Raw genomic sequence first — 70,390 nt, 5'->3', positions numbered from 1 at the left:
AATAGTAGGATTAGGTTAGCCACCATATATCCACACAATTGCACATCTTGATTTGATTGTTTGACTCAACTCTCTTTGGATCCGTTGTTTGACTCTACAATATATGCATTGCAAGTATGCTCTAGCTTTCTCTCTACCTATGAACTCCGCATAAGCTTTAGTTGTAGGAAGAAAAAAAGAGGCATAACATCTTTACTACCTTTGGTGAGGATCCACAAATACCACATATATTAAGAGACTTGAGAGTGTCATACAATGGAATCTATGAGTTTTATTTTGAAAACTTATAAAAACTATGGAATAATGGTGGACCAAAGAACTTGAGACACAGTGCTTAACTTGATCGTTCTATCTTTCAATTGCTCAAGACCCAAGTGAAGGTTAAGAAGCCCCATGATTGAAGGTAATATGGGTAAGATTGAATGCATGTGTACTTTTGAGGCGTGAAAACATTGTAGCAACTCCTGATCCATTACTAAGTTTAGGTTTGCTCAGAGACTAGCAAAGGCTAAGCTTGGAGGAAATTGTTGACGGTCACTAACATCAATTATAAGCCATCAACATAACATATATTTATACTTAATTCCATCACCAAACATAGGTATAGGGGTTTAAACTAATAAATTCCACAAGTTTTGGTGAATCTGTGTTTTCAGCAGGGTTTATCTAAAAACCGTGAAGGGGGACCTATTCGTCAAAGGAAATTATGGAATTCTGCCACATAATCGATGTGGGAAGACTCTAGAAGACTCAAGGCAAATCACCAAAGCGGAGCCCATGTCTCTAACATGTGGGGCCGGCCAGCCCCACCTAGAGTCCGCCCTATAACACCCTCGGTGTTACACCCAAAATCATTTACTAAAACATGTCATGAACATCATGTTTATGTGTTAATGCATGTGATAGAATGTGTAGATAAATTTCTTGTAACTTAAAATGATCAATAAAAATGTTAAATGAAAGTTGATTCAATAGCTCATGTATATCAAGTAGGGTTGAAAACCAATTTTTATTAAGCAAAAATACTATAGAACATGTGTGTGATACTTAAATAAAGTTTGAAGTACAAACTTTGTAGATGACAGCGAAATACTTGCTATTGAAAAATGATATTACTAACTAATATTTCTATTAGCCTAGAAATTGCAAATTGAAATTAAGTTTAGCTCAAAAACTTAGAAAATTTCCAAGTTTGTCAATAGCTACACATTGCTATGTTTACCAAATTATTTTGAGAGATTGGGTTAAGGTGGGTGTAGTGTTATAATTCGATTTGGTAGTCTCATATGCCATCTTGACTATGGTGAAGATGGTTAAGGTCTAGAAGCAACCATTTAGTTTTTATAGGCGCTTTAAAATTCATGCACGACACGGTTTCGGGCAGGTTCGCCGTGTGGGCGCAGTCACCACGCTCGGGCCTTTGGCGTCGCCATGCTGGCTATCCCACGCGCACTCACACTGCCATGCGTGGCTGGCCATGGCTGCTCTAGCCAGGCTATGGCCTGGCCGCCGCTGGCTCCTGGCGTGTAGAGCCGCCGCTGCTGCTTGTGTAGCCGGGCAGTGCTGCCGCCGGCCCCGCTGTGCTGCCGCACTGCGACTCGCCCCGTGTCGCGCCACAGCCGTTGCCGATGCCATCACCTTGCTATCATGTCCATGCCTCACTCTGCATCTTTGCGCTGCTACTGGCCCAGTGCGATGCCGCCTCTACCACGCACACGTGGTTGGGCTCGTCGTCGCCTTGTCATTAATGGCACTACGACATGCAGGCCATGCCAGTCGCAAACGCGAGCGCCTATCTGCTAGCGCCTATGCATGGGCCTCCTCGATCACACCAACCGCATCCCGCTAAGGCGAGGCTGAGCTGAGCCCACCTGCCATGCCCCATCTCTCTCTTTCTCTCTTTATCCCTCCGCTGTCGCCGTCGAGCCACGCCATCAAATTATCTAGCGAGCGATCACCTCCATTCAATTAATCGCATCCACAGCTTCACCATCATGCCTCCCACTACCTGACACCACCTAGCCATGAAGAAGGCATGGCCAAGCTCCAATTTTGGAGTTTCCCCGCCGCCGTGCCGATAAGGCCGTATTCGGTCGTGGATGTGGGCAGCCCTCCTACTGTCCCTCCTGAACCAATTCACCTACACCACTAGCTTCTCCTTACCTCTATATCCACCTTACGCATGCCAGCGGAACCACTACCGCCTCCCCGTCATCGCTGACGCGACCATGCCGCCATGGTGCGTCACCACATGGCTCGACCGCATGTGGCTAGCCCTCCTCCACCATCCTCCACCCCAACTATCACGTCGGCTAGGTCCACGGTAGTCTACTGATGCTCCCTCGCTAGCCAGTTAGGTTCTTAGGTTCTCTAGATCGTTGGGGCAGCTGCGCCGCTGTCATGGACGGTCGTGCGTCGCTACAGCTCGCTCCAGCGCATCCCAAGATCAAAGATGGTGATCGACCCATTTGGTGGGCCCACATAGGTCCCAGGTGGCCGACGTAGGCGCTTAGTGCCGCCGCTCATCGCGCCACCGTGCACTAAGTTGCCGAGGGTGCACGTGGGGGAATTCTAGGAAAGCCAGGGGGTTAAGTGAGAAGGTTTGAGAGAGGAAGAAATAGCGTTAGGACTTAGTTATAATTTGGAAGAAGTGTGGGGTTTATTTTACAAAAATGCTAGCACGCGGGGGGAAAGCCAGGGGGTTAAGTGAGAAGGTTTGAGAGAGGGAGAAATAGCGTTAGGACTTAGTTGTAATTTGGGAGAAGTGCGGGGTTTATTTTGCAAAAACGCCAACACGTGGGGGATTTCCCCCGTCGTAGGCTATTTCATGAACGGGCCAACCGCTCCTGTGGGCCTCTACACACGCACGCTGTGTCATGCGGGCCACGCTAGCCAAGATGGTGAGCAAGAGCTGGCCATGGGGCTTAAATAGAAGCCCCCACGAAATAGAGTTGTTGGGTCATATAAGTGTCCGTCGAACTTGCAGGCATGGGCCATCGGACCGTCCAATGCTCGGTTCGATGCTCTACCACGTCCACTCATGAGCTACCACATGTCCCGTTTGAATCAAAGTGACCGTTGCCACGCAACGGCTCACAGCCACGCGTTGATCGCATCGTCGGACCCTAGCCTCGGACCCACCGTTGGACTCCACACAAGGAGGGTCCAACATGCTCCAGAGAGGTCTAGAGAGCACCAAATCGATCGGACCTCGGTCCGAAGCCCACCGTAGGACTGAGTCCATGGTCCGACGCCGCCACATGTCACGCTCATGCACACTCATATGCGCGGCACTGAATGAATAGTGTGCATGACCGGTCCGACGCCCATGCAAACCCTGGTCCGACACTGCCTCATCTCTATTGCACGCTAGGGTTAGCCATTGAACCCAGTGAGGGGCTGGTCCGACGCTCTACGAAACAGGGTCTGATGCCCCTGTTTCCTCTCTTTTGAAGCTCAATCACTTTACCCTTGCTCAAATGTGCTAACAACCAAGTGTATCACCTTGTGCATGTGTGTTAGCATATTTTCACAAGCATTTTCAAGGGTGTTAGCACTCACTAGAATCTAAATGCATATGCAATGAATTAGAACATCTAGTGGTAATTTGATAACCGTATTTCAATACGAATTTCACCCCTCTAAATAGTATGGCTATCTATCCTAAATGTGATCACACTCCCTAAATGTATCGATCACCAAAACAAAGAGCTTCTATCAAATATATCTTTGCCTTGAGCTTTTTATTTTTCTCTTTCTTCTTTTCCAAGCTCGAGCACTTGATCATCACTAGGGCCATCATCATCATCATGATCTTCATCCATTTGCTCCATCACTTAGAATGTGCTACCCTTTCTCATATTCACTTAGAGCAATGGGTTAGCACTTAGGGTTTCATCAATCCACCAAAACCAAACTAGAGCTTTCAATCTCCCCCTTTTTGGTAATTGATGACAACCTATTCACAAATATATGAATTGAAATCATTTTGAGTTCATGTTGCTTGCCCAAGCATTTTTTTCATGTGTAAAGGATTTGGACAAGTTTCATGAATCCAAATTGGTAGCATTAGCTCCCCCTACATATGTGCTAAGAGTTTGGATATAAGCTTGCATATATGCATGGATTAGAGTAGTGGGAGAGTAATGTCTACCAAATAATGCTAAGGTGTAAGAGATGGACCTTTGAAGCGTGATACCAATCGGAGTGCACCAATAATACCATTCTTAGCACCATGGTTAGTTAGATACCTAGGCATGAAAGCGATAGAATCAAGATTCGATTCATGGACAAAACAACATGCAACGAGATGGAGGTGGAGGTCACATAGCGAGGGAGAGGTTGAGGACAATGCAAGGGAGTAGAAGGCGAGAGGGCACTGGAGAGAGAGTGGAGGTGGTGGAGAGCGTGCGTGGGAGAGGAGACAGAGGGTGAGCCAGACGGAAGCGTATCAGTGGCGCGAGGGGAGGAGCGTTAGCCAGAAGCTTTGGGTGGATATCGGGGTTATTTTTTCCCTTTCCTGGTGCACCGACTAGAAGGTTTGAGTGGCCATTAGATATTTTCCCCCTGTTTGCCAAGTGGGAGCCGATGGAGGCAGGCAAGCATTCGATCGGATGGTGCAAATGAACAGGTGACGTGGAAGAAGTAGATGGTGTATTTGGTATATAGAAATAAGGAATAATTGTAGATGTAGATATGGACAAAGCGAATAATTTTTAGAAGGTGACAAAGTCATCAAGTGCAAAAGCATGTTGTAAAGTAACCAAGGTGGCAACTTTTTTCTAAAGAAAAACCATATTCTCTGTTTTAAATTGTACTCCGTTCTCCTTAAAAAATAATTATGTGATTCATGCTAGAATAAACTCAAGTTTAATCAAATTTATAGTGAATAGTATAATTATTTATGTCTCCAAATAATATTATTATGAGAATACATTCCATAATTAATCTAATGATACTTATTTTGTGCTATAAATTTTTATCACCCTCTCTTCTAAATTATAGGTCGTTTTGGTTTTTATAGATACATAGCTTTTGCTATGTACCTAAATACAGACATATAAAAATTATGTATCTAGAAAAACAAAACGACCTATAGATTGGAAAGAAGGGAGTTGTATTTTTTTACTTTAATCAAAACTAGAAGATACTCCGCATATTTGTTGTGGAGATTGCAAAAAAATAAAAATGAAATTAAGTAGAGATAACATGAATAGCTTGTATTAAGAGGTTGAAAGTTAGTGGCATGATATGTTTATTAGTGAAAGATGATGTGGATAGCTAGTGGAAAATGATATGGATGTCTTGCGTGTTGATGCAGAACTTGAGATGACCTGAATAGCTTGCATTAAGAGGTTGGAAAGTTAGTGGCATGACATGGTTATTAGTGAAAGATGGTGTGGATGTCTTGCATGTTGAAATAGAACTTGAGATGACCTAGATCGCTTGCATTAAGAGGTTGGAAGTTAGTGTCATGACATGGCTATTAGTGGAAGATGATGTGGATGTCTTGCATGTTGAGATAGAACTTGAGATGACTTGGATCGCTTGTATTAAGAGGTTGAAAGTTAGTAGCATGACATGGCTATTAGTGAAAGATGATGTGGATGTCTTGCTTGTTGAGATAGAACTTGAGATGACTTGGATAGCTTGCATTAAGAGGTTGAAAGTAAGTGTCATCACATGGCTATTAGTGGAAGATGATGTGGATGTCTTGCATATTGAGATAGAACTTGAGATGACCTGGATCGCTTGCATTGAGAGGTTGGAAGTTAGTGGCATGACATGGCTATTAGTCGAAGATGATGTGGATGTCTTGCTTGTTAAGATAGAACTTGAGATGACCTGGATAGCTTGCATTAAGAGGTTGAAAGTTAGTGGCATGACATGGCTATTAGTGCAAGATGATGTGGATGTCTTGCATATTGAAATAGAACTTGAGATGTTCTAGATCGTTTGCATTAAGAGGTTGAAAGTTAGTGGCATGACATGGCTATGAGTGGAATGATGATGTGGATGTCTTGCATGTTGAGATAGAATTTGAGATGTCCTGGATATCTTGCATTAAGAGGTTGGAAGTTAGTGGTATGGCATGACTATTAGTGAAAGATGATGTGGATGTCTTGCTTGTTGAGATAGAACCTGAGATGACCTGGATAGCTTGCATTAAGAGGTTGGAAGTCAGTGGCATGACATGCCTATTAGTGAAAGATGATGTGGATATCGTACATGTTGAGATAGAACTTGAGATGATGTGAGTAGCTTGCATTAAGAGGTTTTGATATGATATGGCTATTAGTGGAAAAATGACGTGGATGTTTTGTATGTTGCGATAGAACATGTAGTAGGGATTAGCTTTATAAGCGATATAGATTTAAATTATTTGGTGAAAAAACAAGAATTGTATTTTTTTTAGGCAGAAGGTATAAATCGTTATAGCTTTCCTGGTTTTTACTCGTGCTATGTAAAAGCACGCTGTAAAGTAATGAAAGTGACAGTTTTTTTAAAAAAAAATAGATATCTCTCCGTAACGCCGCTCTACGGTTCTACCATAGGAAGGTGTGAGCGTGGCGCCGTGGTGCCACCACCTCCATGTGAACAACGTCCAGTTCAGTCCAATCGAGAAGTCGTGATCACGTGGCCGTGAGAAGCCTTCTGGGAAAAAAGGCCACTTGAGTCAGCCAATCTAGTTCACTCAAGTCACGTTGCATTGGCTTGTCTCATTCTGCCAAGCACACTACACGAGCGCGACTGACAAGCACGAGCACGAGCACGACACAGGCATGTACTATACACGTACTCTCTCCGTCCAAATGAAAATATAATTATAACATAATACAAATTAACATGGACGGAGTCAGAAAATGACCATGAGAAGGCCTATGTACTAACTGATACATTATTGGAGGGGTAAAAAAAAAATCTTCAAGTATACGGTGAAATTTTGTGTATACAAGAGGAGTTCACCAAGCAGAGGAGGTGCGCCAAGGCGGCCGAGGGCAGGGGCTGCTGGCGAGCCACGACGGCGGGCGAGACGGGGCAGGGGTGTGCCAGCGCAGCCATGCAGAGCGACGGCAGTGCGACGCTATCGGCGGCCGGCTGCGCTAGGGATCTCTGACGTCCCAGCGTTTTTTTTTCTCTTGATTCGGCGAACAATCCGCTCGCAATCTCACTCGGTGTCCCCGTGTCTGGAGGAGTTGAGCCGTCAAGGGCTGGTGTCGACGGAATATCGTCGGCAGTCCACCGAGGGGCACCCCGCGATGGTAGATTGATCGGTAGAGGAGCGTGTAATCGAGAACAAGAAGGCAACAGAGACACACGAGTTATACAGGTTTAGGCCGTCGGTACGACGTAATACCTTACTCCTGTGGTCTGTTGATTTGCATTAGCTATCGTATGATTTGCCGTGAATTCGTAGGGGGTCCCTGCCCGCCTTATATGGTCCGGGGGGCAAGGTTACAAGTCGGTTAGATCTGAGAGATAACCGGAAAGTAATAACAGATTACAAGAAACATGGGATCGTATATATCCTATCAGATCTCGTAACATCTTTAGGATATCCTCTCCGTGCCTTGCGGGGGTCGCCGAACAGAATCGTGCCCCGCAAGGCTCCTTCTTGCGGGCTGGACCGCCCCTGGAGGCATAGCCCATGTGACCTGCCGTGGGTATCCGGGGTCGTACCCCCCACAGCTAGTCCCCGAGCGCCTTGTACCCGTTGCGCAACGCCGTCTTGAGACTTTCCGAGCAGGTGCGATCCAAGACCGAGCTGTCCAAATCGTGGTCCGACCACCATATGGAGCAGCCGATCAGTCGTGAGCAACTGCCGAGCAGTGTACAACATCATCGTGCAGTGTGTTCCGAACACGGCTTGTCATAAGGGTGTAAGGAGCTCAAGTCCAAAATTAAAAATTCCTGCATGGTAAAGTGAAGTGTGCCCACTTAGAATCCGAAAACAATGGTAAAGATACCTGGTTTATCCTTTGGATGCTCAGATGCTTTCAAAAAAACAAACACATTCACCGCAAGGTGAAGTGTGCCCACTTACTCCCTGAGCCTGACAGTAGGTGACGTAGTCACGTGGTGCTAGGCTCAGAAATTAGTGAACCGTCCGAGCAGGTAGCCAGTCCCCGAGTTTCTAGCGTAGATATCAGATAAATCAAATTGCGGCAAGAAATTCGGAGTAATGGCCGTTCAGTATCAGTTACTAAGCCTCATTAGAATGCGGAGAATTCGGAGAAAGTGGCGGCGATAAATCAGCGGCGTGGGCTACTGTGACGCGATAGCCCAAGTTGCGGCCCATCAAACCATTTTGGAGGAATCGATGTAGCGCTGATCGTGGGAACGGTTTCCCAAAAACCCTCAGAGTTAAGGTAGAGTGGGGGAAATGCTTTATAACCGCGCCGCCACTCATATCGCTTCCTACCTCCGTCAAACCACCCTGCTTCCTGCCTTCGCAAGCCCTGTGCTTCACCTTCTGCATCAATCGTGAGCATTCCCCGTCAACCCTAGGACCAAACCATAGGAGATGGCGCCGAAAAAAGGAGCCATAAAGCCGAAGAAAGTGGTCACCGGAGGTAGCCGCGACGAGGAGTGGGTGCCGTCGAGGACGTCGGCGGCTGATCTCGATAAGATGGTGGCGGTGGGCGTTATCCCCGACCATCTTACTGCTGGATGGCGGCCAGCTAGCAGTGAGCCCTTCCCGACACCACATACTGACGAGGCTGTAGTATTTGAGGATTATTTCTGGCGAGGGTTAGGGTTTCCTGTCCACCCCTTTCTGAGGGATCATATGGAGTTTTGGGCGATTAGCCTCTGTAATCAACACCCCAACAACATTCTACATGTTTTTATCTTCATCCATTTCTGCGAGGCATTTCTCGGTGTTCTGCCGCACTTCAACCTCTTCAGGCACTTGTTCTGTCTGAAGAAGAAGGGGGGCAGCGGTTCAAAGGTGGTCGGCGGCGTGTACCTGCAGCTCAGGGATGGGATGGCCAGCGAGTATATCAACGTTCCACTGAATACCTCCCTGAAAGGCTAGAACTCTAGATGGTTCTATATCAAACAGAGTCACCCGTTGATTCGATGCGACGTCCACTACATCCCGGTTAACCACAGTAACTGGTCGGAGAGACCCAACAACGCTGAAATGGAGTAGGTAATGGAACTTTTGGAATTGAGTAAAGGCTTGGAGCTTAGGGGTGAACTAGTTGCAGCTAGTTTCATAGTTCGGCGCATCCAACCCTACAAAGAGAGGGCCCACCCAGCGTTCGACTTTAAAGGTGACAACGACGGTACCCGTGAAAGCACGGACCGCCTGTCGAAGAAAGAAGTGATGGACTGTGCCATGGATCTGTTTTCTTCGAATGTCTCGTTCAGCTGGCCTAAAGGGACGAAGGCTTTCAACTGCACCAACCCGCCTCCTCAGGTAACCATTTCGCTTCGCGTCTATCAGGCAATAATTGCCGAGCATAGTACTGACTCACTTATGAAAAGATTCATTCGCAGGATAGGTCAATATACTTTTCAAACGTGCCGAGAGCCAATTGGCCAAAAGGAGTAGATCCTCGACGGCCACTGCAGCATGAAGAAGGTGAGCCGAGCTCCTCGTCGGATAGTCCATCCCCAGTGTCAGAGAAGGTTCGCGGGAAGAGACCGGCAGTAGACGAGCCAGCCCAAAAAAGGAGAAAAACCGCCAGCTCTCATGCACACAAACCAGGAGGCATCTCTCTTGGAGAGGACCGAGCAGTTCGGCCGCCACGAATTGCTGTGCTGGAGTGGTCGGACGATGACGAAGACCAGTCAGCACCTCCACCGAGCACGACGGAGGCGCCGACGAATAGTGTCGCTCCCAAGCATCGAGTAGGGGAAAGTTATGGTCGGGCAACGGCGGACGCCCCGGCGATGCAAAGTACCAAAGCCCCCGAATAGCACACGGAAGGTGGGGCCGCCGAGCGCCAAGAAGAGCGGCAGCCCGCTGCGGAGGCGCAGGAGCCCTCCCACAAGGTCGACCAAGCAGCCGCACCTGGGGGGTTAGGCAGGCACCGCCGATTCAAGAAAATCAATCGCAAGACCAAACCATGAGTATATTTGCCTTGGAGTAATTATATTGTTCTTTGATTTCACCTTGTTACTGAGAAGCCGATATGACGCAGTGCGACGCCAAGGCCCGTGACCTCAGAAGAAAAGATGATGACTGTCCCCGTCCAGGAGTCCCCGAGTGTTCGGCGAGCAGAGGATGAGCCAGCCATCGCTCCCAGCTTACCTGGCGACGGTGAATCGTTGGCGCACACGATGGGTGAGTCGGCGACCACAACCGCGGCTACGACCGAAAAGGTTGTTACCATGGAAACAGAAACTGCGGCTGCTGTTGATGCGCCGGAGGTTACAGACGCCACCCCGTCAACTGCTGAGGAGCAAACATCGTCCCCCGTAGGGGCACCAGGAGTGGTCGGAGCGGCGGTCCGACCACGGAGCCCCCCGAAGGTGCCTCAAGCGATGATGGATGAGGACGAGGTCGTGGAGATCGAGCGCACTACGCCTGAGCCCCAGTCCGTCCGTATTCTCCGGAAACGCGGGGAAGAGGTGGTGGTCATCGAAGAAGAAAACACCACCAGAGAGATAAAGAGGTTGAAATCCGCCGTCACCGGAGTTATGACTCAAATCGAGGTGAGTGCCATGCCAATAACACCGATAAATGTTGTCGGAAGATCAAGGTTTATCTTTTGCACTGTTAACCCATAGGGGATAGCTCGGACAGCCGAACAACGGCATCAATTGATAAAGAGGATGGAGCCCCTCACCGAGGAAAATAAGATACTCCAGGAGGCTTTAAGTCTTTCGGAAAAAAGTATTCAAAGGGCCCATCGGGAGCGGGACCTTGCGGAGTCGAATTCGCGGGACCTTGAACATCAAAATGGGGTTCTGTCCGAGCGACTAACGGCGTCGTCCGAGCAACTGAAAAGGACATCCGAGGAGCTGGCAATTGCATCCGAGGAAATTAAGAAGATGTCCGAGCAGTTGAGCAAGAAGAACGTAGAACTCGATAGTAAAACTGAACAGCTCGACCGGAAGTGCCAGCAGTTGGAGGATGCATCCAAGCTGAAATCGGGTATTCTTTTTCACATAATGTGCTTTGCAGTAAGTCACCGTATTGTTTTTTTGTCTTATCTTTTTGTGCTGGCAGAGCAAGATGCAGAACTCAACCGGCTTCGCCAGACCGTCGAACAAATCCGACAAGAGAAAACGAAGGAGTCGAATCGAGCCAACAAACTGGCCGAAGAATTGAAAGGTAGGCTTCCCCTGATCGGAAGTGACGCCGTAATTCTTTTCTCTTTTTTTTTGTTTTTGCCGTGACGAACCATTGTAATTCTTGCAGATTATCGACATAAAACCAAGGCACAATTCGATGTGCTGGTGCAAGAGGCCAAAGTCCAGAAGGATAACTTCAACACTATAACTGCCGCAATAAAACCAGTGCTGGACTGCGTCGACGTTGAACCGGCACCTCGTCCTGATGGTAGGCAGCAGGGACCAAACACCATCGTGTAGAGATGCAAGGCGGCGTGGGAAAACTTCAACCGCGATGCCGTTTTGACCGCCGCTACTCATGCCCTTGCGGTTGTTCGGTCCCATTATCCGTCCGTCGACATCCAGTCGATAGGTGGTGGGTTTGCCGATGGGCTGAGCGACGCGCAGACCCAGCAGCTGGAGGATGACGTGGAGGATGTGGCGAAAGTGCTTGTCGGCGATATAGACTTGTTTGGCAAAACTGAAGCTATTGGCGAAGCTTAAAGAGCTGCTCGGATGTTACCTCCTGTATTACATGATTTATCTGGCTAAGAAGAATCTGTGTATTATGGACCCGATGCTTTTTTTTAATATAAGCTGTGTTTGATCTTTTAATTTTCACTGAACTAAATGCCTTAGTTAGGTCGTGATCCATAACGCATAACGCGGAGCCCATGCGTATGTTGGAGAAATAGGAGTTGTCATAAGACCGTGTCCTGCCGGCCAACATGCCGAGCACCGAGCACATGGTGCGTTTGGTGGGGTGTTAGAGCCTTGTTGCCCTCCAGAATTGCTATTGCGAAAAAACGTTCTGCCTAGCAGCCAACGTGAATAACGTGGCTAGGGAAATGGCTCAAGCGGCGTCCGAGCGATTAATTCATAACTGAAATCTAGGCCTTGACTAGCCCATAGTCCATAACGTTGAGCGCGGAGGCACTGACACGTGTAGGATGAACAGGCATGGCCAAGGAACCGCAGCCGACCAACCATAACGCAGAGGGCGGAGCCCCTAGGCACATGTAGGATGTAGTCGGGAACTGGGTCGTTTCCATAGATAACAGAAGGAAAAAAAGGTATGTTGTTTGACGATCGGCGGGCTATGTTGCGAAAATTGAAAGTGCAACACCGTCGTTGTTTTTGTAGGAAAACCTACGTGTCCTGAAGTAAGCATGGTAGGTGATTTTCGGAAAAAATCATGTTCGGTGATTGGGAGTTAATGTGCTCGGCGATTTGGAGGAATCGTGCTCGGTGATTTGGAGGAATCGTGCTCGGCGATTTGGAGGAATCGTGCTCGGCGATTTGGAGGAAACATTCTCGGCGATTTAGAGGAATTGTTATCGGTGATTTGGAGGAATCAGTCGTGCGTATTGGAGGCCATCGCGGTGTGGCTTACATTTCGCTAACGGTAGTTGAAGCTTATGATGAAGGAAAAAATGTAGACAAATTATGGAGACCAGAACTTTATTAATATTAAAGTATAGAATACATATCTATGTTATTTCATGGGAAGAAACGTATAAGGTGCTCTATGTGCTAGGAGTTGGGAACCTCGAGTCCATCTAGGTCGCATAAACGATAAGACCCTGGTCGGGTGACACCTTTTATGATGTAAGGGCCCTCCCATGGTGAAGACAGCTTGTGAAGCCCTTCGGTTTTTTGTTTCCGACGTAAGACGAGGTCGCCGATCGCGAACGAACGACCTTTGACGTTACGGTTGTAATACCTCCGCAGACCTTCGAGGTACTTGGTTGTGCGAACGCAAGTAATCAGACGTTCTTCCTCGGCCCGATCAATGTCTTCTGTCCGAACAGCTGCGGCTTGGTCTTCGTCATAGTTTTCTACTCTGGGTGCTCAGGAATGCAATATCCGCTGGAAGTATGGCCTCTGAGCCGTAGACCATAAAATATGGAGATACACCGGTACTACGACTAGCTTGAGTGCGCAGTCCCCAGACCACAGCTGGTAGTTCTTTGAGCCATCTGCCCGGGTGCTTCTCTTCTTTCTGATAGAGCCTTTTCTTGAGGGCGTCGAGGATCATACCGTTAGCTCGCTCGACCTGCCCGTTAGCTCTAGGGTGAGCGATGGAAACGTACTTAACAGAAATGCACCTGTCCTCGCAGAAGTCCCAAAAATGATGGCCGGTAAAAGTTGTCCCGAGGTCGGTGATGATGCTGTTCAGGAGACCGAATCTATGTACGATGTCCTCAAAGAGCTCGACTGCTTTTTTAGCGGTAGCTACGATGAGTGGTTTGTATTTGATCCACTTGGAGAACTTATCGATGGTGACGTACACGTACCGGAAACCTCCTGGCGCAGGTTTGAAAGGCCCGATCATATCCAGTCCCCAGCATGCGAATGGCCAGGAAGCTGGAATGGTTTGTAATTCTTGTGCTGGCACATGTATTTGCTTGGTGAAAAATTGACATCCCTCACATCGCCGGACGAGATCTTCTGCATCGGTAATGGCCGTGGGCCAGTAGAAACCTGCTCAAAAAGCTTTGCCGACCAGTGTTCTCGAAGCCGCATGATTGCCACAGGAGCCAGAGTGAATTTCAGATAATAGCTTCACCCCGTCGTCTTGGATGATGCATTTCTGCAGTATCCCCTCCTTGGCACTTTTCCTCATCAGGCTACCATCTACCAACACGTAGTGCTTACTTCGGCGAATTAGTCGTTCGGTTTCGATTTTGTCGGCGGGTACTTCGCCGTTGGAGAGGTACTTGATGAACTGTTCCCTCCAATCGGCGAGCTGCGAAGGTATCATGAGCACCAACTGCTCGGCAGGGGGTACTTCTACAACTTCCTTGTCTTCCTTAATGGATGGTGTCAAGAGGTCCTGAACGAAGATCCCTGCCGGAGCCGTGGTACGAGAAGATCCCATCTTCGATAGTTGGTCGGCTATTTGGTTTTGATCCCATACCATGTGGTGGTACTCAATGCCGTAGAATTTTCCTTCCAGCTTCCTAATTTCGGCGCAGTAAGCGTCCATCTTCTCACTGGAACAGGACCAATCTTTATTGAGTTGATTGATAACCAGCACGGAATCCCCGTATACCATAAGGCGTTTGACGCCGAGCTCGATGGCTATACGGAGGCCGTGGAGACATGCTTCGTATTTCGCGGCGTTGTTAGAGACCGAGAAGTGTATGAGAAGAACGTATCGGAGTTTATCCTTTGTCGGTGTGATGAATAGAATGCCCACACCGGCTCCATTAACATTAAGGGCGCTGTCGAAGTACATCACCCAGTGCTCAAGCAAGTGGCGGCGACGGGTTCTTGGATTTTGGTCCACTCAGCGATGAAATCGGTGAGCGCTTGCGACTTTATGGTCGGCCTGCTTCTGAAGTCAATGGAGTAGGTGCCGAGCTCAATAGCCCACTTGATGATACGACCGTTGACCTCTTTATTTTAGAGAATGTCTCCCAGAGGGAACTCAGTGACCACGGCGATCTTGTAGTATTCGAAGTAATGTCGGAGCTTGCATGAGGTGATTAAGATTGCATATAATAGCTTTTGCACCTGAGGATAGCGAGTTTTGGGCTCATTAAGTACCTCGCTGATGAAGTAGACCGGACACTGTACCTTGTAGGCGTGTCCAGTTTCCTCATGTTCGACGACAATAGCTGTACTGACAACTCAAGAAGTGGCGGCGATGTAAACCAGCAGAGTTTCATCTGGTCGTGGCGCTGTCATGATTGGAGGTTTTGTTAAAAACAATTTGAGCTGCTCGAAAGCTATGTCTGCCTCCTTCGACCAAGAAAAAAGCTTGGAGGCTTTGAGAAGCTTGAAGAAAGGCAGCCCTTTTTCACCGAGGCGCGAGATAAATCGGCTTAATGTAGCCATGCAGCCTGTGAGCTTCTGTATATCCTTGACGCACGTCGGTTGTTTCATGTTGGTGATGGCAGAGACTTTGTCGGGGTTTGGTTTGATGCCCCGAGCGCTGACGATGTAGCCGAGCAGGATACCGGATGGAACTCCAAAGATGCACTTTGAAGGGTTCAACTTCCATCGGTATTTGCTTAGGTTGGAGAAAGTTTCTTCAAGGTCGGAGATAAGATTGTCGGCTGGTTCTGGTCTTGACGACCACGTCGTCGATGTAGGCTTCGACGTTGCGGCCGATCTGTTGGTCGAGGCACGTCTGGATAGCCCTCTGGTAGGTCACGCCGGCGTTCTTTAGTCCGAAGGACATAGTGGTGTAACAATATGCACCTGAAAGGCAGTAATGAACGATGTTTTAGCCTGGTCTTCCTCCTTGAGGGAGATCTGATGGTAGCCTGAGTAACAGTCGAGAAAGGAGAGTAACTCGCAGCCGGCGGTGGAGTCGACAACCTCGTCTATCCGAGGCAAGCCGAAGGGGTCTTTAGGGCAGTGTTTGTTAAGATCAGTATAATCAACACACATTCTCCATTCTTTATTCTTTTTCTTAACAAGAACAGGATTAGCTAACCAATCTGGATGATACACTTCTTTTATGAATCCGGCAGCTAAAAGTCGTTTTATTTCTACCCTAATTGCCTCCTTTTTGTCCGACGCGAATCGTCGAAGTTTCTGCTTGATCGGCTTAGCGGTCGGCGAGACATTCAAGGAGTGCTCGATCTTCTCCCGTGGTACCCCCGGCATGTCTGTAGGTTTCCAAGCAAACACATCGGCGTTGGCACGTAGGAAGGAGACGAGCGCGCTTTCCTATTTGGGGTCAAGGTGAGCCCCAATTTTCACCGTCTTGGAAGGGTCGTCGAGGCCGAGGTCCGATCTCCTTGACTTCCTTGGACTTGGCAGGAGGCCCGGGGAGGTTCTAGGATCTCCATGTCAGTGTGCAGATGCGGTCTTGGCTTCGGCGACCACGCTGGCCATCTGGATGGAGAGGTCGGTGGCTTCAGGCGAGGGCGAGACTTTCCATCTCGCAGGCGTAGGCGACGGAGAGGTTGGCTCACAGAGACAGGACTCCAGCAGGTGAAGGCATCTTCAACACCAGATACGCATAGTGTGGAACGGCCATGAACTTGGTCAGAGCCGGGCGCCCTAGTATGGCGTGGTAGGCAGTGTCGAAGTCGGCGACATAGAAGTTGATATGTTCCACTCTGTAGTTGGTTGCCGTGCCGAACTGTACTAGTAGGGTAATTTCCCCCAGTGGTCTGGATGCCCTACCGGGCACCACACCCCAAAAGGAGGAGTCTGAAGGCGTGAGGTCTGTTGTCCTGAGTCCAAGCTCCCTTAGGGCCCCGGCGAAGAGTAGATTCAAAGCGCTCCCACCGTCGACGAGGACTTTCCTGAAGAGCACCTTCTGAACAGTCGCGTCAAGGACGAGGGGAAAACACCCTATGTAGGGTATGTCTGCCCACTGGTTCGGCCCTGCTGAAGGTGATGGAGATTTCGGACCACGGGCGATAGCTGGGGTTGGCGGTAGTTTCTTCTGAAGCTATGGCGAGCACTCGTCGAGCGGCGAGCTTTCCGTTCCCTTCCTGCTTTCGTTGGAGGCGAGACCCCCGAAGATGGTGGCGACCACCTTGTCGTGGTCCTGGAAGGCGTTATTATTATCCCTGGTGGTCGGCGTCCTCCGTTCCCACCATTGTCGTCGTTGTACTTTTTCTCCTGGAATTCCTTAGCCAAACCAAGGCAATCTTTCATCTTGTGTTTGGCGTTCTTGTGTAGGGGGCACAGGACCAGTCCAGAATCTTTTTGTACTGCTCAGTCATAGTTACGCTTTGCACGCGGCTCATTGACTGTTAGCGATAAAGTGATCTGGTCGGCGGCTGGCTGATTCTGACCTAGGTTTGAATCCATCTGGCCGATCACGTCCGCTGTCCCGGTGGAAACTACGATCGTCGTAGCGGCGATCGTTGTACTAGTCGGTTGTTGTTGCGGTCGTCGTGGCGGTGAATGTTGTGCTATCGGTCGTCGTTGCGGTCGTCGTGGCGGTGAATGTTGTGCTGTCGGTCGTCGTTGCGGTCGTCATGGCGGCGAGACGGGCGATTAGTGCCCGTGTCTTCGTTAAAACTGCACCTCCGCTTCCTCGGCGTCGGCGTACTGATTGGCTGTTGTGATCATCTCGCCGATGCCGGTGGGTGGCTTTCTATTGAACTTAGAACGGAGTTCTCGGTGATGAAGTCCTTGGACGAAGGCGGTGATGACTTCGGCCTCCGTGATGTTGGGAATAGAATTCCACATCTTGGAGAAACGTCTGATGTAGCTGCGGAGTAGTTCGGACGGCTTTTGGTTGATGCGGTTGAGGTCGTGCTTGGTGCCCGAGCACCTGCATGTGGCCATGTAGTTGTCGGTGAAGACTCTCTTCAGATCTTCCCAAGAGCTGATGGAGTCCGAGGTGAGGCTTGTGAACCAGCTCATGGCGGCTGGCGTGAGCATGACAGGGAGATAGTTTGCCATGACGTTGGTGTCTCCCTCGGCGGCTCAGACGGCGGTGGCGTAAGCCTGCAGCCACTGAGTTGGGTTCATCCTTCCTTCATAGGGCTTGACTCCAGTGATTTTGAAACCACGAGGCCACTGGAGCGTTCGGAGTGCCCTGGTGAATGCAGGGGGCCCTTCTAGGCTATTAGGACCAACATCGGCAGTGTTGCCAGCGACGATCGGCTCTAGAGCTACGTCCGGCTTGCCGTATTCCTGCTCGTACTCCTGGCGACATCGTACTTCATCTTCATGGTGCCCGAAACATCGTTGGTCGATACGCCGTCGTGCGTCCCGAAGATTGCTGAGGTGCACTCGGGCATCCTGTTCGACCTCTTGGTCGTGCTGGCGATGATGCTCGACGCAGTGGCCTCCAACTCCCCCCTAGGAGGTGGTGACTGGTCGGCGAAGCGGCTTTGACTGGGGCGGCGATTGGATCTGGGATCAACTGATCGGCGGATCGCGCTTGTGGAGCACGAAGGTCTCTAAACTTCTCGGATCTCGTTAACTTGACAGTGTGACACTTTAAGCATGGTGGCGACCTTGGTGAGCTCAGGCATCTGCGGGAGGTGAGCGAGTTCATTGGCGGCCACGGCCAAATTAGCGCTCGGAGACTTGAAAACGTCGTGGCCGTCAACGCGGAGGAATTCTTCGTTGAGGTTGCGATGAAGGGGCCTTCCTTGTGAATCGATCTGGTTATCACGAGCGGCCTCGGCCATCGCGATGGCATGTTCGTTATCACGCCGTTGCGCACGGTTGGCGTTCCTGTTTTCACGGGCGGCGCGTTCCTCGTCTGTTTCGCCGTTCCGGGGGGGGCTGTCGATACTGACGTTGAAAATCGCGCCACCCCAGAAAAGCAGGAGAGGAGGTTGCTTGGTGAAGGTCTCGGCGAGGGGCTCGGTGGATCTTTGAGATTCGGAGTCCGGATTTTCCTCGAGGATAGTTTGGAGGGATGCTCCGAGATCCCGGCCGGCGTGCAGCATGTTGACGGTTGGTGGAAATTGGTCGGCGAGCTGGTCGGCAAATTTGCCCCTCAGGGCGTCCTGATATGTAGTTGCGGTGTTGGCGAGCCCGAAAGGCAGGGCGGCGGGCCCTGGAGTCTGCCGAGCATTGATCGTTGACATATCGGGATCGAAGGGTGCTTGGTGCTGAACAAGGGTATCCAGAGCCGACTCAGCAATGGAGAGGCAATCAACGAGTTTCAGGCCGACATGATCGATAGATTCGATCAGATCATTGTTGTTGACATGCCTCCTCTGGTAGCAGGGAAGCGAGCGGTGGATGGCTGATGGAGCCGACCTCGGAAGTGGTTCCGAGATTGGATCTGCAGTTGTGGATGCGAGGGTGGTCGGTGCAGAGCCGATCTGCACCGGCTCGAGAAGCTCTCCAACTCCGTCGGTGTTGATGACCCACGTGATGGATCCGACCGTGAAGATCTGGCCGGGCTACGGGAGGGACGAAGAGCCTACGGAAAAAACCATCTTGTTCGATAAGAAAACAGCACGCACACCCCTACTTGGCGCGCCAACTGTCGACGGAATATCGTCGGCAGTCCACCGAGGGGCACCCCGTGATGGTAGATTGATTGGTAGAGGAGCGTGTAATCGAGAACAAGAAGGCAACAGAGACACACGAGTTATACAGGTTTAGGCCGTCGGTACGACGTAATACCTTACTCCTGTGGTCTGTTGATTTGCATTAGCTATCGTATGATTTGCCGTGAATTCGTAGGGGGTCCCTGCCCGCCTTATATGGTCCGGGGGGCAAGGTTACAAGTCGGTTAGATCTGAGAGATAACCGGAAAGTAATAACAGATTACAAGAAACATGGGATCGTATATATCCTATCAGATCTCGTAACATCTTTAGGATATCCTCTCCGTGCCTTGCGGGGGTCGCCGAACAGAATCGTGCCCCGCAAGGCTCCTTCTTGCGGGCTGGACCGCCCCTGGAGGCATAGCCCATGTGACCTGCCGTGGGTATCCGGGGTCGTACCCCCCACAGCTGGCGTGGAGTGGGAATTGGAAAAGACAAGATGGGCCATCAGGTGTGTGTTGTAGGCTGCTTTATGTTTGGAGTCAAATAAGAGCCACAAAATGGTATAAAATAGTAATTTGAGACTATAACTTTATTATACATGTATATATACATCTTCAAACTACTAATTTTTTCTCCAAAAATGTTGGTATGCCCGGACCTGCCTCCTCCTCCCCTGCAAATTAAAGTATCTTCGACTAAGGCCCCGTTTGGCAGGGCTTCACTTCACTAGTGAAGCTATTTTTTTTGCTTCAGCTCCACGAACAGTTTCATCGGTGGAGCTGAAGCGGTTTTGGTAAATCGTTTGGCAAAATGGCTTCCCTGTGAGAGCATGTTTTTAGGGGCCTGTAGGAGGAGCCGGGAGAAGCCACTTTTTTTTGGCTCCATCCCACTCCAAATCACTATGAGAGCATATTTTTAGGGGCTTCACAAGTGAAGCTATTTTACTTTACCCCATTTGGTAGAAAATGACTCCAAACGGCTCCTGAAGCCGGTGAAGAAGCTCTGCCAAACAGGGCCTAATTATATATATAATATTAATATTTATGATACTTCTTTTATTTAAAAAACATAACTGTCGCTTTTTAAGGAGTAAAACAATATAAAATTTAACCAAATATATCATATATAAATAAATACTTCGATATATAATAAGTATCATTAGACAAAGCATGAATATAATTTTGTGATAAATATATTTAAAAATATAAATTTTGATAATTTTTTCTATAAAATTAGCCAAAAGTTAATTTTTTTGCTTCTCAGAAAATGAGATTTACATTTTTTAACGGAAGGAGAGAGTATACAAAAAGTATCATTATTATTTATTATGAGATTTATTTTTGTAGTATTTTGTGTTTGATTTCATAAAGATTAATATTTTTATCTATACATTTGGTCAAATTTTATATATTTTAACAAATAATGCATCTAGAATTGCATTTATTTTTTGTGAGATCTTTGAAGAAAATCAATGCTATATAGTTATTTCAACGTGTAATGATTGCATTTCGTAAACTATGAGATAGTAAGAAAAAAATACTAGAACTAGGTAGATCATACTACATAAATTTCAAATGTTAGAAGTGTACTTGTGGGATGGAGGGAGTATAGAGTTTGGACGTGTTTAATTTTGAAACTAGTAAGGTCATGTTTGACATAGTCAGATTCACATAAATCCGCATGTGTTAGAGTGGATTGAAGTGAAACTTAAACTAAATTTTACCTTAGTCCACCACAATACATATGGATTGAGGTGAATCCGACAACATCCAAACAAGGCCTAAAAGGTGTTTGGCGCAAGCAAAGCAACTCCTCGAGTTATTGATTTTCAACATCTCATCGTGGGATCAACCTACTTGAGCGAGCACCCTCAGACCACGTTTTCACCAAACATACACAATGCACCACGTCAAGAGCCACTACTACAAAAAAACATACTGGAGGTGGGCAGAATTGATTAACCGAGGTGGGCAATGCATCCGCCTCCGTCCAAAGATCATGGTTAATTCGGACCTACGGAGGCGGTTGCTTCGCCCGCCTCTATTAATAGATTGACCGAGGTGGACGCTCGGTCGGCGGCCGGTTAATCCGGACCTACGGAGGTGGTTGCTTCGCCCGCCTCGATTAATAGATTAACCGAGGTGGATGCTCGGTCGGCGGCCCTGCCACTGATTAACGAAGGCGGCCGCCCAGCCCGCCCGTGTCCGTTAATTAAACCCCACCGCCTCGGAAAAGATTTTATGTAGTAGTGAGCCTGGGCTCAGGTTTGCACACGCACGTGTTTCATGTATCTAGAGTGATGCATGATGCACTGTCCATTCAAATATGGAAAATGACGTATAATTTATAAAAAAAGCTATTGTGGTGTTCTACTACTATTTTAGAGATGGACACAATTAACACGCGACGCATCTCCCCACGGCTTCTTCTCCTGTGTCGCCACTGTGCTTCTTCTCGGCGCCTCACCATGCAACCCACCGTCAATTCTCGTCTCCTCGCCCCCACCCCCGCCATAGGCTTTTCATCACTGTTGGGGGGCGGCTCTTGCCGCCTCGCCGCGCCACCCGCTCCCGCCCCTCGACCCTGCCGCCAAGCCCGCCCAACCACCATCTTCTGCCGCCCCGCCCCACCACTCCCAAAGCCTCCTTCTAAGCACAACGGTGAGGAGATGAAATTACCTCAAAACCCTAACTCGTCTTCAACACTGGTAAGGTCCTCGCTGGAACCCTAACCACGGCCGGGGATCGTGCGCTCCGCTCGGAGCGCCACCCACCGCGTCATAGAGTTTGCGTTTAGAGATTCTCTAAATTACAGTTTTAAAGATTCGTTTTATCATGTTTCTTGGAGTTGCTCATCGTTTCGCTAAAAATTGACTTATGCTGATGCTTATGATGATTTGTTGTAAAAGAAAAATCCTATTTGTTCGTTGAAAAGTTAACCGAACAGGGTTGAATTCTTTTACTTGGATTTCGGTGGATATCAAATGTGGTTGATGCTGGGCATCGGGTAGGATGGCAAATGCTGATTTTTTCCGCTCTTGGAGCCTACCTACCGTCAGCAGCAGACTCGGACCGTTGTCGCCGTTCCGGCCGCCGCCACCCACCATATAAGACAGAATTTCACCTGTGACCACCAACCTAGGAGAGTGGAGGAGACCCAGCGTCGGCTCGCCCGTCTCCCAGTTCCCATCACCACATCACCTATCCCCATCCTCCGTCCATCTTGTCCTCGACGTTTGATGGAGTCTCTCCTCGCCTCGCGATCCATTAGGTCTTCCTTCTCCGCCGTCGTCGCTAGCACCAGGGGCGCTTCCCCCAGGGCCTCGCGCGTCGCCACCCTCGCCGGCACCGGCGCCCGCGCCCGCCCGCTCCGTGCCGGCCCCATGGTACGCCCTGCTGCATTCTCTTCCTGTGGGTTTGTTTGGTTTCTCCACTCTGATGTTGCGGATATGCTGTGGAGGTTTCCTGTTTTCTTGGTACGATTGTCACGGACCTTGATGTCACAGACAAGAATCACTCAACAATATACCAAGATTTATACAAACAGAGAGAAATTGGAGAGAATTAGACGAGGGACAGAGGAAGAAGATGAGTTCGGCATTTCTTTTGTTCTGTACTTCTATTCGATGCCGTCTCTGCCTGGCACTCCCTGATGCTGTTGTAGTGCACACTTCACTAATCTGAGCTCAATTGGCAGCCCAGTCCATGGTAGGCCCATTTGGCAGCCCAGTCCGTGACAGATTTCGTATCCTTTTCCCCATTCGATGGGCACGAGTTTGGGTTTCCCTCGGTGTGGTTGCGTTTCGTCTTGATATAACTAACTCAATACACAATCTTTCCACCTGCCCCGTATGGAATGCCGATTTGTTATTTTATCAGTAAAATCTTATGGTGTATAAATACTGAGTTAATGTGCTTCATGGTGCGCTTCACTTGTTTGATACATTTTTTTGGCTTATTTACGCACAGGACGATATGCTGAACGCAAAGGAGCTGGTGCAATGGGAAAATGGCTTGTCATTCAATGACATAGCGGCTAGACAGGGGATTCGCATCCGCAGGCACTTCCACCCCACTGCCTCCTTGAAGGAGATCGAGGAGGAGCTGGGAGCCCCCCGCAATATCCTAGAGAAGATCATTTGGGACAAGGAGATTGAAGTAGCTGAGGTATGCAGTTGCAACTCCGTGCACGCGTTGGACTTTTGTGGTTCAGTTTGGTAGCAAAGTTGGATGACCAGAGTTAGAGAGTGAATCTTGTTTGCTGCACCAATATTTGTTGTCCTATATCCACAAAACATACATGATGAGATGAGACTTAAGGTACCAAGTAGTATGCTCACACCATTTTTTCAAATGGCGAGGGCTGTTATATATATTTTAAAACCAAGGAGACCCCATTTCCATTACGGTAACAGAAATACAAGAGTTTGAAGTGACACAGACAGGGTGAACAAAAGGGGAGGGCTAGAGGAGAGGCAACCCCTATCACTTTATCTCAGAGCTGGAGTACCTGCATCAGATACCCGACTCCAGACTAAGTGACAGTAGAAAACAGAATCCTGGTCTCAACAACTACCAACTATTGACCAATCATGGAACTTATTACATAATACAGAAAGAAGACAGCAAAATTTAGAACACCGACAACAGCGAACTCTGCTGCGCACCATCATCTCGGCAGCCATCAGTTGTTGCCTTCTTTGCCCTCCTAGATATCTTCCAGCTGTAAGATTGTCGTAGTAGCTAGGGGGTCTTCAGCAACACGATCAAATCTTGTAGGCACTTGCAGCATTACCATCATCTCATGCGTATCCTTTGGGTATAGACCTGTCCAATATCGCATAAGAGAACAAGCATAACATATTATTTCTGCAGGGCTTTTCACTAACTTCCCTTCAAAGCAAGCTTTGTTTCAAGTTGTCCAGATCGCCTAACAGATGGCTGCAACTCCAAAAGTATGGAGTTGATTACCATTCATTAGTCATTTCTAAGTCCACTTTTCCAGGATTGAGCCAGGCATTTTGGCCTGTCATTAGCACCAATGCTCCACCAAACCACTTTGGCTACAGGGCAAAGGAAGAAAATGTGGGGGATATTTTCATCCTGCACACAAAAGTAGCAGCTAGGATTTCGAATTTAATTCCTTCTAAGCATTTTATCTTTAGTGAGAACAGCGTTATTTTCCATCAACCACATAAAGATTATAATTTTGGGATGGATTTTCCTTTCCAAATGTGTTTTAATGATGGCCCTGCATCATTGATAGTCAGGACATTGTAGAGAGGTTTAACAGAGAACTTCTTGTTCCTTTCCAGTTTCCAGTAGATTAAATCATCGTCATCTTGGAAGTGGAAATTTTGATGTCTCAAAACATATTTGGCTCCATTGTTCTTGTAGCTCAGTATAGAACTATCTCCTAACTGAAAGCTGTAAATTGAGTTCCATTCATTTGGCAACCGTTATATCTTGTTGCTCACATAGTTGAAACAGAGTATGGAATTTGACACAAAAAGGTTGATGTTTTCTTCCCATTTCCAGAATCCTTGAAGGTAGATGTTTTTATTGATTGTTCCTTAATGTACTCGGCTTTAAGAATTTCCTGCCAAATTCCATCCTCTCGTTCAAGTTTCCACTACAACTTACATAGCAGATTAATATTCAATTTTCTCATGTATTTAATACCCAATCCACCCTTCTTGTTTTTATAGATTCTAGTCCACTTTACCAGGTGGTATTTTCTCTTTGTAGTTTGTACGTCCTCCTTGCCAGAAGAAAGTTCTTCACACTTTATTCATATTGTTGACTACAGTTTTGTGCAATGTTTGATCCCTTTCCCTTGCGAGGGCTGTTATATAATCTTTGTAATTTAAATCAAAGGTGCTTGATGCCATGCTTGTACTGTTTTTTTCCTGTGTTAGGGATTCTTTTCTATATACTTCCTCTGTCATGTGGGGCCGGACATTCGCAAGGCAACGCAGGGCGCGAGACATCCGCAGGGCAGCAGCGCGCGACGCGGCAAGGGCCGCGATCACCTCGGACGAGGATGGCAGGGCCGGACCCAGTGGCTAGGAGAAAATTAGGCCTTAAAATTAGGATCGTTTGTTTCCAAGTTTGTTAGCCGGTTGGCTCATATATTCCCGGGACTCCAAACAATGAAGGGGGAATCAGTTATCATCTAATCTCCTACCTCTACTCTCGTTAAGCCACCAGCAGAGGGGTATAACCTCGCGGTGAGGACTGGAGCGCGACTACGAACTACGTAGTCGCGGGCCGCCGTCGTTGAGTGCCAAGGCGCTTGACAACCTGGTATCTAGGTCTCGTCGATCTGCTTCCTCCTCCGCTGCCGCCCAGCCCGCCCCGCCGTCAACCACCGAAGCCCCACCACCATCCGCCGCCGCCGCATCTCCACCCTCGTCGTCTGTCGCTTCCTGCTCCGCCGACGACATGGGAGACGATCTCAAGGCGTCCATCGACGCGCTCACCAAGAACATGGAACTGATGCACAAGTCGATCGAGGCCAACGCGAAGGCGATCCATGATCTCTCCGTCAACGGCTCCTTGGCATCCGAAGGGCGCCTGGGCACGGGCGAACACCACCAAGATCGGCCGCCGAAGCACTGGCGCCCCGAATTCCCGCACTACGACGGCAAGAGTGACCCGCTGATCTTCATCAACAAATGTGAGTCCTTCTTGCAGCAGCGGATCATGCACGAGGAGCGCGTTTGGATGGCATCGTACAATCTCCAGGAGGGAGCCCAACTGTGGTACATGCAGGTCCAGGAGGACGGGGGCACGCCGACATGGCCGCGCTTCACGGAGCTCCTCAACCTACGCTATGGGCCCCCGCTCCGTTCGGCGCCCCTCTTCGAGCTGTCGGCCTGCCGCCGCACGGGGACGGTGACCGACTACCAGGACCGCTTTCAGGCATTGCTTCCCCGCGCCGGTCGCCTTGACAAGGCACAGAGGGTTCAGCTCTTCACGGGGGGGCTCTTGCCGCCACTCAGCCTCCAGGTCCAGATGCAAAACCCGCAAACCCTTGCGGCCGCCATGAGCCTTGCCCGGCAGTTCGAGCTCATGGAACAGTACACCGCCGCTCCGGCCAAGGGTCCTGCGCGCGGCGTCCTGGGAGCACCGGGATCGCGTCCGGTCCTCCCAGCGCCCACGGCCGCCACCGATAAGGCTCCGGTGCCTGCGAACCAGGGAGAGGGTCGGCCGGCGAAGCGCCTCTCCAAGGAGGAGCAGGAGGAGCGCCGCCGCTTGGGCCTCTGCTACAACTGCAACGAAAAGTACACCAGGGGGCACAATCGCGTCTGCCGGCGCATCTTCCACATCGGCGGCGTGGAGATCTCTGACACCGACGAAGCAGCCGCGACCGACGAGCAGGAGACGGAGTCGCCGATCTTGTCCCTGCACGCAGTGGCCAGAGTGCCGTTCGGCGGGACGTTGCAGATCGCCGTCTCGCTGGGCGGTACCACGCTCGTCGCCCTCCTCGACAGTGGGTCTACCCACAACTTCATTGCCGCCAGCGCCGCGCCACGCACCGGGCTGACGGTCCAGCCCCGGCCTCGACTCACGGCGATCGTGGCCAATGGCGAGCGGATCACATGCCCTGGCGTCATTCGGGCCGCACCAGTCTTCGTCCACGGCACTGACTTCAACATCGACCTCTTTGTCATGCCCCTTGCAGGATACGATCTGGTGCTAGGCACCCAATGGATGGCCACCCTCGGACCGATTGTCTGGGACTTCGCCAAGCACACCATGTCGTTCCAGCTACGGGGGCGTGACTTCTGCTGGACCGGGGTGCCGCCTTCCAGTGTGCCAGGACTCCACTCCGCGACGGCCAGCACGTCCCTCCTTGACGAGCTGCTGGCCACCTTTGAGGACGTCTTCGCCGAGCCCGTGGGACTGCCCCCACCCCGCGCCCGCGACCACAGCATCATTCTCAAGCCGGACGCTCCTCCTATGGCCGTCCGTCCTTACCGCTACCCGGCGGCCCACAAGGACGAGCTAGAATGCCAATGCGCCGCCATGATCAACCAGGGCATCGTCCGACGCAGCGACTCGGCGTTCTCCTCACCGGTCCTCCTCGTCAAGAAGGCTGACGGCTCATGGCGTTTCTGCGTCGACTACCGCGCCCTGAACGCCCTCACCGTCAAGGACGCGTTCCCCATCCCCGTCGTCGACGAGCTCCTGGACGAGCTCCATGGCGCGCGCTTCTTCACCAAGCTCGACCTTCGGTCGGGGTACCACCAGGTGCGGATGCGGCCGGAGGACGTCCACAAGACGGCGTTCCGCACCCACGACGGCCTCTACGAGTTCTTGGTCATGCCGTTCGGGCTGTGCAACGCCCCAGCAACTTTCCAAGCGCTCATGAACGACGTGCTCCACGCTCACCTCCGCTGGTTTGTCCTCGTTTTCTTCGACGATATTTTGATTTACAGCAAGAGCTGGGCGGACCATCTTCGACACCTCCGCGTCATCCTCACCATTTTGCGCCAACACCGCCTCTTTGTGAAGAGGTCCAAGTGCTCGTTCGGCGTCGACTCCGTCAGCTACCTCGGCCACATCATCTCCGCATCCGGCGTGGCGATGGATCCCGCCAAGGTCCAAGCCATCCATGAGTGGCCGCGGCCTCGCTCTGCGCGCGCGGTGCGCGGCTTCCTCAGGCTGGTGGGCTACTACAGGAAATTCGTCCACAACTACGGCGCCATCGCCGCACCCCTCACCGCGCTCCTGAAGGAGGGGTTCACATGGAACGACGACGCCGCGGCGGCCTTCACAGCCCTCAAAGGGGCGGTGACGTCAGCCCCTGTGCTGGCCTTGCCAGACTTCTCCAGGCCCTTCATCGTGGAGTGTGACGTGTCCACTTACGGCTTCGGGGCGGTGCTCATCCAGGAGGCGCACCCGATTGCATTCTTCAGTCGGCCGGTGGCGCCTCGCCATCGTTCCCTTGCGGCCTATGAGCGGGAACTGATCGGCCTCGTCCTCGCCGTCCGCCATTGGCGACCGTACCTATGGGGGCGCCGCTTCATCGTCAAGACGGACCACTACAGTCTCAAGTACCTCCTCGACCAGCGCCTCGCGACTATTCCCCAGCATCACTGGGTCGGCAAGCTGCTGGGCTTTTATTTCACCGTTGAGTACAAGTCCGGCGCGACGAACACGGTGGACGATGCCCTCTCACGCCGCGACACCGAGGAGGACTCTACGGGCGCGCTCATGGCAGTCTCGGGCCCCCGCTTCGACTTCATCAGCCGCCTCCGCCACGCCCAGGCCACGGATCCGGCCTTGGTGGCTGTCCACGACGAGATCAGCGCGGGCACGCGCGCCGCACCATGGGCGCTCTCTGACGGCCTGGTCACCTACGACGGGCGGCTCTACATACCGCCGGCCTCGCCGCTGCTGCAGGAGATCGTGGCGGCCGTCCACGACGACGGACATGAGGGTGTCCAGCGCACGCTGCATCGACTACGCCGCGATTTTCATTTTCCCAACATGCGTCGCTGTGTGCAGGACTTTGTTCGGGACCGCGTCACTTGCCAGAGGTACAAGTCGGAGCACCTCCACCCCTTCGGGCTCCTCCTGCCGCTGCCCATCCCTACCATCGTCTGGGCCGACATCGGCCTTGATTTCGTGGAGGCCTTGCCGCGAGTGACCGGGAAGTCGGTGATCCTCTCTGTCGTCGACCGCTTCAGCAAGTACTGCCACTTCATCCCCTTGGCGCACCCGTACACCGCCGAGACCGTGGCCCAGGCGTTCTTCACCGACATTGTGCGCCTCCACGGCATGTCGTAGTCCGTGGTCTCGGACCGCGACCTAGTGTTCACCTCGCTGTTTTGGCGCGAGCTCATGAGGCTGATGGGCACCAAGCTGCACATGACGTCCGCCTTCCACCCTCAGTCTGACGGCCAGACGGAGGCGGCCAACCGCATCATCGTCATGTACCTGCGTTGCTTCACGGGAGACCGACCCCGGCAATGGTTACGGTGGCTTCCCTGGGCTGAGTACGTGTATAACACGGCCTACCAGTCCTCGCTCCGGGAGACCCCGTTCCGCGTGGTGTACGGCCGCGACCCACCCACCATCCGCTCTTACGAGCCGGGAGAGACTCGGGTTGCTGCCGTGGCTCGCGACATGGAGGAACGCGAAGCCTTTCTCGCCGACGTCCGCTATCGCCTGGAACAGGCGCAGATTGTTCAGAAGCACCACTACGATCCGCATCATCGACAAGTGTCTTATCAGGTGGGCGATTGGGCGTTGCTGCGCCTCCGACAGCGCACCATGTCCTCCCTACCCCAGGCTACTACAGGCAAGCTAAAGCCGCGCTACATCGGGCCCTACCGCGTCGCCGAGCTCATCAACGATGTGGCTGTACGTTTGGACCTTCCGCCGCAGGCTCGCATCCATGACGTGTTCCATGTGAGCGCCCTCAAGAAGTTCAGCGGCGTGCCTCCGTCGACTCCACCTGCACTGCCACACATCCACCATGGCGTGGTAACTCCAGAGCCGGCTCGGGTTGAGCGGGCTCGCTTGGCGCGCGGCGTTCGCCAGCTGCTCGTCCACTGGCGCGGCGAACCGCCGGAGTCGGCGACCTGGGAAGACCTCGACACGTTCCGCGAGCAATTTCCAAGCTTCCAGCTCGAGGACGAGCTGCTTCTCGAGGAGGGGAGAGATGTCATGTGGGGCCGGACATTCGCAAGGCAGCGCAGGGCGCGAGACATCCGCAGGGCAGCAGCGCGCGACGCGGCAAGGGCCGCGATCACCTCGGACGAGGATGGCAGGGCCGGACCCAGTGGCTAGGAGAAAATTAGGCCTTAAAATTAGGATCGTTTGTTTCCAAGTTTGTTAGCCGGTTGGCTCATATATTCCCGGGACTCCAAACAATGAAGGGGGAATCAGTTATCATCTAATCTCCTACCTCTACTCTCGCTAAGCCACCAGCAGAGGGGTATAACCTCGCGGTGAGGACTGGAGCGCGACTATGAACTACTTAGTCGCGGGCCGCCGTCGTTGAGTGCCAAGGCGCTTGACATCCTCTCACTAAAGATAGGTCTATTGATTTTGCTCACATTCTGCAATCTAAATCATTGATTATGTCTTTATAAAAATGTACCACCAATGCATTAAACTTTGCATTGTTAAAGTATATTTCATGAAAAACCTAATTAAGCTATTTTCATATGGTTGACCTACATACTCTTACGTAATGGTCACTATTTCATAAGCTTTCACTATATGATGTTTAACAGATTGTACTGGTCTTGCGCAGGGGCATGCTAAGAAGCCTCTTGAGGAGTTGACTCAGGCTGCAAGGAAAGCCCCTCCTTCAAGAGACTTCTATGGCGCTTTAGAAGCTGCCTACAAGCGTAATGGGGTGCCTGCATTGATTGCTGAGGTCAAGAAAGCATCCCCGAGTAGGGGTGTGCTCAGGGAGAACTTTAATCCTGTATGTTCTGGGCTCATTAGCTGTGAAACCTAGAGTCAGTTTCAGTGGTTGGTTATGTAACTAATATGTAATTTTCTGTTGCAGGTTGAAATTGCTCAAGCTTATGAAAAGAATGGAGCTGCATGTTTGAGCATTTTGACGGATGAGAAGTACTTTCAGGTATATTTCAATTGATTGTCTGTGGGGATCATAAATGTCATGCTTACCTGGCTTCACTCAATTTGCTTCCATTGTACAGGGAAGTTTTGAGAATCTTGAGAAGGTGCGCACCTCAGGAGTGAAGGTACTGATGCATTTAAGTGTTATTTTTTGTGAGGGTGATTATGAGTTTCCAATAGTGCTCAAGATGTAAAAATTTCTTTTGTGAATACAGTGTCCCCTTCTCTGCAAAGAGTTTGTCATTGATAAGTGGCAAATCTATAATGCTCGCTCTAAGGGTGCTGATGCAATTCTACTAATTGCTGCTGTGCTACCAGACATTGACATAAGGCAATTTCTTCAGATTTGCAAAGAGTTGGGAATGACAGCTCTTATTGAGGTTCGACATGTTATGCAATTCATTTTGCTGTACCCACTCATTACTTAGAAACTGGCTTAGTTTGAACATTGACTTTTCCAGTGTTGGCCGGCAGAATGAACCATAGTAGTTTATTTTGCACGATGAAAAAGTTTAACATTCTCCTTTCTAGTAAAATTGCATAGTTTACTTCACACGATAGAATGAACCATAGTAGTTTGCTTATGCTTCTATATCATGTTAAAGACTTATTCTCTAATCATCATTCTGTGTGCGTTTTATTTCAAATACTCAACAAGTAATTTGACAATAGAAATGTTATGAATTTTCTCATGTGCGTCTTCATACGGAAAGTGTGGAGTATAGTACAATTCCCTGCTGATCTGTATGCTGGTCTCATAATACTTTTTCTGAATACTCCCTCCTTCCAAATTATAAGTTGTTTTGGCTTTTCTAGGTACATAGCTTGCTATGTATATAGACATAGCTTATATCTAGGTGCATAGCAACAGCTATGTACCTAGGAAAGCCAAAATGACTTATAATTTGAAACGGAGGGTGTAGAAGACATAATTGTGATCAATTCAAGTAGTCTGCAATAAGCTAAGCTTAATTTTGATATTCTGGTGGGATTTATATTTTAGGTTCATGATGAAAGAGAGATGGAGCGTGTGCTGAAGATAAATGGAGTTAAGCTTATTGGTATCAATAACCGAAGCCTTGGTATGACATTCTTCTGGTGCTTGTTTTTCTTTTTTCTGTTGAAGACATCTTAGCATCTTAAGTTTGAACGTTTCTTTTTCACGGAGTACTAATGCGTCCCACTTGTTTTTTCTCTGGACCTTTTTTCTGATGAATGCTTATTGTTTTGTTTTCTGAAAATTATTTACACTGCAGAGACATTTGTTGTTGATACTTCGAACACCAAGATATTGCTCGAGAAGCATGGTGATAGCATCAGGGAGGAGGGAATTTTGGTAATATCATTGTCTTGGGTGTATATTTGATTCATTAATTAACCTTGTCAGGCTCTAGTTCCTAGTGTGTACACTCTGTCGGCTCAGACACATAAAACACAAATGGGAACTTCCATATTTCAATGCTAAATAAGTGTGGTATTCTCTAAAGATAAATAGGAAACCATGGTAAATATCCAGTTTTTAACCTGTATGCCTTACGAGTTTCATGCATGCATTGAATGAATCCTCAGATATAATGGTTTCGGCCTTTGGGGGTGTTTGATGCATACTGATTGTCTTTGTGTTCTACGCGCGATCTTATTTTGAGGGAGGGAGTTTATTTGAAAGCTTATTTAGAAATGTGAAAAGGCACTGGAATGGCCTGTTTTCCAATTTGTTGAACATATTACTCCAATTACTGTATGAACATATGTGAAGATAAGTTTCTTTACAGCCAAAGGGAAACAGGAAAGAGATTATGAACTGAAACTGACAATTTATTTTAAGCAGATATGTCAACTTATATTCGGTATTACAGTTGTAGTGTATTGCATATTGCTGGGGCATTTTCTAGATTGCTATTAATTCCTTTGTTTCCGTAGTAAGGACTTGTTTGTTTCAGCTTTCTGCTGGCTTCTGCTATCTAGAGCAGCCTAGTTGTTGATCTGGCTTTTAAAAAGCTAGAAAGCTAGCTTCTGAGGCTGCCTTTTTGTGTGGTGAGAAACTAAAAAATTATTACAAAAGCCAATAGCAAAAAGCCAGGAAGCCAACTTTTGAGCTAACCAAAAGCTGCAGCTCAAACAAACAGATCCATATGACTATTAGGTGTCATAATCTGGTCCTTGCTGATTGTTTCTCTTTTCCCTTTGTACTTTTCAGGTTGTTGGTGAATCAGGTCTGTTTACTCCGGATGATGTTGCTTATGTTCAGAATGCTGGCGTTTCTGCTGTAAGTTCCCTTGGTTCCTTGTCAATTTAGATTCTGTCCCGTGTGACTTTAGAAACCTTTTGGGCAACATCTTCTGAACCACTTAGTGTATTGTTTCGCCTTATCTTCTCTTTCTGTACTGTTTACACATTTGTCAGCTTATCTTTAATTCACTTCAGTTTTTGTCCCCCAATGTAGAGTATTGGAATACACACAACCTGCTTGAACTCAAATGCTTAACTATGTAGATAATGATACATTTACGGAAGGATGGAATGCCTTGTTTGTGATGTTTTCTCAGTTGACAAGTCCACGTGTGCGCTATGAACTGAAGCTAATTGAAGTGTGCCTGTTGTTGCTGTAGGTTTTGGTTGGGGAGTCCCTGGTGAAGCAAGAGTGCCCTGGACGAGCCATTGTTGGGTTATTTGGCAAAGAACTGCTGCACTGAATGAAAGGACAAAGATTGCAGTAGTACTTGGTTTGGTGGTGATGAGGTATTAGTGCTAGCTGTTAGCCATAGCCTGGTTTGCAGTAATAACATGTGAGCATTGGTTTTATTAATAAGTATGTCACATGCAGAATAAAACAATGTTCACTTGTAAGTTCCATACAGTGATTTCTTTAGTTCAGTGATAAACAAATGTGATCTGTTCATGACAAAGGGGGTGCTACCTGAGAAAAATGAAATTGGAGGCTTTTACTTGAATATGACAAGGGAATCTCCCAAGCTAGTTAGCACTATGTTTTTTAATTTGACTAATAGTCGGATTCATACCAATCCACATGTATTGAGGTGGATTGTAGTGGAACTTGAACTAAATTCCACCCCAATCCACCCCAACATATGTGGATTGAGGCGAATCCAACATCATCCAAACAAGGTCTAAGTGGATATTATGGGTCTATAAAATCCACTGTTCCTTGATGTACTCTGGAATGTTCATCAGTGAAAATCATTAGTCCCTTGTAATTTTTTGTTGTTCTTGTAGGAACATTTACTGTTTCTTGTGTATTTTTGTATTATTCCATGAGCGAAAATTTGCTATTGTATGGTATATTTTGATTTGTAGTAGGAAAATCCATTCTTTTGTGATATATTTTGTATTCTTCATTCAAGGAAAATTCATTAAGCAGTGGTATCTGTTTATTGTTTATTGTTACGGTATGGAAAATGCATTGTTTCATGGTATGTTTTTATTATTCCAATAGGGAAAATTATTTGTTCTGTGTTATGGTCTGGTGTTTGGATTGTTCTGCTACTGAAAAACTATTCTGCTAGCATAATTTAACCTCTATTTTTTTTATATAAGATTAGTTTCTCCCCTATATTACTTAGATTTTTTATTTATAGTTTCAATGGCTAAATGCTCAGGCATTGGTATAGGATTAAACATATTTCATCAGCTAATATAATTGGTGGGTACAGTAGAATTTATGCATATTAACATCACAATGGTCCCTGTTAACATTAAGTGGGGTCCGTGTATATTAAAACAACCCTGTTCTTGTCTAATCGTTAGCCTCTATAGCCCTTAAAAACTAGAACCACTACGGGCTACTTTGGAAACAGGGGCCGATTTGCCCAGGGCACGGAACCCCTACGGGGAATTAATTGGATAATCGTTTCCCTAGGAGCTATTCTCCCATTCTTCCCTCAATTCATGTCGCTGTTTGGAAACATAGGCTGGGGTGCAGAACTACAGATTTGACAAGGCAACTCGCGGTTGGGGCAGCCCGCACGTCGTAATTGCAACCTATAGAACTTGCATGTGTGTTATGGCTATTGACTATGAGCTTGCTTATTCTAAGCATGTAATGTAAATTGCACAATGTTTTGAACTCCAAATAAACACATTCAAACATAGTTCATGGAAATATTCTGAAAACAAAAAACAAAGAAACAAAAAAGATGTTATACTTCAAAATATACTTCCTTAATCAAACTTCAAACATTCTGTAAGGCACAAACGTGATAGCTATTAAATAGCTCCCCAAGGAACTGATGAGCGACATCTCAGTTGAATTTATGCACCTTAGGTCCTAATTCAGTACTAATGAACTTAAGAATGAATCACAAACTTTAGTAATTTCTAAACAAATTTACAAGTTATTTTCAACAATTCAATGTGTCTTTAGCTTTCATATCGACCTCCAGTTTCAAATAATACCAAGTTGCTAGCTTCAGGTACGCCGTCTGTTGCAAACTAAGAAATTGTTAGTAAAAGGCAGACAAATTGACAGGCTAAAAGTCTGGACATCTTGTGCCACCTCAAAACTTAATTAGCTTAGAAAGGATGTGTATCAACAACAAACTCACCTGCACTGGATCATCCTGACCACATCTTATATTACAGTTTCCAATCGAACGAGGCTTTAGATCTGGTATATGAGAGCAATCAAATCAGGGAGAGAAGCAAGAACAAGAATGTGCACCAGCATTTATACTTTCAATTCCAGATAAGCTGGTAACACAATTTCAGTTCCAGATAAGTTGGTAACACAAGTATCTTTTACTGAATGATCAAGTACTGCCAATTGTAAACATTCAGGAAGGAGATAAATTTTAGCAACACCTAACAATGTGTTGTACTTATATTTTGTGGATACATCACCAATCAAATTTACTGACCATGGTTTCAAGGACAACAAAATATGCAGCTGACAGTTGAAAACATATGCATATATCATGCTTCAGGAGCTACACCAGAAATATCAACCAAGCAACAACTAACTACTCAGCCAAGTTGCCATATATACCAAGAGCATTATTGAAGTCTAAAACATTTAGGAACTTCTTGAAATTGTGAAACTTTTCAAACTCATAATGTAAAAAAACTACTCAGCTTAAGTCATAATAACAGCGCATTCAATAGCACACGCTACCTTAGGAAATGGAGCAACAAAACAAATAAGAGGGTATATGCTTGTAAACTCGATCCATGCTTGCAATCGAAGAAAGTTCTGAGATAAGACAAGCATCACACATATGTGTTGCCTCCGGGTCACTATCCCTCCTCTCAGGATTGGCCGCATAAAATCAGGAGTTCAGTTTCTTGTCAGATGTTGTACTGCATGAACAAAGGAGTTAGTGATGAATGAATAGAGTTCCATTTTTTGTTCTGAAAGAAAAGCCACATCTGTGTCCAGATTCATTGATGTAACCCATCAGGCGTTCCTGAACAACTGCATATTCCTAAACTTCTTCAGAACGCCAATTTCTTGCAGGCTAAACAGACGCGAAAATTCAGGTTTTTGTGATAAACAACTATTTCCCAGAATCACTGACCATGATTTGCTGACCATGAATCGGTTAGACAAGAACCACAAATTTTGCAATACCCAGCCTGCATACTTATGAGCATGAATAAAATTAACTAGGCAAATAGTTCTGATCGGGTAGACATATTAATCACAAATCTCGCAAAAATCACCGCACAATATCACAAGAAAAATAAGCAAGCATATCCTTTTCACAGCTTACCAAACAAGAACGATAGGGGCATACTCACCGCGCTTCAGTTGGACTAGGCATGGAAATAGGTCGATGGCGTGGTGCTTAGCCAGACGCAGGAGTAGGGAGGAGGATGCGGCAGCTCAGCGCCCCAAGATCTACAAGATTTTGCCATGCTGGAAGGACGAGGCTGAGGTGGAGGTGCTGCTCCGAGATGTGGATCTTGCGGCGGCAACGACACGGTCGCGATTCGCGAGAGATGAATCGTCAGCCATCGGGAGATGCACGCCACTTGCCAACCACCAGGAGATGCACGCTAGCAGCGATGCGCCGGCCATCAGCTGCCGGGGGAGATGGCGGCCTCGCGAGTCGCCACTTGGATGCGCGAGCGACGGGGTCGGGGAAGGGGAAATGCTCCCGGCCTCATGACTCGTGGAATTCTCCCGCGTGGAAAACGAAGGGAAGCAGGCAGCGATTCCAGGTTTGGAGTGCTTCCAAACAGCACGACAGATTACCCAGGGAGATTGGACCTGTTTGGAACAGTTTATAAGCTATTTACGGCTAAAATAAGCTGAAATCAATAGTTAAACGCTACGTTTTTAGCAGCTTATTTTGGTTATGTTTATTCCTACAGCTTCTATTTGTACTAAAAAGTAGAAGCTCAATCAGACCAGCTTATTTTAATCGTCATTTTTACTCTATTTATGTAGCTTATCTGGGAAGCGCTTTCCAGATAAGCTGTACAAACGGGGCCATTGTCACGTGGTTTTCTGTCCCAGGGAAAACACAGGGACCCGGCGGGATTTTTGGTTGCCAAAGTAGCCCTTAATTAACAGGGTACATGATTATTTCATGTCACTACGGTGTGCACCTATTGTGAAGTGTTGAGGGGTGAGAATGTGCACGATGACTGCAGGGTGGGTAGGTTTTGTCAGTCAAAATAATCGATGGATTGATGGAGTTATTACTTACCAACCATTCTTGCGGGAGTAATATACAGGACAGCTACTATCTGTCAAACGAAGCAATTGTCATGTTCGCTTCTGATAAGCCATGGTTAAAAGTACTGTTGACTGATTTATTGTGAGAGAAAAATATTGTTCGTTGACTGAAAAAAATATGGTTTATAAGCCAAGCGAACAGGGCTTTTAATTGGAAGCAATGCTTGATTAATCGGTGATTATTCCATTAATGGAGTCATTAGCTTTCTTGTGGGGAGTAATGCATGATAACCATTAAAATTTGAGCGGCTGTAGCTACAATAAAATGTGAGAGGAGAAAAAGCTATAGCGGTCTTTTCTCCTCTCACGTGTTGCTGTAGCTGTAGCCGTTGCGGCTGCACTCGAACACCCCATAGGGTAATGTCTGCTAATTAAAGGAAGTAATACCTAATTACTCTTTGATTATTCATTCCAGTAAGGCCAGTCTCAATGGGAATTTCATGGCCTTGTTACCCATGTATCCATATTTTGGAAATAGTATATAAGAGTTTCATCCCCATGAAACTCTCTCTACTTCCATGAAACTCTTATCATCTCTCTCTTTATCAATACGGTGCCATATCAGCCTATTTAATGCCCATGAAACTCTGATAAAACTCTATTGAAACTGGCCTAATGTCTCGCACCCGTTGCACCTTCTCCACTAACAAAGGCGCCCCTTGCCTGTCTCGTGAACACACCGCGCATACGCACCACCTCTCACTCTATGTTGTTGCTATCTCTGAGTTTCATAGTCTCACGAACGTCTGAGTGCACAGGCAACTTGGGAGACGAGGCCTTTAGAACCACAATGTTCGCCACGAACCTGTATGGGTGACAGGCTATCAGGCTCCTGGTTTGGCGTGAAATTTAAACTAAATTCCATACCAAATCATTCCAAAGCACATGGATTGAGCTTGCATGGGTTAACCATAGTGACTGGTGTTTTGTTGTTTTGAGAGGAGAAACTGTTTTTAGAAATTAAAAGTGTGCATTTGTTTGACAGAGGCCCAGAGCAAGCCCAGAGTTAATTCCAGCCAAGAATTGGCTAGGCCCAACAGACAACATGAGCCTACTTCACAGTCCACTCCTTCCATTTCCGGGGAAATAAATCTCCACAAATTTAAACACCAACCTCTGATTTCCTCTCCTCCGTGTCGCCGGCCACCCACTGATCCACCCGCTCGCTCCTATGGATCACGCCGCCGAGCACCTCGACCCCACCACCTCGGCACTCTCGTCCGCCTCCTCCTCCTCCGCCGTCGCCGAGGTAAATGCGTGGCTGGCCTCCCTCGCCGCGGAGGCGGGAGTCGCGGGCGGGGCGGTAGGGCGAGGCGGCGGCGGAGGTGCGGCGGCGGAGCTGTCGCTGGGGCCCGACCCCACAGCGCGCGGGGTGGCTTACCTCCGCGCGCTGGCCTCTGCGTCGCAAGCGCGGTCCCACGCCGCCGGAATCGCGGCTGCGGGGCTGCGTGCGCAGGCGGCCGAGTACCGCGCCGAGGCGGCGCGGTTGCGGGAGGCTCTCGAGCGGGCGGGGCTCGCGAGGGACGCGCTCCCCCCACCTGCAGTCGCGGCGGCACGAGCCGTCGCTGCAGTCGCTAACCTCCTCGCCATCCGTGACACCGAGATGAGCAGGTGACTCGTTGCTCTAAGGTTCCGCGAGTATCGCATTATCCAAACGACATAGCTCTTATTTTCTCTGAAGACGCAATGATTGAGAGATCTGTACTTCGGACGGGTACATATGTTTAGTGTTTGGAATTTTATTACTGCCATTGCATGAACGATGAATCTTCCAATTTTTTTTTAGAGTTTTAGGGCCATGCCTCGTCTTTCATAGAGATGAAAGGACAACAATTCAGATTACGCGCTGGCTTTAAGCCAATCATTTCGAATCCAGAACAAAACCAAATAAAGGGCTGCCTTACAACCATGACAAACTGCCAACATTTGTTACAAGAAGCCACATCTCTCCTCAACCTTTAATGCCCTCCAGCTTCTGATCCACAGAAATGAACAAAACCGATGCTTGACTGGAGGCACTCTGCTATTTTTGCATTTATGTTTGGTTTGGATCCACACTAAATTGAGACTAAACTAACATGACTTCATGGAACTCAAAGGTCAAAGCAAAAATATAAATTGGCAAACATGTAAAACTATGCCCTTACAAGAAATTTCTCTGAATGTATGTATTGTATCTGATTTAGCTGCTTTGTCATAAACTCTGAGGAAGCCAGTGACGTTTTGGTCTTTGGGTGGTATAGGAACTGTTATGTCATTCTTTTTTGTTTGGCATTTTTTTGACTATTTTCTAAAATATTTGTCATGCAGCTTTGTGGTGGCAAGTGCAGACTTGTCTTTGAGGCGACCAGAGGTGGAGGAGAAGAGGGACAAAGTGCATAAGGAGTCAAAGGCACTACTTGATTACACGCGGAAGGCCATAAACAAGCTTACTGAGCTGAAGAAGTGAGTGGAAACCTGTTCATTTCATAGTTGGAGTGCTCACTGTCACTAGTTACTAATCATTGTCACCTAGTTTTCTGTGTCAAACATGATAAGTACTTGTTGTTTCTAGGATGCTGGAGAAATTTAAAAATGATTTGGAGAAGCAACAAGTGGACCAAGTGGCGGATTGGCAAACAAAGCTTGTTATGATGGACTCCAAGGAGCGGCAGTATATCCTCCAAGTCTCAAATTATAAGGTGAATAGCATTTTGTATGATTTATATTAGGAGTTGGCTTTTGCTTGCGCTTCCTGTTCTTGATTTCACATGCTAGGTGTGGATGACAATCCCTAAACAAACTTGTGCTGATATTTTTCATTCGTAAAGAAACCTATGCTTGTTCTTTTTTGCTAGAAACTGTCAACTATTGCAATAACTAGTAAGCTGTCAATTTCATGTATTGGTTAATTATTAGCTACAGTAATTCTAATATACGATTGTTGATCAGAAGGTGCAACGCCCAAATCATTAAGGTACTTCTGGATTGTAAGAAGCTTTGATAGACTTACCACAGTTGTTATGCAATTATGTAGCCAGCCTTTCTGATTGAACTTTGTGTTTCAGCAAGTGTTGTTTGTTCAAATCTACGTTTGCTGGATTCGTTTCCTTAGTAGGATGGAACTTCTAGTTTTCAAGGGACATGCCTTTATAAAGTTGGGCTGAAGCAATGTGTAACTGCTAACTTCATAATTCTTGGCTCTATGTGCAGTTGAGCATATCCCTCGAATATATATGCTAAGCTACCTTCAGTCTTCCATGTAGACATGAGGATCTAGAGATGTATACGTTTGGCCGGATTGTTGGAAACAGGAATAATAAACATAATTTGTATAGGTTGTGAAGCTTTGAAATAATAATACATTTCTCCATTACATGTTTTCAATACCATGATTGATTATGGATAACAAGCTATGAACAAAGTCATAACTGCAAATTGAAAAATCTGACATTAAGATCTGATATTGTTACTACAAATAGGTTTTTACCACCATTTTAGAGTTGATGTGGTATTTGTTTTTCATTCTTACCAAGAGCTGCTTACCTCTTTGTAGGCCAAGTTGTGTGCTATTTGATAAAAAAAAATAAACAAAAAAAGAGACCAACCTAGGGGTAATTAGGTGGCATTTTATTAAGAAGAAAATAGGCACCCATATTCGCCTTGATGAGGACATTAACTTGGGTGGTCTAGGCATACATCCACACCCTTGACTAACTGACTAGCTCAGCTTCCTTGCTATTTGATACACACTGTTCTCTGATTAGCAAATCTGCTTCGACGCCTTACAGATTTGTTGTCTTCCTATCATTATCAGGCAATGCTTAATCGAGTGGGTTATACACCGGAGATCAATCATGGCGTGTTGATGGAAATGGCTGAGCATAAGAAGGATCTCGAGAGGAAGACAAAACCCATAGCCGATACATTAAGGAGCTACCAGGATTTACCTCCAGTATGCCTTTTGCCTTTTGTTTTGTTCTTTTTTTTTCTGATGGAATCCATTGCTAATTATTGGGTACTTTGGAAATTTGTAATCAGGATAAAGCTCTAGCTGCACTAGCTATAGAGGACAAAAAGAGGCAGTATGCAGCCGCAGAGAAGTACCTAGAAGATGTGTTGCAATCTGCTCTAACCACAACTGGCCTATAATGTGCATAGTTTTATTTGGTGTATCTTACATGTTGGCATTGATTAAAGGTGAATGGTAATTAACTTCCTTGTAATTTGTGACTTTCTTAAATAATTGTGTAACATCTCTATCTTCACCATAGAAATTAAGTTCTGTTGCAGTAATGATCTTAGCGACAACCAAGACACTCGCCATTGATCTTGGCCTGTTGTGTATGTGTGTGTGTTGCCTTAATGTGAATGTGATTTTGGACGACCAGCTTGTCTAGAGATGAGCTGTATGATGTTTTAATGGACATACAGTTGTGATAGCGTATGCATGTTCTTGTTTCTCTTGCCTTTCATGCATTATATCATATCCATACCAAATTTGTTTCTAGCATTGGAAAAAAACTCAATTGCTGAGGTTAACACTTTGTATTCTGTGATTTATGTATGATTAAATATTGTTTTTTTTAAATAGTGGAACGAGGGTAATAAATCTTTCAGTGGCATTAGATATTTAGTTCTAAAATTGGATCCCTTGATGCTCTAGCCCAGAGATACGCTCTTTACCAGATTTTGGCTATAATCATGGAAGGCAGACAAATTAAGGATAAGCGTGCCATATATTCCTGGGCAGATTTTTTGGAGAGACTGCAAATGATTTCTTCATGTGTCTACTTTCTCCAATACAAAGGCATGTTTCATTTTTCTTAATGCCATGAGAAATTTGTATTCTTTTTTCCTTTCACATTCTGTTTTTCTACAGGACATTGTTTGACGTGAAATTTAATTTTACTTATAGTGTTGCTTTGCATGACAACAGTTCTGTTAGAATTGTATTTTTCATTGCAGGAGGTAGATGACATCATACAAATGTGAAGACAATCTTTTGGGCACGAGCTCTACATGTATAAATGTGATGCACATCTTGTTTAAATGTTCTGATTACACTATTCTACCCCCTGATGCTAACATTTGTTCCTTGTCTTGCCTTAGCCTGTTTCCTGTAAACTGTGCGTGGTCTGTAATGCTATGTATAATGAAACCTCAGAAGCAAATATAGTAATGAAGAAAAGGTCTACAGGACTGCTGGTTATTTTCTTGTTGACATTTTTGTTGATTTAAGCTTGCTTCGTGTTCATGATTTATTCTTTAGTTTATCATTGTTGGTACTAAGCTGAAATTCTTTGTTTAGCATGTGATTTATGGAACATACAAAACTATAGCATTTTTTTTAATAAATAAGAAAAGCTTTCAACAATTTGAGCATTTTCCCCTAGTGCATTGCATAGTGTGATCTTGTTTCCTTCAGTGTTGGCTTTTAGATTTTAGTGGCAGGTACCAGGAAAATAGGAAAAGTGTGTACATCAAATTTTACAGAATATATGACAGCATTAGAATACCTAGATCATAGCCAACATAAAGAAGGTGTTGGAATGTTTCCCCACGGGGAGAAGGGATGGGGGGACTAGAGTTTGTCCCAGCATGATCTACTATTGCGATAAACAGTTTTTATTCTCAGAAGCCATATTGTAGGGACTTTGTTCATGGATCTTCAATGGAGTTGGAACTGTCCTGAAAATGTCATAACTAACATTATTCTGAGAATTCTCTCATGCCGTTGTATATTTTTCTTTTAGATATGGTCTGTTCATTGGGAAGTTTTACAGTGTGATTTCTAAACCTTCCTTTTTTCTTATCTTTCTTATAAAGGACAAAAACAAGCCAAATTGTCAGTGCAATTGCCCTTCCTTGCAGTAAATAGCCATGCCTGTGTATGAAGATACATTATAGAACTCTTATATCTGACTGAAACTGTTTTTATAGACAACTGTTACCTTAGTAATATCTGTGCACGTCTGATTAATTTGAAGTACTAAACTTTAATAATCTAGCGCACCATTATGGCTAGTGCATATCCTTTATATTGATGTATGTTTATAGGCTTTACCCCTTCTTTATTACAGACAAATACCTCCTTTTATTTTTTACATTGTTGAACTTTTTTTGGAAGTCATGTTAGCCTACCACAACTTGCTTAAAAATATAAAGTTTTGTTGTTGTCGGTGTATCAGTGTGGAAATGAGTGAAGGAAGTGCTCAGTTGATTAATATGCAGACCAGAAATGATACTGGCTGGCTCTGCTCCAATCCACTGATTGATTCATATGCAGATTACAAATGATACTGAGGGCTTTGAAACTTGTCTTTTCATGAAAACTTTGTGCGGCTGATCTCTTTAATATGTTCAAATTTATCTGTAACTGCTATATTCTCTGACAGTGACTGTTGTTTACATTGTGATTTGAGCTTCTTGGAAGCTGATATGTTTCTGGTGCTCATCCAAGCCATGGGAGGACGAGGGATTACATTTCTTGGCCAACTTTATTATCACTTGGGATTCACCATTTGCATTTTCTTTTGGCAGCGAGTCACAAATCTGTCTCACTATATCATGTTTCACTTTTGATTCTGCAGTTTTTCAGTATAATTTGTTTGTTACATGCACAGCAAACATATGAGAATCCATGATTTATTTTCCCTCCTAAGAATGAATGAAGAATACTATTTGCTATGATGATCATACTCATAATGAATGGACTACATCCTTCAGTACTCCTCTTACCATTCCTAATTTCTAGATGCTTGATGAATACTAACTTCTACTGTGCCCACATTCTGGAGGGCATCCATTAGGAAACCTCCTCGAGTCAGTGCAGTAGTCATATATCTTGTTTTTACCATTGACATCATTCAGTTTCTGCTGCCCCTGCTCATCCAACTCCTGGTTGAACCAACTGCTATCACCGGAATCCTGGCCGCAAATCCAGGCCCTATTGTATGGGACACAAGCGTTGGCGGTGTAGTTCCGGAAGAAGGCTGTGAAGGGCCCAAGGGACCAGTCAGTTTTGATGCGTCCGCCCTGGGTCGCCCAGTCGTTGGCGTCCCAGATGCTGGCATACAACCTCATAGGCTGATACAGCGGGAAGGGAGTGTCATCCCTCATCTGATTCCTCATCCACCGGATCGGTACGCCGTTAACAAGTATTCTGCATCCCAACAATAGGCAAATGATGGATTAGAACTAATTGACACCTTAGAAGCGTTTAGCAAATGTCACAGAGCTGCCAAAATGGCTGCTTAACATCACGGTAGAAACTAATAAGTTGAAATGCAGATCACTTACAAGATCATATGCGGGTTCCATATGATTGAGTAGGTGTTGAAGTCTTCAGTAGGATCGAACCAAAGACGATACTGCATCTCTCGGTCACCTTTCCTCTTGCATAGATGTTAGTGTGCAGGGTGTGGTTCACCAGTGGTGTTCCCCAGGAACTCAAGGTCAATCTCGTCATGGTATTGCCATGGCCCCTCTGTTACCATCTAGTATGTTTCAATTGAAATAAAGTGAGAGTAATGGTTAGGCTGTACGTGAAAATGATGATGGTTTCATTAATCACATATTTCTTGTTTAGATGACTTACATATACTGTGGTGACGGTGCCGGCTGAGTCCTTGGGGACAAGCAGTCGAGGGAGAGTGACACCATTTGGTGGCCGGCGCCGTCATAGAGCACCTGTGTGTTGCCCCACATCATGTCAACGCTATCAGCCATAGCCTGTTTGTTTGGCTGTGGCTTGTCGTAAACGATCGTAAATTTTCAGTCAAAACAGTATTTTTCTCTCACACAAACCAGCTAACAGTACTTCTTCACGAACCAGCAACGATACGAACCAGCCAACCGAACAGGCTGTCGCTGGTTGCTGGAGAGATGGCCGTCAGGCTGAGACAGAGAGCCGCTAGAGAGGCTATGCAGTAAGCCCTAGAGGACTGCCACGTGGCTTCAGGTCTAGTGGTAGTGAATGGGCACACCGTGACCGTGAGTGTGATGCATTTGAAACGATGATGTGGAGTTATATATAGACTCTAGCTAGGAAGGGATCGGAGAGCAGGGTGTCCAAGTCTGAATAGAATCTAACTAGGTATGGACTTTGTTTCTTGGATGGCATAATAAACTGGGCAGAATATATTGGTTGGCTTCTAAAGAAGCGCGTATAAAGATTCAACTTCAAGTACTGGAATTGAAGCTTCAGCAGGATAGCTAGCCGCCCCACGGTGCCTTCTGCCAACCTAAGCAGGCCAGGATGAGGGTTCATAGTTGCCTTGTGGGGGCAGTTCCTGTGGGTGGTATTACTATATATATATATATCCATTACCGTATCATATAAGCCATGAAATCTATAAATAGTCGAACTCGACGACTTGTCCAATCCTGAGGTTTGCTTATTAATTATTATTACCCACAACCATAATCCTTAACTTCTCCATATGACGTGGGATTAATTTAGTATAAACTTTTCCTACCAAATGACCCATAGTTAGGATTCTCATATGCTATAACCAGTGGTAGTGTTTTATTACTACTTAAAAACACTAGTAGAACTCTACCATTTTGGTAGTGACGCTCTTCAAACAAAGCCTGTACTGTTCTAAAGTTATGGCATATAGTAGTAACTTGTGGTACTGTCACTGACAATATGTCTAAGATCATCCCTGTTCCCTGCCCTGTAAATCATAACAGTGTTATAAAGTTATTGAAGATTTTCACTTTCCCTCATAATATATTTCAATAATGATATTGTACAGAAACCAGGTTTGTTATACGTGAGTAGGTTGCTGACAGATCTAAGAGGTTATTAAAAAGAATTAATTCCTCAGGTTTAGAAACTAATGCAAGTGTTGTTCAGAAAAGAAATCAAATGATGCGGAGTCAAACAGGCAGGCCACCTGACGATCACATGTCCATGCACACTGTATGACCATAACAGAGTTTTTTTATATCAACCAGTTACTGTTTATATTTGTGCACTGCAAACTTTTTCGGTCCCCGAAGAATAATAAACGTACTTTGAGGACACATTCAACAGACTACTATTCTCTCCGTCTCTGGAAAAAAATACGTATTTTGATATGTGGATATGTGATAAAAATAACTCTTAATTTTTATAATATGTTGTTATTTGCTAAAAAATCAATACCATCTTAGAACCACTTTGAATACAAATATATTGATGCAAGATTTATATCCTCAATCTATATATAATTTGACTAATTGTTAGCCAAAGTTTGTGAGACTTTGACTTTTCTCAAACAAAATACACATCATTATGAAGGGAGTCCTTTTGTATATATGCCAATAGACATAGAAATTGCTTCTATTTAATGTTGAGATGACGTCTATTATCATTTCAGGCTTATGTTTGGCTTCTCGAATTACGAAGCACACATGGCATGGATGATAGCAAATCGCAATGCAGTAAATTCATCATAATTTGTGTTACCAACCACTGCTAAAAATAGAGACATCATCACTGCCTATTCGTATTACAAACTGGCGGTAATAGTCCATCATCACCACCTGTTGTTGTGATGAACCGACAGTCATGAATGTCTCCTCATCACCGCTGACTTGCCATATGAACCGGCGGTGAAAAAAGTTTTTACCGCCGGCTTGTCGTATGATCCGGCGATGACAACCGTACTGCAGCATAATAACATTCATAACTTTTTGATACAAAATTAGATGAATACAAACTTAATATCAGATCTACAACTTTGTAGTTGATGATTTTTTTATTTAAAATTGTTTATGGTCCCAAAATTATGTTTGAATTTCTTATATTTTGAAATTCAATTGTTTTAAAGTGTCCAAACAAGCTCAGATGGAAAAATGACCAGAAGCAAAGTTGTAGATCTTAATGAGATATACAACATTGCAGTTGACAACTTTTTCATTAGAAATAATTCATGGTCTCAAATTTCTATTTGAAGTTCTAACATTTTGATATTCAAATTTTATAAATGATCTTGGATGAAAAAATGAGAAAAACCAAAGATGTAGATCTTGATGAGATCTACAACTTTGTAGTTGACAAATTTTCATTAGAAATCATTTATGGTCTCAAATTTCTATTTGAAGTTCTAACATTTTGAAATTCAAAAGTTTCATACGACCTCAATGGCGAAATGACTGAAACCTAAGTTGTAGATCTTTGTGAGATCTACAAATTTTTAGTTGACAACGTTTTCATTAGAAATCATTTAGGGTCCCAAATATTCATTTTAAAATCTAGAAAAGTGAATATGAGGGGAATGAATATGCCCTTTGGACACAAGTGACATTTGGGTGGAGTGGTTAGAGGAGCTATGTGCAAGGCCACAGGTCTTATGTTTGAATCTTGCCGCCACATAGCATGCGAAAAACCACTGGTGATAACATATTTATCACCGCAGTGATGACCATGTCATCACTGTCTATATATCATAGTTGAGGGCCAAAACCGGCGGTGATGAGAGGTTCCGAACCGGCAGTGATGATGTTTCTATAGTAGTGTAAGCACTTATTTATAGTTATAATATATTAATATCTAGAGGGGATAAAAATTGAAAAAATAAATAAAAACAAACACACATCTGGTCACTTGGGACGCAACAAGAGGGGATAAAAATTAGAAAAAAACTAAAGGATGCATGTCACACCCCAAATTTTTCATTTTGGATGCTGAATAGAAACCACTAAATAAAATGAATGATTTTATTATTTGGATAAAATTTGTCAACATTAGTTTAAATTTTCGTATACTTTCATTATAGAAAATTATGATGTTTCCAAATCTTTCTCAATGAATTAAACAAACTTTTGTTAATGTGGTGCTTATTAGTTGCTTGATTTTGGTGGTTTTGAGTGTGCTAAGTTTTCAAAATGCGTTTAGATGTCAACCAATCCTTCACGGGAATTTTCTAGATTTTTCAAGAACCTTCTCTTCCTAGAGCTTAATCCAATTTTTGGATGCTCTAAAATCCCTTTTTGTGATCTCTAAATATTTTATTTGGATTCGTCATCCCTCAATTTGTCTGTAGGAGTTTTCCTTGAAATTTTCAAATTTTTAGAATTATTTTTTCAGGATTTAAAATGATTTCAGTTTTTCTGCAATTGTTTTGAACTGAAAATAAATTTGTGAAAATCCTGAAATTAGATTTTTTTACCTACCCAAAACTCAAGACCTATATATATATTGACGATCTCCTCAGTGCACCCTTTCTAGAACTATGATCTGTTTTCGCAACCACCGCTCCTATCTTTCTACATCTAAAAGCGAAGTTTGCGTGATGAATGTTGGCGTTTCTTAACGTCACTATTAGGAGTATATCCCAGCAACGGCGCTAGAAATGCCTGTTAATGATGGTTCGTAAGTGTGTATATAGGAAAGGGGATTCCGCAAACGCACAGAACTATCGTGTAGCACTTCGCTCGGTGAGTACCGAGTGTCGAATTTATATTTTCCCAAAAAGAAGGCGGTTAGGTGTGTCGGGAATTGTGGCTAGGTAGACTAGGTAGGTTGGTTTAGCAACATGGGGGTGATGAGGGTAGTATGGATGATGGACGGAAAAAGATAAAAAGGGTTTTGATCACACAAACAGAGGTAACTAGAAGTGTAGTGTAGCTGAGTGTAAGAAGTCGAGTATGTAATCTTAATGCAACTAAAGTAACTTAATAATAGTGAGAACGTCCTTATTACGAGGGGCGTACTTGCGTTGGGTTTAACCGAACACGAAGCACAACGAGCCCAACATTTTAATAACTAGACCCAACATGATGGAATACAGAGGAAGGACAAGTTTGTCACCACTTGCCAACTATCACAATCTATCCGGAGATCTAGCCATACCTACAGGCAAGATATAGCCTAAGCACCATGCTTAATTTATAAACTCGCTGTTTCGATCCGATCTATGGTGAAATGAGATCGAAACACCCTAACCAGACGGTAGGACAAGTACAAACGATGAACGAACTAAACACTAAGATAATAATGATGCAAATGGCAAAGGACAAGCACCTAGGCTCAGTAATGATAGACAATAGTAAGACAGGACTTGAACAAAGCAAAGTTATATTACTGAATAAAGTACTTGACAAAGTAAAGTACTGATCAAAGTAAATGCTAAAAGAAATATTACAAGAGGAGCTATTCTAGACCAGAAGACTCTTCTGGACTCCTAGGCAAGCTCCGCTCTACTCTTATCAGTACTAGCTAGCTACTACTTCTAAGCTACTACTCTTGGAGAGCTTCTGAGAGCGAGGAACAACTTGGAATGCTTGAGAGCTGCTGAGTGATGATCTCCACCGAGCACCACAACCCCTTTTATATTGTGTAGAGAGCATGGGGGTACTTGTAGGTGAAGATGAGATGGTTTGAGGTGACTTGGCCGTCGAGCGACGTCAAGGGATGTCGGCCGACTGTCCATCCCACCGCCTTGCCATCCAACAGTGCTAGATGGCTCTTGGATGGCAGTTGCATGGCAGGTAAGTCGGTTTCCTAGCTAGTGATGTGGTTTGATTGTCGGTTTTGGTCCTCCAAGTGTATGATGGTGGGCCCGTGGATTCAAGGCAGCTCAACATGCACCTTTGGATCAAACCCCATGGATCAATGCTGGAGAAGCAATGAGGAGGCTTTCACGTGGATCAGTGACGTGGCAAGGGGGGTGGGGCCGTCAGCCAATGTTGACCATGGTCGGCCGACATGGCATGTGGGCCCACGGTCCTCCTGCCACATCCACTTACCTCCTATGCTTCATATTTGTCCATTTTTATGATTTTTCCTACATACAAATAACTTTTCCAAGTACAAGTGGAACTAGGTGAGTTATAAAGAAAAGATGGCACATGTGATGTTTTTACTTGATTTGGGTGGAATGTTGATGGTCAAAGTAGGTGTTTTGTGACCATCAACAACGAACTTTTCTGGCGATCCTTCGGTGAGGTTTTTCTATCATGTCCTTCGTCCTCCATGAAAACCGACACCACACCAAGGTTTGTCTCATCGTCCTCTACACCAGCACGCTTTTTGTTTCATGAATCCATCACCATTTATTGGTGTTTTTTTCTTCTCTTCCAAACTCTGGCTAACTCCGTTGGAGAGCTCGGAGCTTTGAGTCTGCCCGTCCCGGCCTTCTCCTCACCTTGCGACTAGGGGGTTATCTGAACTTTGGTTATACTTGAGGGTAGTAATTTAGACTTTTTCCTTTTCTTCTATGGAACAATGATGCTGTGTTTTATGATCAAAATGTTGTACAATATATTTAAATCAAACAATTCTACTCAAAACTCCAGTATTTAGGACTTCAAACTTGTTTAAGGCATTCTACTGTCATGAGCCAATTTATATGTTTGAGTTTGGTAGCCCACACAATTGCATGGGGGTTTCTGCTTGTATTGATGATAATTCACCATTGGACATGAAACAAAAACACTACTTTACATGGATTTCAACTTACTTGGACAAAAATCTTCTAACACATGCGTTTTAACTTTTTACTTCATCTACAGGGTTGATTAAATTGATTTGTGGTGCACTTGAGCTATCATTTGGTTTATCACAATGGCCTCCTAGCTGCTGGTTATCTTGATAGTTCATCAATTAGTTTTCATGATGGCATGTTCACAGCCAAGTGGCAATTAGAAAGCGTCTTCGTTAGCCTCCAGAAACGGAAGTTTGACACCTTCAGCCCCTCCTACTCAACAGCCATGGTGGAAATTTTCTAGCAGGGGCTTAGGGGGTCTCAAGGGGCTTGCGGCGGTAGGAGGGCTTGAGCCACGTGCCCCCACCTCACCGCTAGATCCACCCCTGATGACAGCAAAGAGTTTATGGCGAATGCATACACAGGAGGACAGGGACAACCAAAACTCACTAAAGAAAATGTCAACACACTGCTGACTAAAATGGTCGAATCAACAACTAGTGGATTAAGGATTGTCCCTGGTATTGGGGACTACGTTGATAACACTTCTGCTAATGGCCATGCAAATGTCTATGGGCTGGCAACATGCACAAACCAGATGTTGGCAGAGGATTATAATAGGTGCCTTACTAGTGCACTTGATCAAGTATTGGCTCAGCAGGTGTAAGCTTGTTACGTCCTAGTTGTTTGCTATGATATAGTGTGGAGAAGTTTTATAATACTTTAGAGCTTCTGGCGATTAATGTCAGCCTAGAAACACATGGAATTGTTCATCACATAATAAGCCAATAACACATTGTCTTAGGATGCTAATTGTGCAGAGCCCCCTCCGTGCCCCTGCCCCCACCACCTGTTGAAGGGGTCATGCCCCCCTGCCTCCCCCCATACCCCACGCTGAAACTGAAGTGGTCGGCATCTCACACAACATGAGGCTGCTCTCTACCTCTCCCTAGCTGCTGCCCTGCTCTCTCCCTTGCCCACTCCCTCGCCCTCTCATAGTGCCACCGCCGCTGCTGCCCTCTGCCCTCACCCTTGCTCATCGTGGCGGCCACCCTGTCCTCACTGTTGGCCCCTGGATCTTCGGCACAGGTGAGCCAACCACTAACCGGCGTTGTCGACCACACACTATGGCGAGAGGTAGAAGAAGGGAGGGAGAACAGAGCGCTCACACACATAGCACAAGCACCAGCATTGGCCGGAGCTCTACAGAGGAGATAGCAAAACTGAACTCGCTCACTTTACTGAGTTGTAGTGGCAAACTATATATATAACTCTACCCATCTAATCCTAGTACACAGACATGTCAGGCTGTCATGTTGCTACAGTGACTACATGTGACCGCAGGGCTGACATTGGTGCCTTCCCCTGCGGTGGCTATAGTGACATAGGGGAGCCTTTCAGCGCCTGCCCCTACAGCAGCTACAGTGTAACAGCAGGGAGCCTTTTGGTGCCTATCCCTGACGTGCGTTCATACATGGGAGCAGCAGATTATTTTACAATTTTTCCCCTAATCCTGCTCCTAACCCTAGAACCTCCACCATGTCGATCCACTTCTTCAACTCCGTGAACCGAAGATGGCCAAGCGGCTTGGTGAGGACATCCGCGAGTTGCCGACTAGTTTTGACAAACTCGATGACGATTTGCCCTCCATTAACACAGTCCCTGAGGAAGTAGAACTTGACGTCGATGTGCTTGCTCTGGTTGTGGAGAACCGGATTCTTCATGAGGGCGATGACAGGCTGGTTGTCCACCATCAGTACTGGTGGGTGAGCTTCCACACCGGTCAGCTCGCCCAATAGCCAGCGTAGCCATACAGCTTGGCACGCCGCTATGGTCGCCGCCATGTACTCTTCCTTGCACGTGGACAACGCCACCACCTTCTGTTTCAGCGACAGCCATGAGATTAGAGCGAACCCGAGGAAGACAAGCATGCCAGAGGTGCTCCGTCATCCATCGATGTCCCTCGCCATGTCTACATCGCTGAACACAGTGAGCCGCAGCCCACTTCCACTAGTCTTGGGGAAGACGATCCTATGATCCACTGTCCCCTTGACGTAGCGCAGCAGCTGCTTCACTACAACCTAGTGATCCTCTTGGGGATTTTCCATGAAGCGACTGACGTAGCCCACGGCGAACGCAATGTCCGACATCGTGTGGACTAAATAGCGTAGACCACCGACAATGCTTTGGTAGAGTGTTGCATCTACCTTCACCATGGTACTAGCCTTCGTCAGCTTCAGTTGCTCCTCCATCGGAGTCACGCATGGCTTGCACTCAGCCATGCTGCTCTGCTCCAACAGCTTTGAGCGTATGCGCTCTGACCGAGCATGAGCTCCTCCTTCCCTTGTCTCACCTTGATGCCGAGGTAGTAGAAGAGCGCGCCAAGATTGCTCATTCAAAAATGAGCCACCATCTCACGCTTAAAGCTATCGATGTCCTCCGCACGTGCACCGATGACGATCAAGTCGTCCACATACACGCCGACGATGAGCTCCTCCTTCCCCCATCACTGCTTGTAGAGCACGTGCTTGGTTGCGCACCGCTTAAACCCAAGCTTGCCCAGCGTGGCATCAAGCTTGGCGTTCCACGCTTGTGGGGCCTGTCACAGCCCGTAGAGGGCCTTGCGCAGTCGCAGCACCCTGTGCTCCGCTCCCTTGATGGCAAAACCCGAAGGTTGCCTGATGAAGACCTTCTCCGCTAGCTCACTGTTGAGGAAGGTCGATTTTATGTCCAGGTGATGGACGCGCCAGTCCTTCGCTGCTACCAAAGCTAGAAGTAGTCGGACAGACTCCATGCACGCTACCAGTGCAAAGACTTCCTCGAAGTTGATGCCCTCACACTGGACAAAGCCTCGGGCGACGAGGCACGCCTTGTGCCTGACAATGGCGCCATGCTCGTCCCGCTTGACCTTGTATACCCACTTCAGGCCGATCGAACGGCATCCTAGTGGTGGATCGATGAGCTTCCAAGTCTTGTTTTCCTCGATCACTTTCATCTCCTCCAGCATCGCTCATTGCCAATTTGCATCGCGCTCGGCCAGCACGAACGTGGGTGGTTCCTCTGCACTAACGAGAAGCAGCTCTAGGTCATTGAGCAACCGACCCACCAGGCCTGAGGGCCATGTGCCGCCGATGATGTCGTCTAGCCTGCGGAACCGTACCTCCTCACCATCGTGGAAGGCATCCATGAACTTAGTGATGTTGCTTAGAGGTGAGGCGAACTCGATCGACGTCGATGGAGTTCCCTATTCTACTGGAGTGATCAGCACAGCACCTGGAGTGCTTGGCACCCCGGTTATAGTCCTCGGCACTACTCCTAGACTACTCATCACCACTCCTGGAGTGGTCGGCACCATTGCAGGAGTGCTCAGCACCAGTCTTTGAGTGGTCGACACTACTACAAGACCTCTTAGCTCCACTATGGAAGCGTTCAACACCCATCCTGGAGTGGTCTGCACCACTATAGGTCCGCTCAGCACCACTCCTAGAGTGCTCAGCACCCCTCCTGGAGTGCTTGGCACCATCCTAGGAGTGCTCAGCTCTGTTGTTGGAGTGGTCGGCACCTCCTCTCTAGCGTCTCCACCACCGTGGATGACCAAGTGCTCAACGACAAAGGTGCTGGTGAAGCCACCAACTTCCCCCATGCTCGGACTATTCTAGTCCCAGGCCGCCTTCTCATCGAACATGATGTCGCGTGAGACAACCACCTTGTCTCCACGTGGGTCATAGAGCAGGTACGCCTTGGAACCTTCTGCGTAGCCTAGGAGCACCATCGGTGTGCTCCTGTCCTCCAGCTTGGTGAGGACCGTCTTTGTCTTCCTGACAAGGCCGATGCAGCTGAATGTTCAGAGGAAGGACATGCTCGGCTTGCACCCATACCAAGCTTTGAACTGCTTCTTGCCCTTCAGGGCCTTGGTGGGTGTGCGGTTGAGGATGAACACCGCCATGGTCACCGCCTCACCCCAGAACCTTGTCGATATGCTATTCGCCTTCATCATGGATCGAGCCATGCTGACCACCATCTGGTTTTGTCGCTCCACTACGCCATTCTGCTGCGGCGAGTACAGTGTAGTGTGGTGTCGCACCACACCTGATCCACACAGTACGCATCGAACTCCATCGAAGTGAATTCACCGCCGCGATCAGTCCTCAGTACGAGCAGCTTCTAGCCTCTCTCCGCCTCTGTGCGTGCCTTGAACTTCTTGATTGCCTCTGCCACCTCGTCCTTGCTCGTTAGGAGTTGTAGCCACATATAGTGACTGTAATCATCCATGAGCAGGAGGAAGTACCGCCGACCACCGTTTGTGGCTGGCGTGATTGGCCCGCAGAGATCGTCGTTGATGAGCTCGAGAGCGTCCACTGCATGATACTTGGCCACCTTTGGGAACGACAACCTCCTCTGCTTCTCAGCCAGATAGCTATCACATAGCTCGCCTCCGTGCTTGATGTGGGACATTCCTCGGGCCATCTTCTCTAGCTGACCGAGCATGTCGAAGCTAAGATGGTCGAATCGGGCATGCCACAGCCATGGCTCCTCGGTGTGCCATGCTGCCAGGCACACTAGCTGCTCCACCTTCAAGTCGAGTAGGTACAATCGATTACGTGAGTGTTTTACCTTCATGAGAAGATGCCGCTCCCAATACCGAATCCTCATGATCTCACTCTCGATCAGTACCTCGCTTCCATGGTCATCCAGTTGCCCGATGCTGACGATGCTTGACATAGCTGCGGGATGTAGTACACATCCGTTAGCTCGTGGTGCTCACCAGTCATGTTGCCGTCGAGCTCGGAGAAGGCTTCCTTGAAGCCCGTCATGTGGTTGCTGGCGCCGGAGCCTAGATATCACCGCTGCTCCTGTCCGCTGCACACACGTCCAAGGTGGACTTGGGCGCACGGTTCATTGAGGTGGACAGCCTTCAGAGCCTTCCAAGGCTCTTCCACCGCCATCTCCTCTCCTTTCTCCTTAGCCTCAACGTCATGTAGTGCAGGAGGAGCTCATCATCGACGTGTATGTGGATGACTTGATCATCACTGGCGTGCGTGCAGAGGACATCGACAGCTTCAAGCGCGAGATGGCGGCTTGTTTTTGAATGAGCGATCTCAGTGCGCTCTCCTACTACCTCGGCATCGAGGTGAGACAAGGGAAGGAGGCGCTCACGCTTGGTCAGAGTGTGTATGCCTCAAAGTTGTTGGAGCAGAGCGGCATGGCGGAGTGCAAGCTGTGCGTGACTCCAATGGAGGAGCGACTGAAGCTGACAAAGGCCAGTACCACGGCGAAGGTAGATGCAACACTTTACCAGAGCATCATCGGTGGTCTGCACTATCTAGTACACACGAGGCCAGACATTGTGTTTGTCATGGGCTACGTTAGTCGCTTCATGGAGGATTCTCGAGAGGATCACTGGGCTGTAGTGAAACGGCTACTGCGCTATGTCAAGGGAACGATGGATCATGGGATCCTCTTCCCCAAGACCAGTGAAAGTAGACTGCAACTTACTGTGTTCAGTGATGCAGACAAGGCGGGGACATCGATGGATGACGGAGCACCTCTGGCGTGCTTGTCTTCCTTGGGTCGGCTCCAATCTCATGGCTGTCGCTGAAACAGAAGGTGGTGGCGCTGTCCACGTGCGAGGCAGAGTATATGGCGGCGGCCACAGCGGCGTGCCAAGCTATATGGCCGTGCCAGCTGCTGGACGAGCTGACTGGTGTGGAAGCTCACCCACCAACACTGATGGTGGATAACTAGCCAGCCATCACCCTCGCGAAGAATCCGGTTCTCCACGACGAGAGCAAGCACATCGATGTCAAGTTCCACTTTCTCAAGGACTGTGTCGATGGATGGCAAATCGTCATCGAGTTTGTTGAAACTGGCCGGCAACTCGTGGACGTCCTCACCAAGCCGCTTGGCCGTCTTCGGTTTACGAAGTTGAAGAAGATAATCGACATGGTGGAGATTCTAGGGTTAGTAGCAGGATTAGGGGAATAATTGTTAAATAATCTGCTGCTCCCCTGTATGAACGCATGGTAGGGACAGGCACCGAAAGGCTCCTTGCTGTTGCACTGTAGCTGCTATAGGGGCAGGCACCGAAAGGCTCCCTACGACACTGTAGCAACAGTAGGGGTAGACGTCAAAGTCAACCATATTGTCACATCTAGTCACTGTAGCAACATGACAGCCTGATATGTATGTGTACTAGGATTAGATGTGACAGTAGGGTAGACTTTTACACCTGCCCCTGCTATGGCTACAGTACTGCAGGGGAGCCTTTCGGTGCCTGCCCCTGCAGTAGCTACAGTGCAATAGTTGGGAGCCTTTTGGCGTCTGTCCCTGCCGTGCATTCATACAGGGGAGCAGCAGATTATTTAATAATTCTTTCCCTAATCCTACTGCTAATCCTAGAACCTTCACCATGCTGATCATCTTCTTCGTTGTCGGTGCCCTTGTCAATAGAATTTTAGAGCCGTCAGGCTCTGAGCTTGACTTTCATAGTCACCACCCACCCGCCATAGTTGGTGTGAGTCAGCGTCGGCCAGCTGGTGTCACTGACCTCCCGCACTATGCGCACGACGACCTCCTGTCGTGACTGGGCAGCCACAACAGCGCCGCTGCCTTTCGCCCATCTCTAAACCGTCCGTCATCGCCAACGGTTAGTTCTGCGACGGTGCTTGTACGGCTCTGATACCATTTGTTGGCCCCTGGATCTTCAGCACGGGTGCGCCGACCACTTATCGGCGTTGCCGATTATACACTATGGCTAGAGGCAGAAGAAGGGAGGGAGAACAAAGCACTCACACACACACACAATACAAGCACCAGCATTGGCCGGAGCTCTGCAAAGAAGATGGCAAAACTGAACTCGCTCACTTTACTGAGTTGCAGTGACAAACTATATATACAACTCTACCCATCTAATCCAAGTACACAGACATGACAGGCTGTTATGTTGTTACAATGACTAGATGTGACAACAGGGCTGCCTTTGGCGCCTGCCCCTGCTGTGGCTACAGTGTCGCAGGGGAGCCTTTCGATGCCTACCCTTGAAGTAGCTATAGTGCAACAGCAGGGAACCTTTCGGCGCCTATCCCTGCCGTGCGTTCATACAAGGGAGCAGCAAATTATTTAACACTCAACCCCGCCGCCAAACGCCGTCGCCCTACCCTCGGCCCTGCTGCCGCCGTACGACATCCCAGCCGACGTTGGTGTCAAAGGCGCATCCAGCTTCAGCACCTACGTAGCCACGGCCACTGCCGTCGGGAACGAGAGTCCAAGATCCGGAAGGCGCGCCCTAGCTACAGCCGCCGGTTGTGTTCCCTACGTTCTGAAGCCTCCCGTTGCGACCCTCGCCGCGCTGTTGGCGCCTGCACCTGCTTCATCCCCCGCCAGCTGCCCTGTGTGGTCTGCTAGCCACAGCCTTACACTCTTATGAGGCAATATGTAACAATAATAGTCATGTGGATCTATGTGAATGGACAGTTCACATTCTCTCAGGGGCGTACCGTAGAAAATCCCTTATATAGTTAAAAGAATGATACCCAATTACTGAATCACGCAATATAACCCTCACCCTTTCTTTCTTCTAGTTGAACCACTTCTAGCTAGCTAATTTACCCCGCACTCCTTCGGGAGGCCATTCTTGTACCTCTTGGAGTCTGTGCAGTAATCATATATCTTGTTACTGGAGTCCACCTGTGCCAGTTGCTGTTTCCGTGACTCATCCAGCTGCTGGTTGAACCAACCGGAGCCTGGGAGACACAGAGGGGAGGCCTGGTATAGGTCGCATGAAATGGCCCTGTAGTTCCGGAAGTATGCGGTGAATGGAGCCTGCGACCAGTCAGTCTTGACGCGGCCGCCCTGTGTAGCCCAGTCATCGGCGTTCCAGATGGTGGCATACACCCTCATTGGATAGTAGTAAGGGTAGGGGGCACCGTATATCTGGTTGTTCTTGATCTGCCGGTATAGCTTGTCATCCACAAGGAATCTGCAGCTCAGAAAAATATACAGTTGGATGATTATTGTTATTACCACCGAATCGTCGAATGATATTGCATGGAAAGCTGAGCCTTAGATATGTGTAGAAGGGGAGCTTACAGGATCCAATCTTTGTTCCAGATGATGGTGTACTTGTGGTAATCTTGAGTGGGATCGAAATCGAACTTGTACTGCTTCTCTCTGCCACCCTGTCCTCTGGCATACATGTTAGTGTGCATGGTGTAGGGCTGGCCACTACTGTTGCCCAAAAACTCGATGTCGATTTCATCATGGAACTGCCACGGGTTCTCGGTTATCATCTGTCACCAGAGATTGCAGCACAAACTATATATTAGGTTGGTATTATAAGGATATCGATATACAAGCGGTTGCTGAACAACGTCAAACAGTTTGCTTAATTTGTAACAAACTTACATAGAATGTGGTCACGGTACCGGCCGAATTTCCAGGGACGAGCTTGATCTCTATGTCCACCCTGCAAAACTGGCATGTCTTCTTGGAGCGGAACGCAGAGCTAGTTGAGCGATCAAGAGCCAGCGCGATGGCCTGTTGGCCGCTGCTGTCAGTGATGAACTTTGCATTGCCCCACATTATCTCGAGGTCATCGGTCGGGTTGCCGGTGACATGCTGGGTGACGCCTAGGATGAGGTAGATAGCCGCTAGGGAGGCTAGGAGCTGATGAGCCCTAGCCTGCCCCATGGCTGTGGGTGTTGTTGATCGAGTAGGTATAGTAGTGCGAGAACGCTTTCATATCATCCAACTGTTGTCAACTTATATAGAGAAGAGAAAGAAGTGGAGATTAGGGTTCTGTACTGCAACCAAGATCTAACCTGGTATAGCATATAGCTACTTTGATTCTCTTAAGATCTAAGAAATTTGAGAGAATCATCTAGTTGGTGAGTAAGTGGGTATATCTATAAAAAAGTTGATCATGACTTCAATTAAAGCTTGAACAGAGAGGGAGAGAGAGTTGACTAATTGGTTCGAGGGTTCTCATGCATGGAGCACCAATCTGTGAGCCACCCCACTGTGGTTTCTGACAGACGTAGTTGATTCTTCTGCAAGTTGTATTCTTGAGGTTTACGTGGGGAATCGAGAAGTTCTAGGGTGCCTTTATTATTTCGAGAGAGTTTTTAGCATCCTTGTGGCCACTTTGGCTTGTTCTTCCATAGTCATGTAGATCCGTAGAGTTGAAAAATGGCCAGTCACGTGTAGATCACAAAGTCATATATCTGCTCTGAAGTTCCACCGTAGAACAATTTACACATCCAAGTTTCTGATTTACGTTTGTGCATTTGTCCAGGGTTCAGTGCTATTTTTTTTTTTCATTACATGGTCTAAAACTCCTAACTTGTACTGAATGGTACAAGTACGTGCACGTTCTCATGCATCTGGGCTTTGAGATGCTCCTCTTAATACATGCCTGAAATAAACAAAGCTAGGGTTTCATAAAATGCTCAGAACATCGATTCTTTTGAGAAGTGTGAACAAAAGTTTTTCGCAAAGAAGTGCAATCAAATTGATTTTGCATTTTTAATACACAAATATAGTTCTTCTCATAGGAGAACTGCATGTTCAGTGGATCTTCATTTGATATGTATTGGATTTTTTCTGTATAGTGTTGAATGAATACTCCCTCCGTCCCAAAAAAGAATTGCGTTTTTTTTTGGAACGGGAGGGAGAGTAACTCTCTTCACTTTCTGTGCACAAAAGGTTCATTGCAAATTATAAGTCATCTTGACTTTTCTAGGTATAAACATTTTTACTATGCATTTAAATATATACTATGTCTATATAAAAATGTCCAAACATCTAATTTGGAACAGAGGGAGTACTTTGGATTCTCTGCCATCCACTCATAGATAAGGTGGGATTCCGGACCTGTTTGGAGGGAGGGCATTTTACAGAGGCACCTATTGGTACAGATATACCACTGAAGTTATGTTAGGCTGCAGTGCTATGGACCTCTCAGTGAGTGATTAGACTGATTCTGCAATTCCTATATATCATCCGGTTTTACTCTGATAAAACTACATACATCTGTTGGCAACCTGTTAATATAGATTAAGCATGCATTATTCATACTGTTTTCTGTAACTTGCTACTAATTTTTTACAAGTGCAAGTTCTGACTCGTACATGTCTTGGTTGACAACATACGGTCAAATTGATTCGTAGTATTTTAACCGTGTTTTGTGTAGAAGACCGTGAAGCTTGCAGGCTTGCAGTACAGGTCACATGAGCCGTAAATTTTCCATGTATATACATATATCTAGTCTAACCTCCAATTAATGTCCACATTTTGTTATGCATGAGATCCCATCAACCAATGCCGTCGTGATTTAGATTAGCTAACAATATTGTTTAATTTAGGCTTTGTTTCTGGCTTTGCAAATGTCTAGGCACATGAGAAGTCGTGAGATCTTTCTGTGACAACTCTGTTGCAAATGTCTAGGCACTTGAGAAGTTCTGAGAGCAGAGCACCGCGTGTGTATGGGCTCTACTATATTTTCTGCTTAAGCTTAACAAATTTTAGTCTCGGTACTGGTTCCCAGACTCTGACTTCATGTTGGATACTTCGCAGGAAACATATTTTTTAGTGCCTCTGAGTTACATGTACGGAAATGTCGATGCGAAACTGGAGTAGAAGTTGCAGAACTGAAGATCTCGGAGATTTCCAGAGCTGTGTGTGCGCTGCGCAGTAACTTGCAAGCTCCCAGTGATCTGAATGATCAACCTGATCGATTGCAGGCAGTGGTGTTCAGCTAATCAGCTTCTGAATCGGATCTTTGCACTGGGCCGCACTTACATGTCTACATCATTTGGCTGAACAAGCGTTAGTTTTTGTCAGGCCATATAGCTGAGATCATTGACGCCAATACATAAATCTTGCTGTGCATATTCTTTGTAGCATTGAATAACATAAGAAACTTCCCTGCAGGAGTTCAGTAGTTCGAAAATAATTCAAAAGGATCTATTTAAGATTTTACTACTTGGAGCAGAGAGTACTGTCAGAACAAAAGAGATTAAAGCTGTTTGGTTCAGCAGTTACCAGCGCAATCAGTTACTAGCGCTAACTGTTACATGGAAACTAAAAAAAGCTATTTGTTTGGTTGTGTGAGTGCTGCCTGTTTTTGTTGTCCTTGGAGGAGGAGGATGGCTTCCTTTTGGCCATTGCCGGAGTGGGTGCAGGAATAGTAATGCATTCAGTTACCGGCGCTAATGGTTACATGGAAACTAAAAAAAGCTATTTGTTTGGTTGTGTGAGTGCTACCTGTTTTTGTTGTCCTTGGAGGAAGAGGATGGCTTCTTCTTGGCCAGTGCGGGGGCGAGGTCTGGGTGGGACTGGTTTTCAAGGTCCCACCGCCACTACGAGAAGTAGGATGGCAGGGGTGGTTGGCGCTGCGGACTTGCAGTTGGTTTGGAAGCGGGCGTGGCCGGGGTGGCGGACGCATCTGTAGGAGACACAGCAGAGGTAGTGGGACGGAGCACGCAACTGCGACGACAGGGACTGTAGTGCTGATTTTTACAACTCCACAGGAGGATCCAGCTAGCAGGGAAGGGATAGCGGAGTTGTAGTGGACTGCATCCATTCATCCTACGATCTGTTACCACCTAGCTCATCTAAACACAAAGCAACATAGGGTGTGTTTGGTTCGCGTTCAATTCCTAGTCTGGCTAGCTTTCTAAGCTAGGCCAGACTTAGCCAGTCTAGCATAAGCCATAGTCACTTGTTTGGTTGGAGTGATTGCTCAAGCCTGGCTAAGTTTTGGTGTGTTTGGTTGTCTCCTTTGGCTTGAATAGAATCATCCTACCCTAAGACCGGTAAGCCTGGCTAAGCTAGCATTTTGTCGAACATGTCGTGAGCACCTTCCACGATCGCCATGGGCACTGCAGCGCCGCTGCCGAGGTGATGTCCGCGTGCACGCCTGCTCCCCCTGCTTGTTATCCTCGTCTATGGCTTGGGTCGGGCCGTGCTCGGAGATGCAGGGGGCGTGCTGCCGCGGTGGGTCTCCGGCGAGATCGTGGCACGTGCGGAGGGGGGGTGAGAACGGCGATGGAGGAGGTGCTCTTTCAGCGGGCAGGGGCAGGGGCAGGGGCAGGGGCGTGGAGGAGGTGCTCTTCCGGCGGGCTCCGGCAAAGAGGTGCTTGTCCTCCAACGAGATCTGACCATGGCGTGCACAGAAGGGGAGGGGAGAATGGCGGTGGCCGTGGCGCACGCGAAGGAGGACGGCAGTGGCCATGACGCGTGGGACACACTCGCCCTCTGCTTGCCAGCCGGACGATGGAGGAGTCCGAGGAGCAGACGTGGGCCGCTGGAGGAGGAGCACGATCTGCACGCACGCCGGCGATGGAGGAGTCCGTGCTGAGTCGAGAGATAGCACGTCGGCAGCCAAAGAGAGGTCGCGGCGCCAGGCGGTGTCGGGAGGTACACAGTGACGACGGGGAGGTGAGCGAACACAGGACGAGCGCTAGCCAAGGTCTGCCTCCAGAAAAACGCCCAACTCCTATGTTTTTTTTGAGCCAGGCTAAGACCCCCTGGGTGGCTTGCTAGAGCCCGGCTAGGAGGCTTATTTAGCCAACCAAACAAGCTCAAGTTGGCTCCAGAAAGCCTAGTTAGGAGATAGCCAGGAACCAAACACACCCATAATCGTTGTGAATCAGAGAGGTTGAAAACATGAAACCAAACAGATGTGGTCATGTGGTGGTTGTTGCTACAACAAGGATAATTCAAGGGAAGACATTAGTACAACAAAGTTTTGTACTTGCTGTTCCAGACCTATTTCTACTAGTGTTTTAAGACAACACCAATGTAAAAGTCATTGAAAATCCTGAACTTTACGGGCGTCTTCTTGAGATGCGCCAATGTTAATCCATTTACACTGCCGATTGACCTAAGCCAACAACCAGTGTAAATGCATTTATAGAGGCGGACCGCCTGTGTAAATTATTTTCCTCAAGTGGATTATGTAAAAAAGCTGCCTCTGAAAATTGTTTTCTAGAGGCGGTTTAGTAGCATGACCCCTAGTGAATTGTTTTTTTAAAAAAATAAATTTTCAGTTAGTGAATTGTTTTTAAAAATTCAAATGAACCCAAATATACAGCGCAGTCAATTATATTTCGATGCATGACAAAAACAATATTTACTTCATTCTACCATAGTCATCAACCCAAGTATATACATCAAAGTTTTTAACTCATAAGTTCCATGAATTGTCTAATAATCATCTTTCTATATTTCTATGCATGACAAAAGGCAAGTATGCTTCGGGAACATTCAAATTGAGACTCCAAGTATATGCAGCAAGAATGGCCAAGAGAGCCATCTCCAACCGGGCACCCCATTATATATAAAGGAGCACCCAAACACTAGCTGTTACTGTGCTGAAACAATGTTCTCGGACAGTTTGCCATACAAGGCCCGGATTGTCCACCATTCAGCACAACTAGCAGTTAGGTTCAAAACCCGACCAGCGAACTGTCCGCCACCAGGGCACAGACTGTCTGCTGTTGAACCATAGCACCTTGGACTAGAAGTCCAGCAACTCTGTTTGCTGGAGAATTTAGTCGGTGGACTATCCGCCCTTACAGGCGCGGACTGTCTGCCGTTCAACAGTTAGCTCAAGAACAGATTGAAAACAATCTGTTGAGTTTCCTCAAGTTGGCCGGCAGACTGTCCGCGGCTATCCAGAAAACTACATGTCGATCGAGCGCAACGCCTTGTCCACTTTGGTCCACCACTCCAAAACTTAATGGAGGGTTCCAAAGTTAGTACCAACGCGCTCAAAACCCTTTTCAAAGCAAGCCAACACCAAGAAACCATCTCTCGTAGGATGATCATTTAACTTGCCATCAGTTAGCTTTTAGCAAACTTTTCACAAAGGTTTTAACTTTTTCGCCACTCACCGGTCACCACCAAACAAATCACAACATTGGAGCTCACAAGTGGCACTAGATAACCGTAATGCAAAGCATGTTTGCCCATCTTAATAGTACGTCTATCTATCCTAAACTCGGCCATCTTAAACTTCTCTACACAGCTCATGGCCAGCAAAATGAAACACCATATGTTTCATACATTTGCCTTGCGTGAATCCAAAATCTCACAAATTGATGCCTGCAAGGAGAAACATTGTCCAACATATTCACCAAGCCACTTGATATGAACAAATAATCTTTGGCATGCTGCCCATAACCTACCTGAACTGGTCAATGGTTACCACTTGCCCTAGCTCGGTTTCCTTCATGAATTTACTTCTAGTTTCATTGAAGGAACAATGAAGACAAGTTATTTCATGTCCATAGTTTTGAACGGATTTCACGTCTATTATCCATGCCCTATTTTGCTGCCTCGACCATTTTTCTATTCAGAATGCAAAAAATACATCAAAATTGATGCTCCACATAGACAAAGTAATGAAGAACCAGAACTCGAAAAGAAATGTCAAAATTATGTATCAGTTATGAGCCCATGACTATAGCAACATTACAAGGATATGCAGAGGTGGAAGCCAGAATCCATGGAAGGGATGTGCGAACTACGATTATTATGAGCAAAAAAAGTAGTAGCCTAGTAAAGGAACCGGATATGCTAAACTAGGACAACATAAATCTGTGTTCAACTAATGTATTATGGGAGTGGAAAATCACAGATCGTTACCACTAGACATGCAGTACTGCAGAAAAAGAGCTGGAGTGGCCTGGTCCAACATCATGCGCATCAGTGTAGTGGAAGTTAGGCATACGTCCTCATGCACCAGCAACAACCTCACATATGCCTACCTCATCTACCCGCTTTGCTTTTGTCATTGATCAATGTCGCAACAACAACATTAGCATCTCCCCGGTATCCATAGGTATAGGGATGGAACGTCATGCATCCATATCAAATGACCAATAATTTCAATCTCAAAAGTGAACACACAACATAGTTTAGAGTTCATTCACTTACTAACTAGATTAGGAAGTGAACATAAGGAAACATGAATAAACAAGTTGGTTCCCTTATTATGCCAATCAATTTTGCTATAGCAGTCAAGAAACCATAGAGGATTCGAAGAAGGGTAGAAAGTTATCTCACCCCTATAGAAGGGTAGATAGTAAGGTCACAAAAAAAAACTTATAACCACAACAACAAATTTTATACCAGAACTTAAAGCTTTATCGACGATTCATATACTTGTGGAAGATATGAGCCATAATATCTCCAAGTCAGATGTAGAAATTAAACCATGGTGAGGACCAAGAATGTGTCTTTGCTCAACTTTTTGCTTCTTTTGAAGAGGTCGCTTTTTTTTCCAAAATATTGATCAGTACAAATGAAATTGTTGTAAATGTGCTACGCTGTAGCCTATCATAAGCAACTCCAAAAAAAAGGTACTAATCCTCATAAGTCCATCCTCAAGCAGAAAAACAAGGGAACATGCTTTTATGTTATTAACCATTACAAGTACCAGACCTGAGGTTTAATGAAAGACAACAGAAAGACCCAAAGCAACTTTGAAATATTACCATATCAAGAAAATAAAGTTTACGTAGCCCAGTAGTCCACCAATATGACAAAAACTATGGTATCTAAAACAATATTTTGCACTAGGCATTTCACTAGTAACAACCCATCTTTCCACAATATGGTTCTCTCTATCGTCTTTCATTAAACCTTAGATATGGTAATCATAATAGTTAATAACATAAAAGCATTTCCCCATATCTTCCTGTCTGAGGTTGGACTTACAAGGATCAATGCCTTTTTGGAGTTGCTTATGCCAAGGTGTAGTGTTAAGCACATAACAATATACTTTCATTTGTATTGATAAAAATTTGGAAAAAATACCTCTTCAAAACAAGCATAATGCTTATCAAAGATTGGTGTTACTCTAAAAGCCACATTCTTGGTGCTCACCATGGATTAATTTCCACCTGTGCCTTGAACATATTAGTGCTATAGATTCTCCATACCTTCAACAAGTCTCTCAATGGTCCATTAGCTCTAAGTTTTGGCAGAAATTTTGTTCCTGCAGTTATACATTTTTTCCACCTTATCAACGTTCTTCAAGACAAATAATTTCCCTGGGGTGAGATCACTATCTTCCCTTCTGCGGATCCTCTATAGGTTTCTTGACTACTAATGCAAAGTTGATTGGGATAATAAGGGGATTACCTTGTTTGTTCTTGATGCCTTATCTTCACTTATTGGGATAATAAGTGAATGAACTTTGAATTATGCGGTGTGTTCGTGTAAGTGCATCAAATCCTATTTGTGGGTTTTGGTGAATAAATGACAATGCATATAAAGAGCTAGTGATGTTTCATGAGATTTTTAGTTAATTATCGATGTGAAAAGTGCAAATGAAACATGTGACCCCTCAATTATTACTTCAAAAGAAAGATGCGGCGTCACGCTTCAACTTGAGAGAAGTCCGGTTTTAATTTTAATTTCATTTGAACTTCACTTGAGTTATAGGATGCGGTACTATAAAGAGGGATCAAAATTATATTACTTGCAGGTGTCCTAAGTGCTCAATTGATCAATTATATATTTCTTAGACACCCCAAAAATATTTTCTTTGATCAATTCTCAATTCCAAGATAGAGAACCTCTCCCCGGATTTATTTTCCACCCGACCCAGATATTCTCAGGCTTCATGTACTCCTTGCTTGTGCGCAACATCTCTTGACCAGATACTTTTACCACCTGACTAGGATATTTTGGTTGAACTCAGATCCACTTCGCCCCAACAGGTGAGCTATGCCGGCTGAGTGTTTTTGGGGTGTTGCAGCCCCCTTCTTTCTCTCTCTGACTCACTTTTCATCTCCTTCAACCTTGGGTCAAGAAAGGAAGCTCTCTTCCTCTCAAACTCCCACACTCCCTCTCACTCTTGCTCAAATCCCCATCTTTGTGAGTGAGATTAGAGTGAGTTCTTCGTGGATTTCGACTACGGGAGTAAGATCCTTCTCTTGAGCACTTGTGGCACCTGCCGGTGATTCAATTTTCGCTCTATTACTCTTAGGTTTTTGGAACCCTAGCGAGCAAGGTGTTTCCTGGTGACGCTCGTGACTCATACTTTTGAGGGTGCCCTAGAAAGTTTGTATTACCCTTTGATTCTAGTGGAAATCTTAGCTTGATCTTTGTGGTCGCTTGGGAAGAGGGGAGTCGAAAGAGACTCTAAGGACCTTTGTGTCGCCTCAACAATGGGGACGTAGGTACAACTTTGTGGTGTCACCGAACCTCGGGATAAATACTTGTGTCTCTGTGTGCTTATGACTTGTGATTGCATTATTTGTTGTGGTGGCAAGATATATATTGTGTATAGGTGAAGGAGCAAGCAAAAGGCGTGGATTAACTTAGTACTCATACTCTACTTGCACTACACCACAACACCGCTTCACCGTCAGACATCTGACGCTAAAAAATATATTTGGCGATGGATGATCTGACGCTAAAGATAACTCAGAGACCATCTGACGCTAAATCCTCATTTAGCGATTTGTTGTCTGTCGCTATAGATGTTCATGTTTAGCGTTAGCCCATCTAGTCGCTAAAACTAGATATAGCGTTGATCTGTCTGACGCAAAAAAAATGGGCCCCACGTCCAGCTCACGTGCCCTGTCGCCATAAGCAGTTCGTGCACAAATTTTTGCCTGGCCCACAGTACAGTGACAAACCCTAGACTCTTCCCATATGGTGCCCATGACAAATGCACGCATGTAAGGTCAAGATGGCGGACTAGATGGGGGGTGAATAGTCCTTTCTAAAATTAATCACGTCGGCTAACTGAAACAAGTGCGGAATTAAAACTATCAGTCTAGCCAAGACTACACTCCTCTATTTACGTTCTCTAGCACCTTCCAAAGATACTAATGAAGTAACAAAGGTGCCGGGCTAGTTAGAGCTCACCTAACCAATTCTAGAAGCAAAGTCATACAAACCTATGCCACTAGTACTTTAAGCTACAAGGGAGCTCCTACACATGCTAGTAAGCAAAAGCACAAAGCCACCTAAGCTCACTAGCAATGCTCAATAACAAGGCAACCAATGCCAAATTAGAGAGCGCAATTACTTAGCTATAGAAACTAAGCAATGTGACTAACAAGGTTACACAAACCTAAATTAGCCACGCAAGGGAGCTACTTCTATGCTACACAAGCAAGAAGGAACTAGTAAGCTACACAAGCTAACTAATTACAAGAGCAACTACACAAGCACAATGTATATGAAAGTAATTACAAGCTTGTGTATCGAGGATGCAAACCAACAGGAAGAACAAGGTTGACACGGTGATTTTTCTCCTGAGGTTCACGTGCTTGCCAATATGCTAGTCCCCGTTGTGTCAACTGCTCACTTGGTGGTTCGGTGGCTAATTGGCATCACCAGCCAAGCCCGCACATCAGGCACCGCAAGAACCTACCCCGAAAGTGTGGGTAGCTCAATGACATGCTCAACTAGAGTTGCTCTTCGCTGCTCCCACGGGGCGAGCATAATGCCCCTCACAAAGCTCTTCTCCGGAGCACCGCACAAGCTTCTTGCGGGCTTCGACAGAGACCACCACCAAGCCATCTAGGAGGTGGCAACCTCCAAGAGTAACAAGCACCACAGGCTTGCAACTCGATCACCTAGTGCCACTCGATGCAACCTCACGATGCAATCGCACTAGAATCGTTCTCTCACATAATCGGATGATCACTATCAAGCATATGTGAGTTAGAGGGCTCCTAAGCACCACCACATAAGCCATCAAGGCTCTAGTGTGCTCAGCTCTTCCAAGCTTACGGCCAAAGGCCGACCACGGCTCCTATTTATAACTCAACGAACAAATAGAGCCTGTTACCCCTTCACTGGGCAAATGTCGGGACGACCGGACGCTCCGATCAGATCGACTGGACGTAGCACCAGATGCACCGGTCGCCATACTAGACGCGTCCGATAGCTACAAACTACCACGTGTCCCACGGTTGCCTCCAACGGCTCTCTGACATGTTCGATCGGACGCACTGTTCAAAACGACTAGACGCTGAGCCGCTACGTCTGGTTGAGTCCAGTAAGCCCCCAGGGCCGACCGGACAAGTCTGTTAGAAACTGACCAGACACTGAGCCTCAGTGTCTAGTCGAGTACAGTAAGCACCCACGGTCGACCGGACCTGTCCGGTCACTCCAGACCGGACGCTGCCAGCGTCCGATCAACTGTCTCACCGAACACCGATTTTGCTGATTCACACCGGACGTGTCCGGTGTGTCGACCAGACGCGTCCAGGTCACTGAGTTCGTCGTTAATACGGGACGTGTCCGGACACCATACCGGACTGTGTCCGGTCACTCTGTGACCAGCGCGACTATCTCCTTTTCATCGCCGAGTTGATCCACATCAACTCCAACTTCATCTCTTTTATAATGTGCCAACACCACCAAGTGTACACCACCATGTGTATGTGTGTTAGCATTTTCACAATCATTTTCCAAAGGATTAGCCACTCAACTTGC

General features: G+C 46.7%; 5 protein-coding genes, 1 long non-coding RNA gene and 1 pseudogene across 6 annotated transcripts; 4 read left to right on the top strand and 3 right to left on the bottom strand.

Moving 5' to 3' along the window:
- The first annotated feature begins 10,785 nt into the window (after window positions 1-10,785).
- On the top strand, window positions 10,786-11,547 carry LOC136499703 (uncharacterized). Its single transcript, XM_066495263.1, has 3 exons — window positions 10,786-11,107; window positions 11,183-11,287; window positions 11,474-11,547. The coding sequence occupies exons 1-3, from the start codon at window positions 10,786-10,788 to the stop codon at window positions 11,545-11,547; spliced, it is 501 nt and encodes a 166-aa protein (XP_066351360.1).
- Window positions 11,548-22,300: 10,753 nt separating this feature from the next.
- Window positions 22,301-33,715, top strand: LOC136500988 (indole-3-glycerol phosphate synthase, chloroplastic-like). The gene is made up of 10 exons (XM_066496478.1): window positions 22,301-22,608; window positions 23,192-23,389; window positions 30,495-30,671; window positions 30,756-30,830; window positions 30,910-30,954; window positions 31,045-31,209; window positions 31,833-31,911; window positions 32,086-32,165; window positions 33,027-33,095; window positions 33,439-33,715. Exons 1-10 carry the CDS (start codon window positions 22,462-22,464, stop codon window positions 33,520-33,522), a joined length of 1,119 nt encoding a protein of 372 aa, XP_066352575.1. The 5' UTR covers window positions 22,301-22,461; the 3' UTR covers window positions 33,523-33,715.
- A 1,215-nt stretch (window positions 33,716-34,930) lies between these two features.
- On the bottom strand, window positions 34,931-36,956 carry LOC136501717 (uncharacterized). Its single transcript, XR_010770352.1, has 4 exons — window positions 36,584-36,956; window positions 35,958-36,142; window positions 35,392-35,453; window positions 34,931-35,268 (listed from the first exon to the last, which is right to left on the bottom strand). It is a non-coding gene; the product is annotated as an uncharacterized lncRNA (long non-coding RNA).
- Window positions 36,957-38,634: 1,678 nt separating this feature from the next.
- On the top strand, window positions 38,635-41,950 carry LOC136501646 (AUGMIN subunit 1-like). The gene is made up of 5 exons (XM_066497156.1): window positions 38,635-39,137; window positions 39,837-39,971; window positions 40,081-40,207; window positions 41,323-41,460; window positions 41,547-41,950. Exons 1-5 carry the CDS (start codon window positions 38,698-38,700, stop codon window positions 41,655-41,657), a joined length of 951 nt encoding a protein of 316 aa, XP_066353253.1. The 5' UTR covers window positions 38,635-38,697; the 3' UTR covers window positions 41,658-41,950.
- Window positions 41,951-44,276: 2,326 nt separating this feature from the next.
- Window positions 44,277-45,236, bottom strand: LOC136499702 (xyloglucan endotransglucosylase/hydrolase protein 20-like; annotated as a pseudogene).
- Window positions 45,237-56,012: 10,776 nt separating this feature from the next.
- On the top strand, window positions 56,013-56,522 carry LOC136499701 (uncharacterized mitochondrial protein AtMg00810-like). Its single transcript, XM_066495262.1, has one exon. The coding sequence runs from the start codon at window positions 56,013-56,015 to the stop codon at window positions 56,520-56,522; it is 510 nt and encodes a 169-aa protein (XP_066351359.1).
- Window positions 56,523-58,522: 2,000 nt separating this feature from the next.
- Window positions 58,523-59,611, bottom strand: LOC136498988 (xyloglucan endotransglucosylase/hydrolase protein 22-like). Its single transcript, XM_066494682.1, has 3 exons — window positions 59,327-59,611; window positions 59,012-59,211; window positions 58,523-58,901 (listed from the first exon to the last, which is right to left on the bottom strand). The coding sequence occupies exons 1-3, from the start codon at window positions 59,609-59,611 to the stop codon at window positions 58,523-58,525; spliced, it is 864 nt and encodes a 287-aa protein (XP_066350779.1).
- Between the last annotated feature and the right edge of the window lie 10,779 nt (window positions 59,612-70,390).

The sequence above is a fragment of the Miscanthus floridulus genome, chromosome 13, assembly GCF_019320115.1.
Source record: "Miscanthus floridulus cultivar M001 chromosome 13, ASM1932011v1, whole genome shotgun sequence".
In the NCBI taxonomy this organism is placed as follows: Eukaryota; Viridiplantae; Streptophyta; class Magnoliopsida; order Poales; family Poaceae; genus Miscanthus; species Miscanthus floridulus.
The sequence above is the reverse complement of the archived record's forward strand: the minus strand, read 5'-3'. Positions and strand labels throughout refer to the sequence as shown.

Bases quoted from the DNA above. Each gene is read 5' to 3' on its own strand.
- LOC136498988 (XM_066494682.1), bottom strand. From the start codon at position 59,611: ATGGGGCAGGCTAGGGCTCATCAGCTCCTAGCCTCCCTAGCGGCTATC. The intron at 59,212-59,326 runs GTAAGTTTGTTA...CTCTGGTGACAG, and splicing joins GTACCGTGACCACATTCTAT to ATGATAACCGAGAACCCGTG. The intron at 58,902-59,011 runs GTAAGCTCCCCT...TCTGAGCTGCAG, and splicing joins TGGAACAAAGATTGGATCCT to ATTCCTTGTGGATGACAAGC.
- LOC136499701 (XM_066495262.1), top strand. From the start codon at position 56,013: ATGAGCGATCTCAGTGCGCTCTCCTACTACCTCGGCATCGAGGTGAGA.
- LOC136501646 (XM_066497156.1), top strand. From the start codon at position 38,698: ATGGATCACGCCGCCGAGCACCTCGACCCCACCACCTCGGCACTCTCG. The intron at 39,972-40,080 runs GTGAGTGGAAAC...TGTTGTTTCTAG, and splicing joins AAGCTTACTGAGCTGAAGAA to GATGCTGGAGAAATTTAAAA. The intron at 41,461-41,546 runs GTATGCCTTTTG...ATTTGTAATCAG, and splicing joins GCTACCAGGATTTACCTCCA to GATAAAGCTCTAGCTGCACT.
- LOC136500988 (XM_066496478.1), top strand. From the start codon at position 22,462: ATGGAGTCTCTCCTCGCCTCGCGATCCATTAGGTCTTCCTTCTCCGCC. The intron at 31,210-31,832 runs GTTCGACATGTT...TTTATATTTTAG, and splicing joins GAATGACAGCTCTTATTGAG to GTTCATGATGAAAGAGAGAT. The intron at 33,096-33,438 runs GTAAGTTCCCTT...TTGTTGCTGTAG, and splicing joins AGAATGCTGGCGTTTCTGCT to GTTTTGGTTGGGGAGTCCCT.
- LOC136499703 (XM_066495263.1), top strand. From the start codon at position 10,786: ATGGAGCCCCTCACCGAGGAAAATAAGATACTCCAGGAGGCTTTAAGT. The intron at 11,108-11,182 runs GTATTCTTTTTC...TTGTGCTGGCAG, and splicing joins TGCATCCAAGCTGAAATCGG to AGCAAGATGCAGAACTCAAC. The intron at 11,288-11,473 runs GTAGGCTTCCCC...CAATAAAACCAG, and splicing joins ACTGGCCGAAGAATTGAAAG to TGCTGGACTGCGTCGACGTT.